General features: G+C 41.4%; 1 protein-coding gene and 1 long non-coding RNA gene across 5 annotated transcripts; one reads left to right on the top strand and one right to left on the bottom strand.

Moving 5' to 3' along the window:
- Positions 1-28,057: 28,057 nt before the first annotated feature.
- LOC138157719 (uncharacterized) lies at positions 28,058-31,658 on the bottom strand. Its single transcript, XR_011167440.1, has 2 exons — positions 31,235-31,658; positions 28,058-30,044 (listed from the first exon to the last, which is right to left on the bottom strand). It is a non-coding gene; the product is annotated as an uncharacterized lncRNA (long non-coding RNA).
- Positions 31,659-42,775: 11,117 nt separating this feature from the next.
- On the top strand, positions 42,776-56,405 carry CCNL1 (cyclin L1). 4 transcript variants are annotated; one of them, XM_069083441.1, is made up of 11 exons: positions 42,796-43,249; positions 43,384-43,458; positions 44,166-44,275; positions 51,446-51,566; positions 51,965-52,029; positions 53,857-53,956; positions 54,063-54,167; positions 54,268-54,409; positions 54,564-54,675; positions 54,769-54,867; positions 55,549-56,405. In XM_069083441.1, the coding sequence occupies exons 1-11, from the start codon at positions 42,884-42,886 to the stop codon at positions 55,895-55,897; spliced, it is 1,644 nt and encodes a 547-aa protein (XP_068939542.1). In that variant the 5' UTR covers positions 42,796-42,883; the 3' UTR covers positions 55,898-56,405. The 4 variants fall into 4 exon arrangements, 3 of the variants coding, with proteins under 3 accessions (XP_068939545.1, XP_068939543.1, XP_068939542.1); XM_069083442.1 differs by lacking the exon at positions 54,769-54,867 and having other exon boundaries at positions 42,795-43,249; XR_011167439.1 differs by lacking the exons at positions 54,268-54,409; positions 54,564-54,675; positions 54,769-54,867; positions 55,549-56,405 and adding an exon at positions 52,261-52,274 and having other exon boundaries at positions 42,776-43,249; positions 54,063-54,081.
- Positions 56,406-61,551: the final 5,146 nt, after the last annotated feature.

Here is a 61,551-nt window from a genome sequence, read left to right as displayed (position 1 = left end):
TGTGGACAATAAGGTGGTGATAATAGGTCCAGGACAAATCTTAGCTGGGGGGTTGAACAAGACAGATCTTGGTCAAGAAATGCCTGCTGCAGTTGTAGCTATATTCATTTCGAGAAGACAGTGCCCTGAGTGGATTGTAGTTAGGATGGAGTGGTGGAGTTTGAGGAGCAAGACCGATGATGTCTTGGAGGAAATAAGAGTCTTCCGACTTCCAAAATAACACCCACATTCGGCCAGATGAGGGTCTCAAGAAATAGACATATCATCATCAATAACTGCTTGCTCCTATATTCAAAAACAAGAAAAGAGCCTTAGCATTCATTTGGTTGAACCTCCTCATTAGCTAGATGAGGAAACTGAAGATCAGGGAGGTCAAGTGACTTGTCCAAGGTCTCACAGTTAGCACATTTCAGAGGCAGAATCCAACATTGAGTCTTCTGACTTCATGCCAGAGTTCTATCCACAAGTTACCATTAATCAGAATCCTGTCAGAGCCCAAGCCTGGTGACAACCTCTTTACTCTCACTTTCTGTCTCCAAAGGAAGTAAATGGTGGTTATGTTGAGAAGACCCATGTGACCATGAACTAAACTGATAGAGGAATGCATGACTGCCCCAGCTAAGGATAGCGCAGCTCCTGAAAAATCCCTCACATGCTCTCTGTGCCCTTCACCTTTCCTTTCTCTGCTTCTCAAGAGCCAAGTGATTTTCACGGATAATTTTCTCATGAAAACTGGCAAGCGGTGGCTAGACTTGGTCCATATTTATTTATTTATTTTGTTGAAGCATAGAACTAGTTCTCTGCCTCCCAGTGTCATTAGATTCCCCCTGTTCATTATGTCATGACTGAGACACTGCCCATTTCAGAGTGAGAGCTGGAATGGCACTGAGGTCTGAGCATAGAACCCGTGTTCTATAGTATCGGAGTTGTGGGTTATCATCTGGCCTTTGGAGCCTTGACTTTTAATCATTGAATGTTATTCAGTCACATGCACATTAGGTATTGTTGACCACCTGTCCAGCCATCACCCTTAGTTACTTAAAATATGCCTTAGTTTCTTATTTATGAATTAAATCATGAACTAAACTAGTACCATGAACTAAAGTTCTTAACCTGGGGTCCATGAACTTGGCTCTGTTTATGTAGACATAGACACAAAGACACAGATTTTAGCTTTAAATGTGTAGATAACTGTTTCAATGTGATTGATTTCCTTTGTAATCCTGTCTCTCATATAATTAATAGCATCACAGAGTCTTCCATCCAGCCTCCTGGCCGTTCCACAGACAAGATCCTCTGTCTCTCGGCTCTGGACATTGTCTCTGGCCCTCCCATATGCCCACATGCCTTGGATGCTCTCGCTCCTCCCCTCCAGTTACAGACCTCCCTAGCTTCCTCTGAGTCCCATCTGAAATGCCACCTTCCACAGGAAGGCTCTACAGCCCCTCTCAACTGCCATGCCCTTTACCACATAAGTGTTTATGGCGTATCCATAGAGTCTAGCTGCTCACACACATACATACATATATGTGTATATGCTGCCTCCCCCACTAGATTATAAGCTCCTTGGGGGCAGGGTCTGTCTTTTGCCTCTTTTTGTATCCCTGGCACTTAGTTCAATGCCTGGCATAGAATAGGAACTTAATAAATGTTTATCGAGTGAATGAATTGAACAAACTGCTCATTGAGTGTCGATTGCACAAAACCAACTGGAAGACTAGAGAAGGGTAGAAAGACTAGCTCCCACCAAGAAGGAATCTTACACAAATGCACTTCAGCTGGACTCCCTGCCTGCTCCTCCCCACTCCTGTGACCTGGAGGAAGCTACTTGACTTCCCTAGGCCTCAGTTTCCTCCTCTGAAAAATGAAGTATTTGGCTCAGATGAACTCTCAGGTCCTTCCCAACCCCAAATTGTACAATTCTAAGAAACAAAATGCAGTCATTTCTGGGAATAGGAAACACAAGAATGTAGGTCATACTACATCTTGGCTGTGTTAGTTAATCCATCTTTCACTTCATGTCTACCTTTCACAAGTAATACCCAGGATGCTACTTAAATGAAATGCCCAAAGCTGTTGCTTCCCAGGATCTCTGCTGCTGGGAGTTTCTGGTATGTTATAAACAATGTGGTAAAGCCATTTATGACCCTTCTAGCTCTTATGAGGACTAAGTGCAGCAGTGAAGTTCCCCCTGGCCTCGCTGGATTGACTCACACCTCTTAAGGAGTTGTGAGTTGGCAAACTGACCCCAAAGCAAAGGATGGGGTGCTTTCTCTCTTGTGGGCTTAGTCGAGAATAAAAGCATTGGGGCTTTGCTTCCAAAGCTGGGGAGGCCAAAGCAGGGGGAAAAATAGTTTCTATCATGGGCAGGCATATACCCCTGCCCCCCCAAAAAAACTAATATAAGTAGGTAAGAAAGTTAGTGTTTGCTAGAATATTAATGAATCAATATGTTCTCAAACTAGAGGACCAAGAGTCATAAAATAGCTTCTAGATCAGAGAGAGAATTACAAGAGACCTCTTGCTATATTGTAATGAAGACACAGACCTTTGGATTATAAAGCAAACTAGGGAGATCCCTGTAGAGTCGAATACTTGCGATTTCAAATATTTTAAAAGGAAAATATGATATTAATTTTAAAATCTCTGCTGATAATACCTATAAGCAGCTAACACAAATTTATATCTAACTAGCTACCACTAGAAAAAAGTAAAGGTTGTTTGAAATGATGTACCTTATAGAAAATATGACATTTTAATCTAAAATGATATCCCTGAATACAGGCTTCCTGAAAAGCCCTGAGAGCAATTGCTGGAATTCCAGGTATAGGGGTCTGCTTCCCTTGTTAAAACCTCATAAGGAATATTTTTATAGAATCTCTCCTTTGGAAAAGGGATATAGACAGTACAATTTGTACAGACTGAAATCCCAGAACTCAGCTTACAGATTACCGATCACCCACAAATTTTCCAGTAAGCTTTATTTCACTCTATTTCTGAGAATCATAAACCATAAGGTCAAGAGTGAAACTAATAACCTAGAATACTCATAAAGTTGTGAAACATTCTAGGTAGTGTTATTAACCCAGATTTCAGTAGAGTCCCCTCTGGGGTACACTTTCCAAGTCACACACAGTTAGGTTCCCACAGTGGTGAGCTCTTCAGGTTCAAAGTATTTTATGGGTCTACACTCCTTAAACTGCATAGTTTCCAGGCCCCCACCAGTTAGCTTACTGTTAATAGTCATCCAGTAGACCCCGATAACCTAAAGGCATTTACTAAGGTGACATAGTAGGAGTAGTAGCTGCAAAACATTCCCCACATAGACCTGAGATGCATTCTCCCATAGATGTGCAGTGTCACTGGACAGAGTGGGCATGAATAGATTGTACTGATATAGTGAGCACACACAGAGACCACATGGGCAAAGCAACTCATGAACCCAGTGTTGTTTGTAACTGCTTATATTCCTGCGTTGTTGTTGTTATTGTTGTTGTTGAGCTGTTTGTTTGTTTGTTTTTTCCCAGTCATGTTCGACTCTTCATGACCCAGTTGGGTTTTCTTGGCAAAGATTCTGGAGTGGCTCACCATTGCCTTCTCCAGGATCCAGTACTAGAATATGCCAATTTCCTTTCTCTGCTGGTATCCTCGTGCTGTTTCCCTCTGGACTTGGTGTCTCTGCTTAGTGGATCACTGAGCTGAATATCCTGTGGCTTCTCCATTCCATAGCCTAATTCCCAAATGCCAGGACTAATGTTGTCTTGAATTCACAGATGGCTCTCTTCTCTGCTACCAAGGTTCATACTTCTTGGTGCAGCCTCTACTCTCAACTCTTTCTCAGACTCAAGAAATGGCAAGTTGACAGAGAGATAGACAGAGAGAGACAGAGACAGAGAGAGAAGAAGAAGAAGAAGAAGAAGAAGAAGAAGAAGAAGAAGAAGAAGAAGAAGAAGAAGAAGAAGAAGAAGAAGAAGAAGAAGAAGAAGAAGAAGAAGAAGAAGAAGAAGAAGAAGAAGGAGAAGGAGAAGGAGAAGGAGAAGGAGAAGGAGGAGAAGGAGGAGAAGAAGAAAAAAGGAGGGAATTTCAGCTTAGACCTTGGATCTTTCCTTTAGTTAATTAAATAACAAAGAATTATTGTTCCACCTATTTTGACCTGCCTGATACTCTGGGGGCACTAAAAAACAGAAGAAGCAGCTAGTTGACTTTGCCAACTTTTAACATTTGAAACATGGAAGAAGATGGAGTTGCAATGTAGAGAGAGTAACAATTGGGTCAGTGGTGTATACTGCCAGAAGTCTAGCATCTTCCATCTTTACAATGTTTTTCATCTGTTATCTATGATTTCCCCATCTACATGCCGCTGGATACTCTCTGAACATTTCAGATCCACCACCACCACCCCTGACCTTTTTTTAGCATGCTACAATGGGGTCTGTCTCAAAACTCAACTGTAAAGCGGGAAAGACAAAGGACACCAAAGTTACCAAAACCATGACTGGTGGTTCTGTCTTTTGAACAGCCCAGTGATAAAGTGGAATGATAGATCTGGAATCAGAAAGACCTAAGTTCAAATCTGGCCTCCAGACACTTATTAGCTGTGCGAACCTGGGCAAGTCATTTCCCCTCTGTCTGCTTCAGTTTCCTTGTCTGTAAAATGCGGACAATAATAGCACCTACCTCCCAAGGTTTTTGTTAGGATCAAATGACATATTCATATATATAATCATATATATTATCATATATATTTATATACACACATAGATATAATTTTAAAGCATGAGAGAAATGCTACCTATTATCATTATTATATGATTGATTTTTAACATCACAAATTTTCATGACCTGTAACATTTATGACCAATTTGTTTTTTTGTTTGTTTTGTTAAAATGAATTTTTATTGATAGCCTTTGGTTTTTACCTCACCAAAATTTCTCCTATTATCTCTTCCCTGCCCCTACCCAGAGTCATCCCATATAACAATTTTTTTTAGAAAAAAAGTGAAACCAACCAATATAGAAAAAAATCTGAAAATATATGCTATGTGCTACACCCATGTACCTCCCATCTTGGCAAAGCAATGGGATGTTTTCTTATCTCTCTTCTTTGAAACCATGCTTATTCTTATAATTTTATAATATTCAATTTGATGATTTTGTGATTCTTACTATTTACATTGTTATAGTAATCCTGTCTATTGTTTTCTTGGCTCTGCTTACTTTGTTCTGCAACTGGTTATAGAAATCTTCCCAGGTTTCTCTGTATACATCACATTCATCTTTTCTTATAGCACAAAGATATTCCATTATATTCATGTAACATAATTTGTTTAACTATTCCCCAGTCCATGAGCCTCTCCTTTGTTTCCAGTTCTTTACTATCACAAAAAGTGCTACGATAAATATTTTGTCATATATGGAGACTCTCTTATCAAAGGTCTCCTTAGAGTATAAGCCTAACTGTAGAATCTCTGGCTCAAAGGGTATAGAAACTTTATGCATTTTATTTACATAATTCACAACTGCTTTCCAAAATGGTTCTACTGATTCATAGCTACACCCACAATGCCCTCATGTGTCCATCTTCCCACAACCCCTCCATCATTAACTATTCCCAACCTTTGTCATCTTTACCAATTTGGTGGGTATACAGTGAAACTTAAAGGTTGTTTTGATTTGCATCTCTCTTCTTATTGTGATTTGAAACATTCTTTTAGATGGTTGTTAATGGTTTGTGATAGTTCTTTTGAGAATTGCTTAATCATTATCTTTTGACCACTTATTTATTGGGTAGTGGCTTTTGTTTACACATGCACATACATGTAGATATGTTGTACATATATACAGACATATATGTTAGATATCTAAATAAACCAGTGTTGCTTAATCATGTTGCTTACATCAAACCACTAGTCACTTCTGTACCCTCTAATGTAATGAAAAGACCATCATTTAGCCATTCAATCAAATTGTCAATTGGAAAAAGTCAAGAGAAATGGAGGCAAGTGAAATGTGTCATATTTTTCAGGATGATAAGGCATCTTTCATGAGTCTTTGGGCACATAGGATGTGAGCTCTATGTAAGCTGAGCACATACATCCCTATTAAGTTTGATTTTCCTGATTCAAATACAACTGATGCACCAGCAGAGTCTTCAGATCTGTGCACCTGCCTGCCTTCTCTACATTCTCCTCCACACCTCGCCTCTTTGCATTTTATTTCACAGAGCACATATCTCTCCTCTCTGTCACGAATGGAGTAGTGATTAATGAGACCATGGATGGACAGGAAATAAATGCCTGGAATTTGAGAATTAAAGCACATCTCCTAGATCAACCTCCTTTCATTTTTGGACAAGAAAATTAATGAGAGGAAATAAAGCAAGAAACAAAGGAATTTAAATGAAGAAGATAAGCATTTAGAGAAAAATGCACCTTTATGGGTACTAATATTCTCAGTCTAATGACTCAATATGCATTGTTAACTAAATGAAGTACAGTGTGTAGGGAGGTGGGGTGGGGGAGTTAACTATTACCCTCCCTTCTAATTTCACACTTCTGTGTTTTAATATAGTAGTTACTCCTGGAATACTGGCTATAAGAGCTTTTCTTAAGGCTATGTCAACACACTCAAAGGAAACCGAGGCAGTTATCAGATTAATTCAACCCAGAGACAACTTCTGCATCACTTTTATGGGTTTCCTGGGTGAAAGCAACTTTCATCTTTTATCATCTGGAGTAACCTTTATTCTTTACTTTGCTCTAAATACATAGGCAGAGCCCCAAACATAGCTAACTCTTTTTTTTCTGCTTTTGTTATACACACACATATACACACATGCATGTACATGCAAACATTTACCAGGAATCTTAGCAAATTGTTTGACTTTATCCACAGAATCAATTTTTCATCATGGACTCAATTTAGACTCTGAAAAGGCACATGTAATTTTGTGACATGTTTTGAGTATTGAAATGCTCATGATCTTCCTAAACAAAACAGGGTTTAGAAATATGAAGACTGAGGATATAGACAGTTAAAACATAGGGAAAGAACGGAAAATCTACTTGTTTCTACTGAGTAATTGCTACCAGTCGACCCAGAAATTTGGAAATCTTTCTGCAAATCTACAAGTTATGTAGAAAGGTATAACTGTTGCTGAAAAACTGAGAATCCCACTAAAGAACAATAAACATGCATGGAAATCTAGAAATGTGGCTAAAAACTTAACAATATATTTAGGACCCTCCCCCTAGGGCTAGAAATGTGGAAGTCTAACTCAAAGCCACAAACACAACCAGAAAGGGACAAATAAAGTTAGACCACTAGGTTGCTGCCAAGAAATTTGTGGGGATCCCTAGAAGACTCCTTCCACTCTCTTCCACCAAATGGGTCACAGTCTTTGCTGACCAAGAATTTTATATGTTAAATTAGAAACTACTTTTGAAAAAAAGTTCTCTTCATTTGTCAAACAAAGTTGAAATCATTTCTACATAGTAAAAGCCCCCCTCCACATAAAATGGCCAAATTACTATTGCCTTCCTTGCCATATACTCTTAATTGTATAGAATTTTCCCATTGTCTTATTACTGAAAACAAATCCCTCAAAATTCCCAGTTTGGTTCTCATGGCCAAATGAAATGCTCAGCTTTTTTTGTTTGTTTGTTTTTTGGTAAATTATGTCTCTTTAAGGAAATCGTTTACCAAATTCAAAGTCTAAGATGGACTTGAAGTTTTTAGCTAAAATAAGCTAACATTTGAGCTACATAATTGAGTAAAACTATATTTCAAGGTAAAATGAAAATATGAAATCTTTTAGGCTAAACTATAGTTGTGATCAGTGATACATGTAGCATGAACTATTGGACTGAGTGCTGGAAATCAGGAAGGTCTGAGTTCAAATGCTGCCTTTGATTCTTGCTAATAGCCCAAAACGGGGTAGAGAACAATTTTGATCCTTTGTAAAACTGGGACAAAAGCAGTTGCTTTATGGGTTGTTATGAGTAGCAAATGAGATTATATTTATAAAGCATTTTATAAGCCTCAAAGGACTATATTAATGTAAGCTATTCTATTAATGTGTAGAATAATGACTCAATTAATAACTAATTTTTTCCTTACCTTTACTCCTAATTCTATGTTCAGTTTATATTTTAATCATATTCCTTGCTCTCAAAACACATTTGTTATATATAGTGTCTGTATTTATATAAAATCACCCACCTGAGTATACTTTGATTTTTTTTCTTTAATGGTGAGGAATTTTTGCTCTAAAATTGTTTTGTTTGGGTTTGGTTTTTTGTGGGGAGTGGGGGTCAGGTTTGGTTTTTTTGTTATTGTTGATGTTGTTAGGTAGTATACATCATTTTTTAAAATAAATTAATAACCTTTGCTGGTTAAAGTTATTTTGCAAGACATAATTTTTTAATAGTAAAATGTTGCCTCCTTCTGGATGGGTTGTGCCAAAGCATGATAGGCTTTGGAAAGTCCTTTAGCATATGCTCTTGGGAGAAGGGGGTGAATATCTGTGTATATGTGTATATGTATATATACACACATATATTACATATATATTTATCTAGTGTGTTCTGTGTGCATATGTATTATATATTGATGTATGTGTGCATATATATGTGTATATATATATATATATATATATATATGATATGATATGCATGTTTTGTTTTTTTCTGTAAATAGAATCCAGGGACTACAAAGGATTTTCAAGTATCATCCAGTTCCTGTTTTTAGGTAATTTGGCATATACAATGTCCTCTGCAGTCATACATTTATCGTCTTGTTAATTTAGAATCAGGTGAAAAAAAGTCAAGAAATATTCCTATCCTTTCTTTCAGTGGTTCCACTACTAGGAATGTACCCCCCTGCCCCAAAGGGTGTCAAAGACAGAAAGAGAAAAAAGATCCTATATTTACCAAAATATGCATAAGAGCACTTTTTGTGGTAATGACACCTGGAAACCAAATGGGTGCCCATCCACGTCAGAGTAGCTGAACAAATTGGGGCACACGAATGGAATGCAATAAGATTTGCCTTTTAAGAGGAAAGGAAGAAATAAAAGAGAACCTGGAAATCAATGCAGAACCAATGACAGAGAACAAAATACACACAACATCTATTACAATCAAAATGACAGCACTCGTCCAAGGCAGCCCGACTCCGATTAATTGAGTTGACCACTCTTGATCCTGGAGAACAGATGATGAAGCACATTTTCCCTGGACTTAAGTCAGGAAGATATGAACTTGAATTCAGCCTCAGGTAACTAGCACCTGTGTTACTCTGGGAAAGTCAGCCTTCTTTCTATCTCAGTTTCCTCTTCTATAAAATGGGAATAATAGCATTTACCTTCCACAGCTGTTGTTAAGATCAAATGAGGTAATGTGTAAAGAAAGTGCTTCAAAAACTTTAAAGCACTCTGTAAATATTAGCTATTGTTGTTATTATTCCGGTTATTGTTATTTCATCTCACTTCTAGGGGTGCTATTAACTGTCAGGTACACTCACTGTATTCTGCTTAACTGCTTTTCTTTTTTTCAAGAGAGAGTCTAATGGAAGCAGAGTCAATTACAGTGTCTTAATTACAAATAACTTAATGCAGTGTTAAACTATCAAAGCTTATTTGGATATGAATAGAGTAGAAAAACAATAGACATCAATCATGTTTGAAGGTATGTTAAGAGTTAATGAGATGATGAGAAAAGAGACAATCTACGAGGGGGTCAGGCACAATTTCTACAACACGTCCCCTAGTTAAAAGAATAACTTGTCATTAACTTGGGACTGAATACATACTTCAAACCTGGAGAACCTTAAAAATGAATCAATGGCTTAAACACAAATTTGCCTGAAATGGCAGAGACGAGAGTGCACTTATAACTGACCAAAAGCAAAATGCAAGTAACACTTTTCTCCATTGCAGGACAACAAAGGGGTTTGTTATAATAAAATCCCTTTGTCTAGTATCATCATCATCATTATCAATTATTGGTGTCATGTTCATTGTGACAATATTGATTAATGGAATAATACTTTAATAAGGTAGTAAACATTGTTTTCATAATGATAAAATATTATTTTGATTTTTAAGTAATAGTTGGTTAATATTTCATTCTTAAAATAATTTTAAAATAAAATTGAATACTAGCTTGTATCTCTATAGCTCTTTAAGGTTTACAAAACACTTTACATATAGGATTTCATTTTGTCCTCATGACAGCCCTGAGAGGCAGGTGCTATTATAGTCCTCATTTTACAGATGAAGAAACTGAGGGAAGCAGTGGTTTAGTGACTTTCTCAAGGTCACACTGTATCATTATGGGTCCCATTTGAACTCCAGTCTTCCTGACTCTAGGTCCAGTACTCTACTCACTGTGCCACCTGCCTTTACCCACCTCTAAATAAAGCACCTTATATACAATGGCTTTTTAGAGCCTTAAAACCACAATCCATTTAGGAGGGTTGGTTAAGATAACTGAGGTCCAGAGGCCGTTGACTTGTCTAAAGTCATATAGTTAGTACATAATAAACCTAGAACTGTAAACCAATTATTTGGGCTCCAAATTCCGTGTTCTTTTCACATTCATTTAACAATCATTTTTTTTTAATCACCCATGATAGACAAAAGGAAAACACCACAATAAAGTACACCTCTACCACCAAGAAGCTTCCGGTCTAGGAAATCCCACAAAAACTAAAATATTATTCAAGTCCCTCACAGTCTGGAAGGCCTGTGGTCTGGGGGAATACAGAAATGACATTGTTGTTACCCATTACTTGGAGTCTTAAAGGGTTGCTGAGAGACTAAGAGACAGTGGCTTGTCATTGGTCACACAGCCACCATGGGTCAGAGGGTTGGTGCTTCATCTTCCTGACTCCAAGTGGAGCTCCTTAGTCCCTCAATCACAAATGTCTTTCAGGAAAACTGTTAAAGGAATGAAATATTGACTGATAAGAAGGAGGAGATTCTAGTCCTCCTTATAAATACAGAAGTCTCTTTGTCTCTGCACTATATAGGAAATATCCAGCTCTTTTCCATCATTACCAAAAGCATAATAAGAGGAAATGGACTTTAATTTCCATAAAAAGGCTAAACCTGAAGGTTTGTGGGGGCATTAATTTAAATGGAAGGAGACAAGATGCATTTTCCAGGGAGGCTAGGTGGCGCACTGAATAGAGCACTGGCCCTGGAGTCAGGAGGACCTGAGTTCAAATCCGGCCTCAGACACTTAACACATAAACTAGACGTGTGACCTTGGGCAAGTCACTTAACCCCAATTCCCCTACCTTCCCCCCTCCAAAAAGCAAATAAATAAAACAAGTTGCATTTTCCACCCACAAATTAGTAAATATTTAAGTACAGAATAGGTATCATCTGACTGTGACAATGTGAATGCAATATTCCAGAGGGAGGCAAGAATGTGCAGGTTAATTCCTTTGGGTTTTTATTCTGGGATTCCATTATCGTGCCTCCTTAAAGTCCACTCCAATGATCTAGTGGGACGAGATCCGTATTGGCCACTAGGTGGCAGACAATTCCAGGCAAAAGTAAATAAAGAACTTTCTAGCCTGTGGGAGTTCTTCATTAGATTGATCCAATCATCAATAAAATAAAGTGTACTTTCTCATTCATATAGTTGAAAAGGTTGTTTTTAAGGTAACAATCAGCTGCTCCTCTGAAATCAAGACACTATTATTACTAATCAGGTTATAATAATAGCTAACATTTATATAGCACTTACTCTGTGCTAAGCACTGTATATAATTATTTAAAATTATATGATATATAGACATAAGTATATATAAATAATATATTGTGTAATATGAAAATTTTATATAATATATAATTCCATGTTATATGGGATAATATATTATATAATATCATCATACATAATTATCATATACAATATAGTTGTCATATATAATACATAGATATAATTATCTCATTTGATCCTCACAATAATCCTGGGAGGTAAATGCTATTATTATCCCAGCTTTACAGATGAGGAAATTGAGGCAAACAGAGGTCAAGTGACTTGCTCAGGGTCACCAACAAGTAAAAGTATGAGATAAAATTTGAACTCGTTTTCCTGACTCCAGGCCCAGCCCTCTGTCCACCATGCCACCTAGCTGCTGATTATTCCTGTCAAATGATTCTACTTCATTATAAAATTGTTCTTCCAAGAAATCCTTGGCCCTTATTCTACAGTACATTTCCACAGCCAACAAAGCTACCTGTAGCTGTTAAGTTTCAGAAAACATATGGGAATCAAAATGCAATATTGAGAAAATGATACAGAACAGGACTTGCCATTAAGTTAGAGAACGTCTCCAGCCTACAACTGATTTGGTTGCAAAACTCCCTGCTCCAAGAAAACCCCAGAGTCTCAGAGTCAGAAATGCAAGCAAAGGTCATCCAGTCCAATTCAAAATTGTCCAAGAATTTCCTCCCTATAACATAGGTAACAATCAGCCATTTGGCCTCTATTAAAAGGTATCTGATGATGAGAAAGCTATTACCTCATCTAGTTAACGTTAGAATAACTGGGGTGATTAAAGGTGTTTCCCTATGGCAAACCAAAATCTGCCTAAGTTAACATCAGGAAGGTAGTTTGGCATAAAGGATAGTGCTAGATTTGGAGTTAGGAAGATCTGGGTTAAAATCCTGTTTCAGAAAATTACAGGCTATATGAATGTGGGAAAATCAGTTGACATCTCTGAGCCTCAGTTTTCCCATCTGTAAAATGGTATAAAATCATACTTGTAGCATCTATCTCTAGGGGTTGTGTGCCATTAAAATGAGAAAAGGTATGTAAAACTCTTTGCAAACTTCAAATTCTATATAAATGTCAGTTAATGTTATTAATATTCTTTATATGTCATAACCATTTTCATTATATTGGTTCATCTTATAAATAAGCAATTAATATGGGGCAGCTAGGTATCGCAGTGAATAGAGCACTGGCCCTGGAGTCAGGAGGACCTGAGTTCAAATCTGGCCTCAAACACTTAACACACAAAAAATAGCCATGTGACCCTGGGCAAGTCACTTAACCCCAATTGCCCTACCCTCCCCCCTCCAAAAACAAAAGCAATTAATAGTTTTCCAACTATTTAGGTCTGTCTTTATTCCTTTAAACATTTACTCATGGTTGTATTTCTATAATTCTTGTGTGCATCTTGAAAGGTAAACTCCCATATATTTTATACATTTTATAGTAATTTCTAATGACATTATCTCATCTTCCTGGATTTTATTGGTATTTTATAGAAATTCTGATGGCCTTTGTGGATTTGTCTTATATCTTGCATATTTGGTGAAGTTATTGTTTCCATTTACTTTGGAGTTTGTTAGGGTTCTTGGTATACCTTTTGTTTACATACCATCTGCAAAAAGTGATCATTTCACTTCTTTTTTACTTATAGGTATTCCCTCAGCTTCTTTACCTTATTGCTATAGCTGGCATTTTCTTTAGAACCATGTCAGAAAGAAGTGGTCATCCTTATTTCAACCCTGAATTTACTGGAAAGGATTCTCATTTGTCTCTGTTAGAAACAATAGCTTAATGAATTTACTTATTCAATGCCAACGAATAAAACCACCAAAGAATTACTTTACAGAACTAAAAAGTTATAACAACAAAATTCATATGGCAGAAGAAAAGTAAGAATCCCAATAGAAATAAGAAAGGGGGTCTAGCAGTGCCAAATCTCAAACTAGATAGACTGATCAGTGGAACAGATAAGGTACACAGCACACTGAAAACAAAAGCATCTAAGGCCAGCTAGGTGGCACCATAGTATGTAGAGTGCTGGGTCTGGAGTCAGGAAGACTCATCTTCCAGAGTTCAAATCTGGCCTCAGACACTTCCTAGCTGTGTGACCCTGAGCAAGTCTCTTAACACTGTTTGCCTCAGTTTCCTCATCTGTAAAATGAGCTGAAGTAGGAAGTGGCAAATTACTCCATTATCTTTGCCAAGAAAACCCAAAAGGAGTCATGGAGAGGTGGATGTGACTGAAAAATAACTGAACAAACCCTATAGTTGATAAACACTGAAGACCTAAACTACTGGATTAAGGACTCAATATCTGACAAAATGTCCTGCAGAAATTGGACAGCAGAAGGGAAAGGAATTCGATTTAACCAACACCTCACACTTAATACAAAGATAAGTTCCAAATGGGAATGTGACCTAAATATTGAAAGATACAAATGATGTGGGGAGATTCAGATTCATCCCTTTTTCTTTTATCTTCATTTCAAGACATTAGTCTCTGAAGGTCGAGCTAACCTTCTCCTCTATTCAGACCCCACCCAGGTGGGGAAGCCATTGTGCTCTACTCAGGTTTGGGTGAGGATAGATCCTTTGAATAGATTGCTCAAGTCTGGGAGTAAATTAGAAATAAATGACATAATGAAAATTCAGGTCCAACCCCTTGATGTAATATTCATTCTCTCATTAATTGCTAACCAATCAGAGCTGATTACCACAAACTGTGAGCCTACCTGTGATAACTGTCTTTGGTCTAAGAGACAGCCAAATAACTATCCTTTTATTAATAAAAATGCTGGCATTACTAATAAAATGATTATATTACCCAGAAATTTCCATAATATAAAAGGTCCCATCACAAATTGAGAAATATGGGGAAAAAATCACCTGTCAGATCTATAGATAGAAGAAAAGTTCATGACAAAACAAAGAATAGAGAGGACCATAGAAATAAAATGGATAATTTTGATTACATAAAGTGTAAAAGGTTTTGCACAAACAAATCTAATAAAGTTAATATTAAATGGGAAACAATTAACTGGGAATGAAATCACTGCATCATTTCACTGATAAAGATAACCTTCCCAAGATGCATAAGGAACTGGTTCCATTTTTTTTAAAGAAGAGGCATTCCCCAATTGATCAATGCTCTAAAGATATGAAGAGACCATTTTTAAGGAAGAAACCCAGACTATCTCAACTATGTGGGTGAAAAAAATGCTCCAAATCACTACTAATTGAAGAAATGCACATTAAAGTAATTCAGACTTTTTACTTCACATCCTTCAGAGTGGGAAAAAAAATGACCAAAGAAGGAAAAAAGAATTAAATGAAGGGGCCATGGTAAGCAGGGCATATTGTTGAGCAGTTGGTGGACCTGTGTATAGGTACAACCACTCTGGAAAGCAATTTGGAATTTGTACTCAGACTATTGTTATTGTTTGACCTTCATTCTGGGAGAGGCCCAATGACGTCAGGAGGGTGATGTCTTGGCTTGAAAGTGAACTGGATTTAAGTGAGGCAGAGCTATGCAGAGTCCTCAAAGTCGAGCATCTAGACATAGGGTCACCTCCATGACTGGAGGTGGTCCTAGATGCAGAGTAAGACTTTTTAAGCTAGGTCTTTCCTAGGTCTCAGTTTGTCTGAGGCAACACCCATTCAGTAAGTAAAGGCTAGGTAAAAATAGAGGCAAAAGATGCCCCAGTTTGCCATCACAAAAGAATCAGTCAGGGAGGGGAAGAACCCTTAGAGTTTCTGGCCAGAACAGAAACAGTTACTATTTACACTCACTCTGAGCCATCAAAAACTAAAGAATGAGCTTGGGAGGCTAGGGCTGGGACGTCTTATCGCCCAATCAGTGAGAGCCAAAGTGACTTGGGTTTAAAGGCATAGTCGCAAAGCTCCATTTTAATCCCAATGGGCTTTATCAAAGCCTGGTTTTCCAAAGCTAAATTTCAAGAAATCATAAAGGAAAGCTACATGAGACAAAAGAGTTCGTTGTCCCAGCTTTTTTTGAGAGGAGGGGGTGGGGGGACAGACAATGATAGAGTAAATAAATACGGAAGAAAAAAAATCTAGCCCCCAAACCCCATGAAACAGCATGATACCTTGAGAAGTGTAAGTGGAGAGGAGGAGGAAGAGGAGGATCACACAGACAGAAGAAATAGAAGAGAGTTCAGAAAACAGAGCCTGAGCCTGACACAGGCATGAAGAAACAGTGCTGGAGAGCGTCAAGTATTCAGGTATTTGCTAGAGCGCTCTGCATATCGAAAGCAAAGCAATCAACAACATTGTTACTTTACTTAATGATACTTTGATCCTTCAAAAGGTGGGAAAATGGACAACAGGAAATTTTATTCTGTATCTGATTCTTACTCACAGGGAGAATAAGTTGCTAGGATAGAAAGGATGGGAATCTAGAGGAGTTTGTGTTGGAGATGGAGAAGAAAACCGGTTACGGTCTAATATTCACCCTAGCAATGGGTGAAATGGATTTTGAAAGGTTGATAAGAAATATAGGTAGGATCCCATGAACTAAAATTGTAGAATTTACAAAGGAATTCATCCCAGGAGCAATGAGAAATGCCTTAAAATGAAATTCTAAAGATATGAAAGGAAACTTATAATATGGGGGGACAGAAGTCTGAATAAACTAATGTGGATACGATGGGGTGCTTGGACCCCAGCCCTAGAACTATGTCTCTCCCCAGTCCAAAGAACCTATCTCTGGCAATAACTCATGAGTGGGCCCCAGTGAGGCAAACTATCTCTCCCTGTTACAAGAACAAGCTGACCTCTGTAGAACTTCCCTCGTATTGAACAGGACTATCTTGTACCAGCAGAATTATCGTGTACTGATTCCTCCAGTTACCCATATACAATCCAGAGGTCAAGCTATATACGTCAACTGCCAAGGCTATCTTGTTACAGATGAACAGACCAAAAACACATTCATTAGGAACCTCCCCCCCTACCCCCCACCCAGGCCATGCCAGTAGTGAATGAAGCCAGCACCAAAATACAGAAACTGTTTATTGGTTCCTACTCCACCCTACCTAATTAGCATACTTCATACTCCACTTACAGAATTTTTTCTTTTTTTTTTTAATTTTTAATTTTTTTATTTTAAGTAATTGGGGTTAAGTAACTTGCTCAAGGTTACACGGCCAGTTATTTCTGGGTGTGGTGCTGAGCGCCTGAGCCCGGGATTCGATCTCCAGGTTGTCCCAACACTGGAGCCGGTGCTCTTACTCGCTGAGCCCCTGGCCGCCCCTTAGACCTTTTTCTATATAAGCTTTAGCTTCACCCCCCCCCCCCCCCCCCCCCCCCCCCCGTTAAGTTGAAAGTTCCCTAGGAGTTCTACCCCCTATATTAGCATTACAATAAACTTTTTGCCACTTGACTGGAAGACTGCTTCAGTCTGCAAATTCTTTCCAGATGACTCTGCCCTGCACCTCAATAGTTTTGGGATCCCTACACCCCTAAAACCACATAAGATACACAGATAACTCATAAATCAATTTTGCTTTTTTTAAAGATACATTAAGAAGATGGACACAAGGACAAGCTTACAAAGGCTACATCCAAAAGAGGCCCAGTACTGTGAAGATGGTTTAAGGAGTGGTGGTGTTCAGAAAGAGCTGAGACTGACAGAGAAGCTAAGGAGGAAAAAAAAAAGGAAGATTCCTTTTATCTATGTTGGGGGAAGGAGGAAGACTAAAGAAGGCTTAGAACTGCTATTTCAGGCTGAATGCAACAACAATCACTGATAACAGAGAGAAGGCAGAGCTGTTCAATTCTTCTGTGCTCTAACCAAGGAAAATGACCTTTGGATAGAAAAGAACAGAACAAAAATGACTCATGGGGAGTTAATACCTAAGGTAAATAAGGAGATTGAGTAACAAAGAGCTACTTGGCCTGGATGAATTCAAATCACCAGACTCACCTGCAGTAGATTTTCATGTAATGAGATTCAGAGAGGACATAAGGTTTTTCGGAGGGGTAATTTCTGATAAAGCAAATCTGCCCTAATAACCCCACCTAGATCACGGGTTCTTGACCTTTTGGTGTTATGGATACTTTTTATTAGTCAAGTGAAAACTATCAACCCCTTCTGAAAATATTTTTAACTAATTGAAGGCAATGCTAAATTTCATTTACAGTTTACTGAAAATAAAGATGTGATTTTTCCATCCAAGTTCATATTCTCCCTCCTGAAATCTATCCATGGACCCCCAAAGGTTCCATGGACTGTGGGGGTAAGAATCTCTGCATTATGGCAAAGAATTAGAAACTGAGGGGGTGCCCATCAATTGGGGAATGGCTGTACAAGGTATGATACATGAATGTGATGATGGAATACTATTGTGCTATCAGAAATGACGAAGGGGATGACTTTACAGAATCTTAAAAACACTTGTATGAGCTGATACAAAAGTGGAGTGAGCAGAACCAGGAGAATTTGTTCGGTAACTACAAGATGGTCAAGACACACAACTTCAAAAGACTTAGGAAATCTGATTAAAATCATTAAAAGTGATTAAGTGCAGTTCCAGGGGACTTTGATGAAACATTCTCTACCCACCTCCAGTTGGACTCAGAATGAAAATTTGGCACATACGTGCATGTGTGTGTGCTCTGTCATTTCAGTCATGTCTGACTGGATGACTCCATTTGGGAGTTTTCTTTTTTTTTTTTTTAAGCAATCGGGGTTAAGTAACTTGCTCAAGGTTACACGGCCAGTTATTATTTCTGGGTGTGGTGCTGAGTATCTGAGCCCGGGATTTGATCTCCAGGTCATCCCGACACTGGAGCCAGTGCTCTTACTCACTGAGCCACCTGGCCGCCCCTAAGCAATTGGGGTTAAGTAACTTGCTCAAGGTTACACGGCCAGGTGTTTCTGGGTGGGTGCTAAGTGTCTGAGCCCGGGATTCGATCTCCAGGTCTTCTCAACACTGGAGCCGGTGCTCTTACTCGCTGTGCTACCTGGCCGCCCCATGGGAGTTTTCTTGGCAATGATACCTGAGTGGTTTGTCATTTCCATCTCCAGCTCATTTTACAGATGAGGAACTGAGGCAAACAGGGCTAAAGGTCACACAGTAAGTAAGTGTCTGAAGCCAGATTTGAACTCAAGTCCTCCTGGCTCCAGGGCCAACAGTCTAATAAACTGCATATACATGTATGTGTTGTACAAGTATATTATACATGTATGTATGTATGTGTATGCATATAGGGATGTATAGGTATATGTGTTGATGCATGTGTGTGTAATCTATACACATATATGTGACATACCTATGCACACATGTCACACATGTGTATGGCTAATGTGGACATTTGTTTTACTTAACTACATGGGTTTTGCTTTCCTTTATTTCTCAGTGAGGGGAAGGAGAAGTGGAAGGGAGACGGTCGAGAGCTGAAAATAAATTAAAATTGAATTCAAAAAATCCCTGCCTTAGATTAAGTGGCTGAGCACAGTGGGGCAGGGAGATGCAGAACTGGAGAACTGGATGCCTCTCATCCTCTGAGAACCACAGGGAACTTGGGGCTTTTCACTCCCTCCAGAGCTGTATGGAAGATATAAAGGCACCAGGCTGAGTGGGACTTGCCCAGCACCTGGCCCTTCATCTTGAATAGGCCCAAATTAGTGAGTGATGCCACCTGGTGGATAAATGTGGTATAATCTCTTCTTATTAAGTGTCTGCACAAAGGTTCTATGATTCTACAACACAATCTCTTCCTGATTTTTAATAGATCAAAGTTTGTAATAGACCAAAATTAAAGCAAGCTAGACTTTGAATACTCACTTGATTCAAAACCAAATTATAACCCTGATTGTAAGAATAAGAAGTCATTTAAGGAAATGTGAGGAAAATGATGGAAGTAAGCAAATTTTAAGAGCTTACATTTAAATAACATTGATAGTTACAAATCTGTTTTATGTGCTTTAAAAATTAAAGTACTATGTTTTTAAATGAAAGAAGAAAATAGTTTAAATTATCTGTCCCAGATGAGAGGAAAGGGGGGAGGGGGAACCTGACTAGACTCAATGGAGTCAGTATTATAACATCATGGTAAAAAAAAAAAAACATCATGGTGCCCTTGCCCAAATCTGCTTCATTCATTGGGTCGCCCACTTGGCCAAAAGCTGATACCAGTGAGGGTTCGGCAGGAGACTCAGGCACTACCCACATTTTTCTCATTCTAGCTTGAGGTCCTCTTCCAAAATTTGTCTAGATTCTTCCCCCCAGTTCAAGTCCTCTACACCTTCCCCTGGATTACTGCAACGGCCTTTTAATTACAATAGACTTCCTTAATTCTCTCCCCCCCTCCAAATCATCCTCCCCATGGCTGGCCAAAGTGATATTTCTAAAGCACAGGGCTCAGCATATCACTCCCCTTCTCAATAAGGCCTGATACCTCCAAGATCAAATACAAACTCTTTAGCTTGGCATTTAAAGTCCTTCAAAACCTGGCCCCAAGTGTCTTTTCAGACTTCACTATCCATTACTTCTTTTCATGCACTTTATTGTTCATAGTGCACGTAGACATTTGATCCTGTGTGTTTTCCTGTTAGATTTCTTCTTGGATAGTATCTCTGGAATTACAGGATTCCCCCCCCCACCCCCTTTGATATTGTTCTGAAATTCTATGGTGCCAGGTTTGCCAAATCTCTGTAGATAACTTTCTCCCTGTTCTCTCTTTCTCAATGTAAAGCCCTCTTCATCACATGCACAATAATCCAGGCAAATATATTCTTACCAACACTTCCAGGTGAATTCCATCCCTAGATACAAACCCATCATCCCTACATTTTAAGCCACAATCCAAAAATCCAAGTCCAGTTCTTAAAAACAATCTTAATCAAGTGTTCTCTTCCCAAATCTGTCTCTCTTTCAAATCAACCACATTCAACAAGTCGGTGGGGAAAATAGCGACTGTTTCCCCAAAGTCTATACTATTTTTGCCCGTGACTTTGCAATCCTAGGCAACACTTTCTAGGTTTTTCTGGAAGTTCCCACATGAATCACCAGGAGTTGATAGTTGTTGCAAGTTTTGACAAATTTCAAAAGAGTTTGTAACATCCTGGATATGTAAACCAGGAAGAAAGTCAATGGCTTTATTGTTTATGTCAGGCTAAAAAAACAGTCTCCCTGGTAACCCCTCGGCAGGGAGTCACCAACCACAGTGGGATCTTGTATTCTCTACACTTTCCTATTTGTGTGATTGTGAAGATGTGATCTGTTGTTTAAAAACATTTCTAAAAACCTGCCTTTCTCTCATATCTTCATCAAGGATACATTTGTATATAAATAATTCTAATAATATAGTATTATTAATAATAATTTCATCTTATTGGAATGAAAACATTGGGATGTGTGTGGGCTAGCTGCTCACCTCAATTGTCTAGTTTTTTATTAATATATTCTTTTTTTTTTAAGTAATTGGGGTTGAGTAACTTGCCCAAGGTTACAAGGCCAGTTTTTTTTGTGTGGGTGTTAAATATCTGAGGCTGGAACCAATCCCGGGTCCTCCAGACTCCGGGGCCAGCACTCTTACTCACTGCACTACCACCTAGCCGTCCCATTAATATATTCTTGATTTTTTTTTAATTAAATTGATATCTCCTCTCTTTGAAATGGCTTGAAAATACTCACACCTCCATCAAGTCCTCCTCGAATGCTTCTATGCTAAGGGCATGATGGTGGGTTCCCCAAGGCAATGGCAGTGGAGTATAAGCTCTGAAACATAGTACAATGCTATAAAGATTCTGAGTGTGGTCCAAAGCAACAGACAGAGCCTGCTATCTGAGGACCAGATTTCATAGCATCTATAAATGTTATCATAAGAATGTCAAGATGAACAGGATTCAGGTTGTCCAGAAATACATCCAGGAAATTCAAGTTTGTTGGCGATCTAAAAACTATGATTCTGAGTATTCTCTGCCCCTTCCCCACTTCTCTGGTAGTCTCACTTAGAAGGACAAGAGGTCACCCAGATCTCAGGTCATTTTCTTATTTTGAAAAGGCAGAGAAGATTGAGCTGGATTAATTTCAAGAAATTATAGAATACTTTTATCAGCCACAAGCTTGCCCAAACAGCAAAGATTCAACTTTTCAGTACAAACATTTTACGTATGATGCCTCATGACTGAGAGACCTAGAATATAAACTAAAGAACTAAATATGAGTATCACATAAAGGAAAATGGAAAGGCACATGGTGGGGATGAACAGGTTGCAACATATATAACCAGTAAGGAACTCCAATGAAAGACAGAATTAAAATGTGACTGCAATTGGGTAATCAAATGACAGATGAGTGATGACAGGCAAAAGCAAGGAAGGACCCAACATGTCAAGCCCCCTCTGTAGCACCTTTTGGGGAGGATGTGAATGAGTCTCTCAGGATGGATAGGCATGGATGGGTTGTGATCTACATTCATCTTTTGTCTCTGAGCTGCACTCTGGCTCTCTGGACTTTCTTTCCCATGCCATAGAAACTGTTCTACCCTGGAGGCTCACTTCATCCCTGGACTTCACAAATTGGAAGTGTCCTCTGTCCTGCAACCTCTCCTCCCACTTCACCCACACATTGCTGAGTTCCCTCTGAAACCTCTACTTTGAGGAAACACCCAAGCCAACCATCCTTCATCCCTTTCCAGTCAAAGGACTTGGGCTTTACTGAATGTCTACCCTGCCACTTTTCAGCTCTTTTCAAAGTGTGGTCTTACCCAATTAGAATGTAAGCTCCTTAAGGACAAGCACAATCTTTCTTCTTGTATTCATACTCTCAGCACTTAGCAAAGCATGTGACATTTAGGATGTGCTTTCAAATGCTTAGTAGCTTGACTTTGGAGGCAACCCTTAATTCTGTGAGATCACGAATCTATTGGAGTTTTAGCTTGAGGACCAAGCGTCCTCAGAGTTTGCTGCCCATACAGGTTCTTGGATCTGCTTTGTTAAAGGAAAGCAACTCAAAATGGGTTAACAAGCTTACTTTAATCAGTCAGACATATATCGTTTACCTTGTTCAGGGGAAAAAGGTCAGCACCCCAAATTTCAAAATATACAAACAGAATTATCAAGACATTAACAGATCAAGTAGACAGCTTTCCAAACTGTCCAACCATTACATCCATACCCAGTCAACATCTGGGTTTCCACATCTGGGTTTTTCAAAGCCGGGGGGCCCTGGACAACGGCTTCCCAGAATACAGATCAAATCACAGAACACTTCTCAAAGTGAGCCCCCAAAACAAAGCCTCACATCAGGGCTTATATAGCCTTCTCCTGGCTCAGAGAATGTCACAACCTTATTGACTCACTGGCCAATCAAAAAGTATCTACTGAAAAACAAGCCTCCCACCCCAGGCTCCAGGTGCACTTTAGCCTAGGGGCAGGGAAGATCTTCCAAATTTACATTCTCATTACATAGCTCAATGAGGAGTGCTGTCAATGTGAAATCTTTGTCTAATAAGAAGTGAATTAAAACACTATTATACACACTATTATAACACAACATCATACTGACATTCATGAAGCAAAATCAGAACACCAAAGTAGTTACAGTTAAGTGTAAAGTATAATCTCTCTGTGCAGACAAGTTGAAGAAGTCAGTTTCACTGTGTACAAGTTTATCATACACCACATGGTGTCCTGGACCTCGGTCAGCAGAAGTCCAGGAGACTCCCTTATGCATGGAGGCCAGGCTAAGGGACCCACCCAATGGGCTGGATACACTCCTCCCTTTCTAGAGAAATATCCAGTTGTAGCTCTTTGAGGATTTGAACAGGGACCAAGCCGTAATCCGACATTTAGGAGTTCAGGTTGTGTTTGTCCTTCATCCTCGAAGAGGACCATGACATCAGGGAGATGATGACATGACTTACAGTTGACTTTGACTTGAGTGAGGCAGGGCTATGCAAGGTCACCAGTGTCACTTTCTCCTCCAGATCCATCTGGGTCTGATGGGGTACCTGGGGTCTAGATCAATTTGTGAAACCAACTTGTAAAACCAGTCTGTTCAATTGTAACTGCAATTTGTCCTTTCCCACCCTTGAGCTCTGCCCCTTCTCCCTATCCCACACTCCACCTAGGCAACACCCTGTGACCCCTTTGTTCTTACTTAATCTCTTCATTTCTTCTGGGCCTGGCCCACACCCTCCTTTGTCCTTGCCTTTTGTCTCCTTGACCGGGCCCAAATCTTATCTAAACTGTCTATTCACATGCTCCTTCTGGTCAGCTCTGACCTTTGTCTATGCACTGAGGCCCCTCCCGTCTGGTCAGCCCTGACAATGGCAGCCCTACCCTTTAAAAGTAAAAGCATATACCCCTCTCACTTGCAGGTCCCCTAAAGGACTCTTGCCTGCTTCTCATGGAAGCAACAATAAACTTCTACAACTCTCACTCCAATTAAGCCTGAGACCTTGAATTCTTTCCAGAGATACTGCAGGTTTTCTGGTCTTAGATAAGAGCAGAATTCCTGCTGAACCTATTGGGATCCCTTCCCCCATCAGGTCCAGTGGCCAGATATTTATTATAAGGACTGGAGATGGCCCAGGATGCAACCCTGGTTCTTTTAGGCTAAGGTCTTTTCAGTTTCTCACTTCGAGTGAGGTAACTAAACCCCATTCAGTGAATAGGTCTCTTTAAGAAATGAAGCAAGGGATGGCCCCTTTAATTTAAAAAATAATAATTATCAAATGGGAGAGGAAGGCCCTAGGGTTGCTGGTCAAAAGAGAAACAGTTTCTATTTACATTCACTCTGAGCCAGGAGGGTCCAAACAACAGTCACTAAATGGTGCAAGGATTGTTGTGCAATCTATGAGCTCCAGAGTGAAATATGGATTTAAGGTTTAGTCTTTGAGAAAGAAATCTAGGCAGTAAACCCCACCTTAACTAGGCAATTTTCAGTCATCAAAATTTACCTTCCTTTGGAGAAGAGAGGAAAAGGAAGAGAGAGAGAAGGAGTGGGAAAGGGAGAGAACAAAGAGACAAACAAGCTGTAAGCCGTCCGAGCTACCTGAATGGGGACCCAGCCAGTTGGGTAACTGAGCTCGAACTTCAGGTATAACAAAAATAAAAGGAAAGTACCACTGAGTCTGCTCATGCCCTATGTGGCTAAATTCTTCAATTCCTCAATCAGTCTCTAAACTTTAAAGCATGCCACATAATTTCAGCATACATTTTAACATCCATGCAGAATTTTGTTCAGTACTTCATCTATGGAGAGCCTGCCATTTATGATATGGATAAACAAGCAAAGAAAAGATCATACCAGCCTAGGTTCAGAGGGTTTCAAGGACCCGTAAGAACCGAGATGTCAGTGGACTGTGGGAGAGGCCTGTTAGCCATCCAAAGGGACTCATGGACCTCTTGTTAACACAAAAACAAAATGCTAATCTCCATTAGAAGGTATTTGTGAGAGCTAAGGTTTTGAGAAATTGTGTTTAATGAATTTTAAAATGGAGAAAAAGACAGAATTTCTAGTTCTCACTTGGGCAGGATTTACCCTGCTTACTTGAATTTTTGTCCACCTTCCTCTGGTTCAGCATAGCTCGAAAGAGAAACCACATGACAGAGTGAAAACACATAGGAAGCTCCACTTTTTTACAGTTGCCCTTCAAGTCCTTTGACCCTTGTTGTTTTAAACAATAAAATCAGCTTGCCAAGAATTGTGTCCCAAGAAGTCAACAAATGTTTCTGTAGCATCTACAATGTGTCAGGCAAAGTGCTATACAAAAAAAAAAAATAGAATGGGAAAGACGTCTTGTAGAGGTATGCCTTCAACTGAAATCTTAAGTCTGGGGAGCTAGGAGGTAGAGATGAAGAAGAAGGGAATCCCAGGCATGTGTAGACCAGGGAAATGTAATGTTAGAAAAGGACCAAGATCCACGAAAGAACAGAAGAGCTTCAAGAAGACAAGGGGAAGAAAAATACCACAGAAGTGCAGAGGGAAACCGTAACTCATAGAAGAGTTTGGAGAATATGACCTGGGGAGAAGGAAGGTAAGCAGGATGTCTAAGGAACATTTTAAAAGATATGAGACTTATACTTCCACGGGGAAACCTGGGCCTTCCAAGAAGGTAGCATCTTGTGCTCCAAAGTATGGGAATGTAGATCTACACATGACTTCAGGGAAAAGGTCAACTACTACTCATTGGAGGAAGAAAGGGGTGTCTGGTGAGTCATTCCTAAGGAATGCCAGGAAGACCCTTGTCAACCTACTATTAAGAGGAAGTCTTTCTCCCTGGAGCAGGTACTCAGGGTGTGACAGAAACACTCCTGAGATGTGTCATGCCTGAAAACGATATCTCACTCCTGATTGTTCATATGTATACAAATGAGAGTGCTCAAAAAAATCTAGAGAGGATCACTCAGATGGACCAAGTCAATGGGCTGGTCATCCAGCTACATGAACAAAGCAAGTCACCCATTCCCTCATCCATGTGGGTTTTTTCCTCTGGAGATTACTAGGTCCAGGAGAGCCATTTGAGTGGCTCTCCATTCAGACTTTCTGCTGGACATGAGCAGTGAGTTATGTCTGTGCCATACCTATCAGGAAATCTTACAGGATTTTAACATTTGCATGAGTCTTGAAGGAAGACTTTTAATGCAGTATTTTACAATACTGAGTCCAATACTTTTGTATAGACAGTCCATTCTATTCTAGCAGCCCAGGAGTACACGAGTACACACACACACACACACACACACACACACACACACACACACGTGATCTCCTTTAAGCCTCACTGCAAAACTGAGGGGTAAGCATGATGGGCATTGCCGTCATTATTCGGTCATTTTCTTAGTCCTGTCAGACTCTTCATGACCCCATCTGGGGTTTTCTTGGCAAAGATACTGGAGTGGTTTGCCATTTCCTTCTCCAACTCATTTTGCAGATGAGGAAACTAAGGTTTAGTGACTTGCCCAGGGGTCACACAGCTAGTAAGTGTCCGAGGCCATATTTGTATCCAGTTCCTCCTGACTCCAGGACTGGCACTCTATTCACTGTGCCATTGAGCTATTTAAATAATGAATGCGCTGCCTTGGAAATTGTGGGTTTCCAACCCTCAGAATCTTCAAAAGGAGGCCAGATGGCAGAGTGGGGCAAAGTCTGGCTACAGTCAGTCAAAGACCAAGATGGTCTCTAAGGTCACTTGATATTATAGAACTCTGAAGTTCTTCCTTTCATTTAAATGATCACCAGTAGCTAGAATTATCTGAATATTTTTCATTGACAGGGCCAAAGGCTTCATTGGGATACTTACATTTTAATATTTGAAGATAATATGTCATAGACACATGGAACATGGCTATGTTTGGGAACAATTTTATTCTTTTGAACTTATTAGGGAGAAATAACTATAGTCAACTCCCAAGAAAAATAGTAATTATTATTTGTGTTGTTAAATTGTCTCAGTCTTGTCTGACTCTTTGTGACCCCGTTTGGAATTTTCTTGGCAGAGATACTGGAGTGCTTTGCCATTTTCTTCTCCATCTCCCTTTACAGATGAGGAAACTGAGGCAAGGAGGGTGAAGTGACTTGTCCAGGGTCACACAGTTAGTAAGTGTCTGAGGCCAGATTTGAACTCGGGAAGATGAGTCTCCCTGATTCCAGGCCTGGTACTCTCTCCACTGCACTATGTAGTCACCTACCCTGGGTATCACCATCCCCATTTTACAAATGAGGGTGTCAGTTTGTCTGAGACAAAGCCCATTCAGTGATTAAGGGCTAGGTAAGAATTACCCTCTGAGTTTCTGGCCAGAACAGAAAACAACTGCATTTACACTTACTCTGAGTCATCAAAAGCTGAACAATGAATAAGTGAGGCAGGCTTGGGCCAGGACATATTATTGGCCATTCCATGAAAGCCAGAGTGACTTGGGTTTAAAGGTATAGCCAAGTGGCTCCATTTGAATCACAGAGGGGTCTTTTCAAAGTCTGTTTTTTCAGAGCTATATTTCAAGAAATCATAAATGAGAACCTCACAAGACAAAGAGTTATTCATCCTAGTTTTTTTGAGAGGAAAATAATGATAAAATAAATAGGAAATTTTAAAAATCTAGCCCCCAAGCCCCAAGATATCTTACAAAATATAAGCCACCAAAAATTATATTCCTTTGGACAGAGCACCCACATGTTAGGGAATGACTCCCCACATGGACAAAGGGACCTGTTGCAGCAAGCACCCCAGTGTCCCCAGGGTGCCTGCTCACACAGGTTCTTGGATCTGCTTTGTTAAAGGAAAGCAACTCAAAATGGGTTAACAAGCTTACTTTAATCAGTCAGACATATATCGTTTACCTTGTTTAGGAGAAAAGGTCAGCACCCTGAACCTCAAAGTATACAGGCATAATTATCAAGACAGAAACATCAAGTAGACAGATTTCCAAACTGTCCAACCATTACATCCATACCCAGTCAACATCTGGGTTTCCACATTCTGGGTTTTTCAAAGCCGGGGAACTCTCAACAACGGCTTTCCAGAATTCAGATCAAATCACAGAATATTTCTCAAAGTGAGTCCCAAAACAAAGCTACACATCAGGGCTTATATAGCCTTCTCCTGGCTCAGAGAATGTAACAACCTTTTGGACCCACTGGCCAATCAAAAAGTATCAACTGAAAAACAAGCCTCCCACCCCAGTCTCCAGGTGCACTTTAGCCTAGGGGCAGGGAAGATCTTTAAAATTTACATTCTTGTTACATTCGGCCCCAAGATCTTTCATGCCCATAGCATAGACAATTTACTTTTGAATCAGCACCAAACATTTCCCAGGTCACATTTTCAAAGTACAGAACCAAAGTTACCAAAGTGGCTACTGGCCCTTAAACAAACACAAAGTACATAGCATTATCATCTCAATTCAAAACAAGTTCAAATACAGTTCTCTGGGGGAGGGGTATCCTTCCCCTCACACAGCTCCAGCCCCTGCCTCCAAGCACAGAGAGGGGGCTGGGCAACAAAACCAACAAGGTGGGGTCCCTGGGGATCCAAGGCACTTCATCCCACCCACCATAGTCACAAGTCCATCCTCCCCCTGGGTCCCAAACTGTGGGATGCAGCCAGGAAACACACTCAGTGCCCCTGCTTTGCTGCTCAGTTCTTATCTTTTCCTGTGGCTGAATTCCGAACTCCTGGGTTCCTTCTCCTCCCGCAGGCGGCAGCCGCTCCTGGCTTCTGCCCAGGTCCCGATGCAGGCAGCTCACCATTCCCGCTCTCAGCTCAGCGAAGTCCGCATGCAGGCCATTCTTCTCTCCTGCTCCACAGCTCCACAGAATCACAGCTACCACAAATGGGAAACAAACAATTATCCCAGCCCCCATACTTTCCTTTTACTCTGCAGATCCTGCTCACAGCGCCATTTTGTTGCAGCAAGCACCCCAGTGTCCCCAGGGTGCCTGCTCACACAGGTTCTTGGATCTGCTTTGTTAAAGGAAAGCAACTCAAAATGGGTTAACAAGCTTACTTTAATCAGTCAGACATATATCCTTTACCTTGTTCAGTTGAAAAGGTCAGCACCCTGAACCTCAAAGTATACAGGCATAATTATCAAGACAGAAACATCAAGTAGACAGATTTCCAAACTGTCCAACATCCATACCCAGTCAACATCTGGGTTTCCACATTCTGGGTTTTTCAAAGCCGGGGGACTCTCAACAACGGCTTCCCAGAATTCAGATCAAATCACAGAATACTTCTCAAAGTGAGTCCCAAAACAAAGCTACACATCAGGGCTTATATAGCCTTCTCCTGGCTCAGAGAATGTAACAACCTTTTGGACCCACTGGCCAATCAAAAAGTATCAACTGAAAAACAAGCCTCCCCCACCCCAGTCTCCAGGTGCACTTTAGCCTAGGGGCAGGGAAGATCTTTAAAATTTACATTCTTGTTACAGGACCACATGTCATAAAGGAAGATGAAGGTAGAGGAGAAGGAGGAAGAATAAGAGGAGGAAGAGAAAAAAAGGAGGTGGAGGAAGAGAAGGAGAAGAAGAAATAGCCGCATCATCCATCTCAAACTGGTTGGGTTCCCAGAGGGCAGCTACTGCTACTCATAGGTTGTTGCTTTGTCTTGACTTTTGTGTGAATTGGATTTAAGTGAGGCAGAGCTCCAAAAAGTCATCAGTCTCCCTCTCTCCATTGGAGTCCAGTGGCAAGACAAATGTCGAGATGACTGGTGATGACCCAGGGTAGTAAAGGCAGTATTAAGCTGGAAGGCCAGGACTGCAGAGAAAATATAGACCTGGGGAAGGAAGCGCAGTAGTGTCTTGCTCTAGTTGCCTTAGGGTTAAATTCACCCCTATGACCTACTCCCAAGTATCTCTGGCCTGCCCAAGGAATCCTACTTCCTATCCCGAAACAACAGATCAGGGCTCTGCACCTGAAACAAAGGCTTCAATCATTAGCAGGCCCCAGGGTCCTCTAGCCTGCCCACCTGTAATAATAAGAATTAATTTCACATTTTAAGGTTTGAAAAAAAAGTTTTACTTTTAAAATATCATCTCATTTGAGTTGTGGGCTAAGTGCTATTCCTATTTTTATTCCCATTTTAGAGATGAAGAAACTGAAGCACACAGAGATTAAATAATTTACCCCAATATCCCCCTACTAGGAAGTATCTAAGGTCAGACTTGAATTCAGGTCTTCTCGACTCCAGGCCCAGTGATCTATCCACTATGCTATCTAGCTGCCTCCTTTTAGTCTTGAAATTTTTTTTTGCTTTTTTTTTTTTTTGAGGGGGGAAGGCTAGGCAATTGGGGTTAAGTAACTTGCCCACGGTCGCACAGCTAGTAAGTGTTAAGAGTCTGAGGCCAAATTTGAACTCAGGTTCAAACTCCAGGGCCAGTGCTCCTTTCACTGCACCCCCTAGCTGCCCCTCTCCTGAACTTTTGATCTTTCAGGCAGTAATTTTTCTGTCTAAGCATTTTTTTAGACTTGCCATGTTATTAGAGAAAGGTCCTGAAACAACTCATTTAACCACTTTTGAAGATTTCTATGCACATTTCCTATGTTGAATATAAGAGAGAAAGAGCAAAGCCCACTTCTAGCAGACCCAAATGACTTTCAATTTACTTATAAGCAGTTGCATGTACTCTAGGGGAAGGTTTTGGAGGCAGTAGCCCTGACTCAGACAACTCAAATCACTGCCCTTGGACTCAGCTTCCTCATCTGGTACATCTCTGCAGTGGTCAGCTGAGCCTGTGGCCAGGCAGACACTCCTGCCACACCATATTTTAAGCCAGAACATCCTGAGATTCCTTCCACTGTTCAACCAGCTTCCTAGATAAGTTCTATGAACAGCTATGAGAGTAAACAAACTACTCTCAGGGTCACCAGGACACTGACTGCCAGGTCCTATGACCTTTGACACAGGCATACCCAAAAGAATAAGGAAGGCTCCAAAGGTTTTGTCAAAAGTCAAATTTCCCTTACCTTGTGAAATCAAATCAGTATTGCTCAGCCTTTTGGTGTCTTCTATGGCTAAAATTTCAAGCATCTTATACTCCAGCTCACTGGCAAACTCATCTCCTGGGGACCCACACAACACAGAGAATGAAAGCCCCCTGGAAATCAGAATATCCAAAGCCACACTGCTTTGTTGATAAGACATTACCTGCCTCTCTTGCTTACCCACATTCCAACAATCTACAAGAATTAGGGCAAGTTAAGGACACACGGGCCTCTCTGGGTTTTCCCTACTTTCCAATGGAATCTACAAACAGCCTCGGAATCTGAGAAATGCCTTTGGGAGGGCTTTTAGAAGTAGCTCCACCCTTCTGCTCCAATAATTCTGCTTTCCTAATCCTAACTAACAATAACTGAGGGTTCTCTTACTTCCCAGAAGTATACAGCTCAAATCTGTTTGCATTGTTTTTCTTATATTCAGCTAAACTTTCCTCCTAAAAATTCATCTCCATTGTGAGCACAAGTTTTGCCCTCTGGGATCAAGGCAAACAAATCTACTATCTTTTCCTCTGGCCTGCACTTCCAGTTCTTACCCAAACCATAAGTCATGGGATTGTAGAAGGGTATAGTCCGGGAGAAGTTCAGTGGCTATCTTGTCCTACTGTAGAGGTTAGGGGACCATAAAGTGTTGAGATATAAGGTTTATGGGTGAGTGCAACCCCAAAATACCAACATGCCAGATCTTGCTGAATGAATTTGACTTCAGTCTTCTCTCAGCCAAAGTAAAGCAAAGTTTATTAAAGATTCACCATATTGGGTGAATCTTAAGGATTCTCAGTACCTGTGAAACTTGTACTGGACAAGTGGGCCAGAATCATTTGACACTGACTGAATCTGCTCTAGAGCATTCTCTAGCACTCTCATACCTCATGGAGGCAAAATGGAGCTTATATACAGAAAGGTGTGGGAGGAATCTAAGGGTGGCCTAGGGGAGGAGTTTGGGGAGGGTCTTCAGGAGGAGACAGATGAGATCAGACTCTACTGATAAGAGATCAAAGATGGGTGGTAGCTGGAGGCTACCTGGAGATGAGACAATGGAGAGTTTCGGAGGATCAAGGGTGGGAGCTACCTGGACAAAGGAGGATTAGGCTAGTACAAAAGTTTGGGCCTGATCCACAATGAAAGGCTTATGGCCTTAAGAAAATGCCTCATTAAATGGGAAGATTCAATAAGAGTTCAAGGGGGTTCCCAGAGCCTGTACCTCATAATTCCCCCCTCAAACAAATGGGACCCAAATTCCTTAGGGGTAAAGGGCAAAGGTCTCAGCTTCTGAAAGTGCTCCCAGCTGGAAAGGAGTGTAGAGTTGTCCCTGACTCTCTAGGTCCCATTTAAGGGGGTAAGACTTCACATTCAAGGGGTTAGACAGCAGAACATGTCTGATGCCAGGTCCAGTGGGCTGGAGAACTTGGATTCAGTCAGAGGTTGGTATAACCTGAGTGGTCATCTGGAGGTTGATGGCTTGAACCCTGGGGGAGACAAACCTAGCAAGGAGGTTAAGCAAAGGAAGACCAAATAGGCACCAAAAAAAAAAAATAGAGAAAGGACAATTTCCCTGGTTGGAATTAAAGATGACTACGGCAAGGCCAAAACGCTGTCAAACATCCCTTTCCTTTCTAAATTGTTCCATGGACATTTAGCACATGGAAAGCAATAGCAGCCACAGAATCTAATAGTTTACAGAAACAGGTAACTCCCAAAGCCTGTTCTCTTCTTCCATCATCATAGAGAGTAAAAGATTTTTTTCTAGATTGGTTAAAGCTAGAGTGGTGGCTGATGAGGTATGGGCTCTGGGAGCCCCCTCTAGCTATCCTTGAGTACTTGAGGTACAGGCTCTGGGAACCTCCCTTGGACTCTTGATTAAATCATCCCATTTGATGAGGGATTTGCATGAGGCAATAAGCCTTATATTGTGGCTAAGCCCAAGCCTCTGTTATAAGATTTCCTAACCTCTGTTACTAGATTCCCCACCTATCAAAACATATCCACCCTTGCACTGGCCTAGCCCACCATTGTCTGTAGTCTCCAGCCACTTCCCACCCTTAATCACTCATTGACTTCATTAACTTAGCCTCCATCCTACCCTTAATCATTCATTGACCTCATTAACTCCTCCTGAAGACCCTCCCCAAACTCCTCCTCTAGACCACCCCTAGATTCCTCCCACAACCTTCTCTATATAAGACCCCATCTCATGCCATGTGGTGTGAGAGCACCATACAATGCAATAGGAGAGTGAGAGCACCATAGAAGGACCTAGCACAGACTTACTCTGTGGCTAATGCAAGTGAACTTTTAATATATTTTACTTTTCTTTGGCTGAGAAGACTCCAGTCAAATTCATTTGGAGTGTTGGTATTTTGGGGTTTCCAGAGCAACCCTAACCCTCTTAGTGGGTACCCTCTTCAGTGGCCAGTTTAGTTTTCAAAGTCTCAAAAGGTTAAGGACGCTGGGGTCTAGGGTTAGGGGTGATCAAGACCCCAAAATACCAACATGCCAGGTTCTACTGAATGAATTCGACTCAAGTCTTCTCTCAGCCAAAGAAAAGCAAAGTGCATTAAAAGTTTGCCATATTGGGTAGACTCTTAAGGAGCCTTGGTATCTGTGACGCTTGCATTGGGAAATTCTATGGTGCTCTCATACCTCATGGAGCAAGATGGGGTCTTATATACCGAAAGTTGTGGGAGGAATCTAGGGGTAGTCTAGAGGAGGAGTTTGGGGAGGGTCTTCAGAAGGAGTAAATGAGATCAGAGTCCAATAAATGAATGAAGTTGCTGGAGACTACCTGGAGAGGACAGATAATGGTGGTCGAGGCCAGCTCAAGGGTGGGAGCTAGCTGGATAATGGAGGGCCAAGCTAGTAACAAAGGTTTGGGCAGAGCCACAATGAAAGGCCTATGGCCTCATGCAAATGCCTCATCAAATGAGAAGATTCAATCAGAATTCAAGGGGGTTCCCAGAGCCTGTACCTCATCAGTGATCTGGGTGCCACTCTAGACAGAATGAGTCAGGGCCTTGAGTAGTAATTAATGGTTGCAGTCCCTCCCAAGCTTTGGGTTTAACTGGATATAGACCACAATGGGGGTACACTCTAGGATCTAGGAGTCAAAAACAATCTTCTGATCAGAAGAGGAGATACCTCTAAGACTGCCATGGGGGTAGGGCCTGAGGTCTGAGTGGGTGTCACCTCAGAGGGAGGCACCTCAGCAGGAGCAGTAACTGGGACCTGAGCAAAGGTGGCTGAAAGGGGAGGGGCCATGGTGGGAGATACAGAGTAGGAGATGTGGATGGGGAAGGCGTTGGAAACAAGGGGTGTTGGGCTAGAAGAAAAGGGAAGGGAAACCATGGGGAAAAGCGTTGGGGAGCAGCATGAGAGGCTGGGGGAGCTGCCTTGGTGAGACCCATGACTAGGACCTGAGCAGGAATTGCTGAGGGGGGAGGGGCTAGGGAAGAAGCCCTGGGGGCCATAGGAAAAGGGTCATTTAATTGGTCCCCATTGGCCCTCTGTGGAGGGGCTCTAGCTTCAAGTATCTCACAATCTTTCCTGAGAACCATATTCCAAGAAAGTTCAACGAAGGCCATTAAGTAGGCAACTTTGATCTAGCTTCCTTCTCTGAGAAAGAATGATTCTAACTGCAAGAGAGTATCATCTTTTAGAGTTCCAAAAACAGGCCATACTTCATGGTCCTCTAGGTGATACTGAGGCCAAACAGTATTGAAAAAAAAAACCCACCAACTTTGTCTTTTTAAGTTCTCTAGAGAAACTAAATTTTTCCCAATGTTGTAAAAGACAACCCAAAGGCGAACATTTGGGAGCTAAAAATGATTGACCCAATACAGGCCTAGGGCTGGAAGTCCCTTCCTCCATAAAGGAAGATTTGGGAGTAAGCCTTGAAAAACAAACAAAACAAGACAAGGTGCTGCTTCCTCTTCTCTCCCCTATTAAAATGATAGTGCATCTATAGGTCTTGTGAAAGCAGGCTTCCTATTTTTATTTTCCCCATAGATTCAAAGACTGTTATAGCTGGAAAGAATCTTAAGGATAATATGGCCATAGAATCATAGAGGAAGAGCTGGAAAGGAGTTTAGGGCCCAATGAATACAAGCCTCTCATTTTACAGATGAGAAGACTGAGCCCCAAGTATCCACAGAAAAGAGCAAAGAGCTGCTAGGAGTCCAGCCTAATTCCTCTGCCTCATTCTAGCTGTCTTCCTTTACACAATGATGCCCAACACTTCCCTCTTACAGATGTTCTCTATTTCTTCATTATTTTTTGTATGGGTGGAAACATCTGGCCAATGTGGAGGAAAGTCTTTTTTTTTTTATTTTGCTTGTGTTTTTCCATTTTTTTCTCCTGTGTTTATGGTTACTATGTTGAAAAAATAGAAAAAAGAAGTAAATGTTTCCTTTTGATGTTTGTCTCTATTGATGGTTACTAAGTTTAGATATTAGAAGTGCTTCTTTCTTCCTCTTTATTTGTGTATATGAATTTTTACTGGTGTTGCTACTGATAGTAACTATGTTTGGGCTTTTTAAAAAGACCTAAGATCAACCATGCTAAGAAGCATCTTTTTGTAAGGTCTCCATCGATGCTGCACAGAACTTCCTTAGTTCCACATGATGGATCCTCACCCGGGACTTCATCGTTCTGAAGAAGTAATGTTTTGATTTGTCTAGATCTCTGATTTCCTGTGTCGCTATGAATACGCATGTAATCTTTCTCCTTCTGTTACAGATTCTAAAACAGCGCGCTCAGGGCTGTCTCTCTCCCTCCTTTCCTCCCCCTCCATGGTCTGCTCCCCGTTAGGGTTACCAAACATCCCCCTCCCCCCTTGGGCCCCCGTGATGGGGCTACTTCTCAAAATCGGCTAAGAACCAGAGGTGATAACGGTTCTTTGAAAGGCGCCCGACTTTTGTGCGAGGCTGGTCTGAACATTTTGGGCTGGTGAAGGTGACTGTCGGCTTTTTTAACACGCGGAAGCCTTTCTCACTGAGGCCTCCTAAGCCCGGGCCGCAGGCGGCAAGGGCAGTTACTTTGGGGACGAGACTCCGTTTGTCGGTGTTTATGTTTGTACCGAGAGACATAAAACTTAAATGGACGCTCCTACGGCGAAAGCAACAAAACCTTTCAACAGAATTCATTTTTATATTCCATTCCAGGAAAGAGAAAGGGCCGGCACGGCGGGGGGAATGCAGAAGGAGGGGCAGCCCCCGGGGCCGGGCAGCCTGGCCGCCTTAGCCCTCCGATCCCTGCTAGGGCCCCTTCCTAGAGTCAGGCCCCTCCACCCTCCCGACCCCCTACCAAGGCTCTCCCGGCTCGCGGGCAGGGCCGGGCTAGGTTGGAGGGTTAGAACGGGTGACGTCATCGGCCTGAATGGGGGGCCGCGGTGGGGCAGTTTCAGAGACCTTGACTTAGCCTTTATGAAGCGCTTACTGTATGCCACGTTTCTCCTCCGAGTGGACTTGGGAAGGTTTCCCCGCTCCCCTTCCTCACGGGGGTGGGGGGCAAAAGGGGTCAAGGGACCCTAGGGGTAACTGGTGGTGCGACCCGGGCCTCTGTTTCCTGCGCAGTCCGTAAGGGCGAGTGGGGGGAGTCGTTACGCCCTCTGAGGATACCCCCCAACCCCCAAGCATTCTACCCACAGTTCGCCCTCTGTGACTGAGGCCCAACAGCCAATCAGCGCGCCCCGCCCGGGCTGAAAAGGCCGGTTCTGCTTGTTGCGTCACCAGCAGCTGGAAAAGAGCGCGAGGCCCGGGGGCGCGGAGAGCGGGAAGGGAAGGGCGGGGGACTTTCCGGAGCGGGAAGGGAGGGGGAGGGGGAGGGGAAGGATGGAATCTAGTGCCGGCGGCGGAACTGTCCGGCGGAGGAAGACGCTGCGGTCGCCAGGGATGTCGCATTACGCATGGGGGCGGGGCCTTGCGGACTGGAAGACACGCCCACTCAGGGCGGAGGTAGAGGGAAGGTGGGAGGGCTAGGGTATTCCAAGCCCCACTCCTGGAGCGGAAACGCCCCAAGCTGTCGCCGGCCTGGCCATCCTGGCCACCCTAACTGCGATTGACCCCCCCCGCCCGCTCCGCCTCCTCACCGAGGCCGCCGGTGCGCTCGGGGTTCTGCGCTTGCGTGCCAGATCTTTTGGCCTCTGCGGCTTTCGTAGCCTAGCTGCGCGCGGTAGTGGGGGAGGGGCTCGAGCCCAGTCCACGTGAACTGGAGAAAGGGGGGGGGGGGGGAAGACTGAGGAAGAAGCCAGGGGGAACCCGGGGCGGAGAGCGGCCTAAGCGGGTGGCGACCCCCTATGTGACCAGGCCCCAAAGCCGACGACTCCGCTTTTCTGTTGTTTGTAACCTTAGATAAGAACCGCGCTTTGGCCCCAAGTGCCCGCGACCAGGGTGCTCCCAGAGTGAAGCTGGAGCTTCGCTTAAGAATTGGGGGAGCCTCCTGGCCTTGGCGCGGGGGGCCCTCCTCACCCCCCTGTCTCCTCTCTTCTCTCTCTCCCCCTCCCGCCCTCCTTTTCTCTTTCTGTCTCCTCTCTCATAACCATCATCTCGCAGAGCTGCTGCGTTACATAATTATGTGTTCCTGTTTTCTTGAATCTTTGTTGCAAAGTATCTAGTATAAACACTATACTCCGTTCTTGCACCTAGTAGGTACTGGTTATTGTGTTTGGTAACATGTTCTTAATTCTACTTTTCTAAAAATAGAATCCCAACTCTTCACGAACATACACCAAAACAGTTTATTACCTAACGTTTTGTTTTCTGATTCTTAGTTTTTATCAAAAAGTCATTGGAGCATAGATATTCCTGGATTGATTCCTGAACTGTGAAATACCAAAAAGCTTTGTATGGTCGCTCTAATGTGTGTGTACCAAATCAACAACATTCTCGTTGCACAAGTTGATGAATAACTGTTAGGAAACATTTCCCTGAGGGAACACCGTAATAGTTCCCTAGGTCCTTGAACTTGTTGAAAGATTTTTTTTTAACAATATTCAGATGAACCTAAATTAACATTCTGCAGTATGATAGTAAAACTATTATAAAACGTCTTGTAATAACCATATTTAGACAAAGCATATCATACATAATGACTGAGGTTTCATGACTGGAACACAAAGATACCCAAATATGTGTAAGTTTTATTGAATTTCAAAGCAGAATACTCTTTTGCATTGTGGGGATTATATCTTTTATAGGGAATATTATTTTCGAAGTGTGGAAGGAGCCACAAACTAGTTTCTCTGATTTGTCTCCTGTTTTCCCTGGACGTGGCTAGATTAAGCTGTGATAACAGACACCGGAGAAAGCTTAAAAGCATCTTATCAAATACATGTGTTTGTATGGAGATAGCTATATATGCACACATATGTGGCTTTCACATTTCATATCTGGTGAACATATTTTAGAGCCAGATCTATGATTTGACAGGCATTGCATGATGCTTTTTCCCCTATGAGAGCTTAAATATGGGTTCTACTTGTTATATAATTTTTAAATGCTGTAAATTAAATAGTTTAAGACGTCTCCATTCATTTAGAAGACCTGACTGGGTTCAGAGTTTTGCTCAGACTAATATGACATGCAACATGTGTAAGTTTAGCCTGTAAAAGAGAAACACAAAGAATCCCTGCTGGTCTAGTAGTTCAAAATCAATTTACTTTTCTATCAGATGGGTTGGGTATTAGTAAGAGTAATAAATTATATCTTGTCAAAGTTTGGATTTTTTTGGTAACCATTGCCTCTGCATAGTAATGAAAAATCTTATCCAGGCCCCTGACTAAACCAATTGGAACCTTCTTTCATTAGGACTGTATTAATATTACTACATTAGGTTACCCCTCAAAAACAAAAATAAGATAAACTTCAGTATCTGAAAATAAGGAGGATTTTTGGTTTGAATCCCCATGTGGTTTACATGGTCTCTTTGTGACCTACTCTGAAGTGATGGGTCTTTAATAGAAGCTTTTTAGACAAATCCAAAGAATGTCTTTAATATTGAGGACTTGGGGGCTAGCCCTTAAACTTTGGCAGGTTGGTACCTTGGGCAGATAAGTGCCTTTCAATTCCCTAAATTAGTCACATCAGGCCTGTTATTTCTGAATATAGCATCAGTCTTGACTCAAAATCCAAAGTGGATTTTTTAGACTTAAATTTTCAGGCTATCTATATTGACCAAATTACCTGAATGATTGCCAAGTCTTCACAGTGCTATAAGAACACATTCTATGAGTCTGCTACCTGGGTAAGGTTTCCATTGAAGGGGGTCTGAGCTAGTGCCAGAGACTAAATAGATAAGTTATAAAGTAGGAAAACATTTTGTTAACCCAGAAATTTCATCTCCTTCCAAAGCCTTGCCAACTTGAGGGAATGATTCCTATCCTGCCCAATGGTTCACACTAGACCACATAAAAACCATAAAAAACTAAATTTAGTTTGTTTATCTAGAACTGCTCCAAGTCGCTTAAGTTCACTAGCCTTCCAAGTTCCTTAAAGCAACCCCCTCACAAACACTGTCTTTGTGAGCTCATAAATGGGCCCAAATTTAGCTGGCCAGTCCTGACACCAAATACTATAAAGTAACTCAGGAAATAGTTTGGTTGAACCACTAATAGTGTCAAATCAACAAATATTCATTATTGTCTTTTGGACTAAGTAAACTCTGAGGTCTATTCCAACTCTAAAAACTCTATAATTTTTTTTCTATGATGCAGCCTGTCAGCTTTCTATAATAAGCCTTACTCAGTCAATATACATACCACTCATATCCTAGCCAGTCCTCCAGAAACTACACCCAGACACCACATACAGATATAAATTTCCCTGTCCTTGGTCGTCTACCCTGTCCCACCCACCACTTATCTGGTCACAACTGTTTCAATGTGATGTTTGCCATCCTAGACACACCCTGCCTGTGTGTATCAGAAAATGTGGGGCATTCAACTAGTGCCTACCACTTTAAGAAATAAATAGAATAAAATAGTAGTGGCAATGTGGTCTGTTTCCTAGAAGGGAGACTGGCCAGAGAAGCCTTTTTGAAACAGCATCATACTTGAGCATATATTGCTATGAGAGAAGATAGGAAGGGTTGGATGCACCAGGTATGCTGCTAAACTAGAGAAGAATGAAGTTTATGCAGCAAGTGGACATTGAAATTCACAGGACAGAGGTGATATAACTGGGAAACAGAGCCTGTTCTCTTAGAGTTTATAACTTACTTTAGAAGATTAGATGTACATACTTGAAAGGGTTAAGTGATCATGTGAAGTAATATTTGCTTAAGTGCCAAATGAAGGATACAAATGTAATCCCAAAACAGCTGAGGTGAGAGGGACTTGAGAGCCACCGGGTTCAACCTGTTCCTGCACAGGGCCTTTCTGGTTGCAACATCTACAACAAATCATCCAGCCTCTGCTTAAAGGATCCCATAGTAATAGGATCCACAACCTCAAATAAAGCACAGAATGCTGAATTCCTTAATACCTGACTCTGTACAACTTGTTTATCTTCAGCCTCGGTCTCCTCATCAATAAAAGAAGTGCCTCCCCCAAATCATGGTTACCAGGATCAGATGAGATACAACACAAAAGGTTCTTCCTGAGCTGAATAAATACCTGATGTTACCATTATTACCTCCTGAGGCAGCCCAGTTCCTTTGCTGGGGCGGCCAGGTAGCACAGCGAGTAAGAGCACCGGCTCCAGTGTCGGGATGACCTGGATCAAAGCCGGGCTCAGATACTCAGCACCACACCCAGAAATAACTGGCCATGTAACCTTGAGCAAGTTACTTAACTCCGATTGCTTAATAAATAAATAAATAAATAAATAAACATGCCTCCTTGCAGCTCTCATCCATTGCTCCTAATTCTGTCCTCACAGGTCAAGAAGAACACATCTGAGGGTCCCTCTTCTAAGAGGCAAGCTTGAAAACAATCCTGCCACCGCAAATCTTTTCTTTTCCAAGCAAACACTCAGTTTCTTTAATTAGTCCCCAAATGATATTTTTCTCTCTAAGCCCCTCATCAGGAATCCTGACTCTCCTCCACTACCCCATAATGAGGGGAGAAAATAGGCTCCTATCACTTCCCTAGGCCTGGATACCAGACCTCACTTAAAGTACCCTAAGGAGATATCACCTTTTTTGGATGCCGTGTAATAACATTTACTAAGATTTGAACTTACAAAGTCCAAAGAACCCAAGACCTTTCCCAATGATCTGCCATCCATTCTTTTTCAATCTTGTGCTAAAGAAAGTGCTATTTTGAACCCAAGGGTAAAACTTCCTGTTTGTGCTTATGAAGTTTTATTTATGTCATACCAACATTTGTTCTAGTGTGCTGAGATGGGGATTTTGGGGATCCTGATTAATGTCATCCAACATATTACCTATTCCTCCTAGCTTTGTTTCATCTACAGACTTGATAAGCATGCCTCATATATCTCAATTAAGTAACACATGCAAAAAAAAAATGAATTAAGCAACACAGGGCAGGGCCAAGCATAGATCCCTGGGGCAATTCTTCACTAGAAGTTGGCAGACATACAACCACTGAGAAAAAATTACTCTGGGTACAAACATTCAACTGACTTTTACTTCATTTCAATGGCAATTGTATCCACAAGAATAGCAGGAGACACTTTATCAAGTGCTTTGCTAAAATGTAGGGAAAGATGTCAGTGTCATCCCATTTAGTTAACCGTCCAAAAAAGAACAAGGAATAAGGTTAGGTGGGCATGTACCGATTTCTACGCAGGGTGTTTTGTTTTTGTTTGGGGCTTCTTTTCCTAATCCTTAACCGTACTTTTAATGCATTTTATAATTTCGTTGGGAACTCACTGAAACTCCACAAACTTTTTGGGGAAATGGATACATTTGGCCTCTTCTGATCCTTGGGCGGTCTCTCGAAAATCACTGACACGAGCATAACCCTCTCTTGGATCTCTCAAAAAACATCAATGATGGTTCTGCGATCCCATGTTCTCTTAAGCAGCCGTGTGAATGGTGAGAGGTGGGTGAAGAGGAGACGGGGCGCAGGCAGAATAGCTGGGTGTCAGGAGCGGGAGACCGGCAAGGTTCACCTCCGTGGCCGCAGCACGGGAGATGCCCGGCTGGGCTGGGGGCATGGGGCGTAGATGGAGGTGTTTGGAAGACACTGAACCGGAGGTGCCCGAGCCGGATCACATTTGGTCCCCGCGCAGTTGGGGACGAGGCCGGAAGCGCTTGACTGTTTTAAGCAGGGAAGGGACTAAATGAAAACGACCAGCTGGGGTCTTCGGGAAGCTGCGGGGAGCAGCGGGAGGCACGGCCGGAGGGGCTCAGGACCCCAGCCCCAAATGCCTAGTGCTCTGTGGTGTTCCAACGTGGGTCCGCGGCGCGGGCTACACGGGAACTCGGCCGGTCCCCGAGAGGCCCGACACCCACGGGAGGCGGCAGAGAAGGGGCGGTTGAGCAGGGACTACTTTCCGCGGTGCGTGGTGACGTCACGGCGGAGGCGGTGGAAAGCGGCGGGGCGTAACGCGCCCGGTACCTGGCAGCGGCGGGAGGAGCCGAGCGGCCGCCGAGAACTCTGGTTATTTTCGCCGTGGGTTCCGGCTGCGTTGGGCGTGCGCGGAGCTGGCTGCGACGATGGCGTCCGGGCCTCACCCGATCCCGGCCGCGGCCTCGGCCTCTTCGGCCTCCTCCTCGTCAGCCTCGGCCCCTGCGTCCTCTTCCTCGGCCGCCTCCTCCTCGTCGGCCCCGGCGGCGGCGGCGGCGGCCTCGGGGGTCCCGGCCTCGGCGGCCTCCGGCGGCGGCCCCGCGGCCGGGATCCTCATCGGCGACCGGCTCTACTCGGAGGTGTCTCTGACCATCGACCACTCGCTGATCCCGGAGGAGCGGCTGTCGCCCACGCCTTCCATGCAGGACGGCCTCGACCTGCCCAGCGAGACGGACCTGCGCATCCTGGGCTGCGAGCTCATCCAGGCCGCCGGCATCCTCCTTCGGCTCCCCCAGGTAGGGCCCGGAGGGGGCGCAGTGGGGAGGCCTGGGGGGGAGGGCTGCGGCCGGCCCGGGCCGCACAAAATGGCGGCGGCGTTGGGGCCGGGCTCGAGGCTGACCCCGGTGCTTCCGGTCTCTCCTGACTGCAGGTGGCGATGGCGACGGGGCAGGTGCTGTTCCACCGCTTCTTCTACTCCAAGTCCTTCGTCAAACACAGCTTCGAGGTAAGGCCTCCGGCCGGGACACCCCGCCCCCACCCTTCCGCCTCCGCGGGTCAGCAGTGCGGCTGCCCTCGGGCTTGCAGCACGGGGTAGGCTCAACTGGAGGGGGCGGCCCTAGAGGTCAAGGTCACCGGGAGCTAGGGGAAGGGCTGGCATGGGGACCCTGCCTTCTCCGTGGAGGGACTTCTTTTACTGGAGCTCCCCCCCCCCCCCAGCTGAATTTAAGGCGGCTGGCCGGACTGTAGGATTGTTAAGGGCAGGCAGGGCCCAGTTTTCTGGGCTTGGACCAAGGGTTCTTATTCTTAACGTTTTCTCTGTAACCAACATTTGCCAGATCGAGTGATGCCCCCGGGCTCCTTTTCAGAATGATTTTAAACGTGTGAAATAAAACTTGTAGGCTTACAAAAGAAACCAAAGTTAGAAAAGCGAATCCAAGTTCAGACTTTTCCTGTATCACTTTTTGGACTCCAGGTTAAAAACCCCGGATTTAGATAAGTAGGAATATTGGTACACTGAATTAACATTGGGTCTGTAAGATAGAAATTGCCCTGTTATCTTTGCCTATCAAAGATGGGTGACCAGTTTTACTTTGTGAAATTTAAGCACCCTACGAGAGAAAAGTTAGCCAGGTTTGGGTTATTTTTTTTTTTTTACCCCCTCTGTAGTCTAGTGTATCTGTCTGATCTTCTTGGGGAATGGGTTCTTTTCAGATTGTTGCCATGGCTTGTATCAATCTCGCTTCCAAAATTGAAGAAGCACCTCGTAGAATAAGAGATGTGATAAATGTTTTTCACCATTTACGGCAGTTAAGAGGAAAAAGGTAAGATTGACATCTTTGAAAATGATATCTGTACTGTGTACCGGTGCCATCAGGTTTAATTTTTTTTTTTTTAATTCTCATTTCCCATCAGGATAAAATTATCTGACATAAGGAAATTTTTACAAAGTTGTTTAGGTAGTAAAAGTTCACATGGATACTTACCACAATGTGACATTAAGACTAAAATGGAGAAACAGTAATAAAAAGTAGTTACTTGGTAACAAGTTGTTCAGGCAGATTCGCATACAGTTTACTGTATAGTATTGGGGGCCATTTCTGGCTTAAAGAATTGAAAGGGCGTGGATTCTGCTCAGATGATGATCACACCCTGTTCATTTGTTTTGAAGACAAAGTTGCAAGTGTAAACAATATAGTAAGTTAAATTTTGCAGCAAAGTTACTTGTGTAGTTTATGTATATCTCCCTCAAGTCTAGTTAATTCTTTATCGATTGAGGTTGGCTTTTGTTAGAATACTTCTCCACATTCAACTACGATATATCGAATAATACCGGATCTGAAAGGACCGCAGGATGATAGAAGTTGAAGTCAAAGGGATTGAACAGGTATTTTGTTCTGGTTAGATACAGTCTTAGGAGTGGGGTAGAAAAATAATTCTTGTAAGTTTGGGTTGAATTATAGTGAGGCATGGGAGTTGGATCTTACAAGTTAAAATGCAGAGACTGAAAAGGTTTTTTCAAGTTTACACAGTTAAACCTAAGTTGTCTTTTTATGTTCTTATTTAAGGAAAAGTTTTCTTTTCAGACCCTTTCTTCATTTGTAGGTGAATTTAGTACACCCTGCAGAGGGATACTCTTGGCATAGTTTAGATCTTAAGCTTCATTCTTATGGAATGCTGATAATTGGTAGACAAACTTGTTACTGCTTTGAAAGGAAGTTACAAAAGGCTAGTAATACTGAGGTGGTTCCTACTTTTTCTGGCTGGGGATTGGGAGCTAGTTCCTGAATCAGTTACCCTTTGTTTTCCGTAGTCTTGGCTGAATCCAGAAGTTGGCAGTGGTGGGGCTCTTCTGTGGGACAGTCTGTAAATGAATAGTGTAATTAATAACAAATTATTTTGAATATTGCTATCATAAGGTATTTTTTTAAAATTCCACACATTCGTTTTCTCTCCGTTCTTTTCCCCCATCCTTTTTCCCACCACATCTTACCATAATCAGTGAAAGTAAGTTTTTAGAGAAGGAAATTTTTAAAATTTCTAATTTCTGTGACATTAAAATAACTAAAAATTGAATTTTTCCAAATTAATGCTGTATTTTGTTATTAAAATGTAGCCAGTTGTACAACTGTATAGTGTGGATTCTTTTTAGTTCTATGCCTTTTAAACTATTTCGAAATTTAAAAATCATAACTTAACCTGAATTAATTTAACTGATCAGTGGAAGTAGTTTGTTTACCTCTTTGAACTATTAATTTTAAGACAGAGTTATGTAATCACAATGAAGATGAATGAATTCTCTTTTTCTAGTAAAACCTTTTCTGTTAGACTTAATTGATATTTTAAAAGCTAAAACCAGAAATTAGACATTATATCTGTACAGATTTTCAGACATAAAATATTCCCTACCTCTGTGTCATCGGTGTGATTGGTATGGCTAAGGAAAAAAGAAACAGCAATGCTTTCTTTTGTCAGTAAAACACTGTTGATTCATTTATGGTGAAATTACTTTTCTCTATGCAGTCTTGACAGGTGAATTTGCATGACATTTGAAAGAAATATTAATCACGCAGAAATCTTTTTTTTTTAAGCAAGCAGGATGTAAAAGTTTCTATGCATTTTTACAAGTTTACAAGCATGTAACTTGTATGTGTTATTAACTTCAACTCTTTTTTCCCTTGCAACCGACTATACAGCGACCAGCTACATTTACCAAAGCCTGGGTGATGTGGAGTGGTACATAGAGATGAAGCTGTCGTCATGGCAACAGTGAGTGAAGTATCGAAAATCCCCAAGGAGAAGCCAGTGCTCTGAGAATAGGTCACTGGAAATCGGGGACTAACAGGTTGGCCACTGGTGAACCATTTGGAAAAACTCCTGTTTCTTGTTAAAAGCTTTTGTCTTTGCTGTCCAAGTTGTTAGTATTGTAGTTTGTTAAAAACATGTGTATATAGCTCTTTAGGTTACTAGAAAAGGAATATTTTAGTTAAAATCATGTAAAATACGTAATTGCTTATTTTCCCAAGGCTCAGCTTGTGTGGCAACTCCGTGAAGTATTTCCTGATTCCACATTCCCACCTCAGGTTGTTCGTGGTCTCTCCCTTAATTTTCCTGTTATTAACAGTTTATATTTGTCCATGTTATCTTTCCCACCCCACCACTGCCACCAGTTGGACAGAAGGTCCTTGAGGGCTGGTACCTTTCATGTCCCTGGTGCCCTGGATGCAATTGCTAGTTAATAAATGTAGGCCTAATGAGTCTACTTAAGCACCCTTTTACTTTATAAGGTGTTTCTAAAAAGGGCCCTCAGACTTGTGGTTTTGTCATAATGTAATGAGCCCTGGATTTGGCATCAGAAAACTATCTAGTCATTGTGAGCTTTAAGGTTCCTCATGTAAAGTGGGCATCTTGATGTATTTATGATCCCACTGTTTGTAAGGAAAGCTGACATTGCAAATTTTGCTTATAAATAATAAAAGTTCCATCTAACTCCCATCCTCAGGAAATACAGTGGAGTCCTACACCAAAGGTGTGGATCCACAGTGCTTCAGACCTCCAAGGCTTAAGATCTACCTGTTCTTTTGAAGATCATTAATGATCTACCAGTAGAAGATTGTCTTTACTTTTCAAGGGGAAAAATTTTCTTCCATAAGCATAGAATATTCAGGAATATGAATTAAAGCTTTTGTATTCTTTAAGGTCAGAGTATGAGTGTGGCGCTAAGCTTCTGTCCTGAGGTTGAGGGTCATGAGATAAATGTACTTTTATGGGAGGAACTTCCGCTAAGTAAGGCCACCTGATACTCTGGGTTGGCTGAACAGCTCATAGAGTTGGGGAGACCTTAGAGCTGCCTGGTATGGACTCCCACTTGGTGAATCCCCTTTATGACATCAGACACCTGTAGCCCCTCCAGTCTCTGCTTTCATTTCTTCATGCACTGCAAATGTATCTGAGGAGCCTTTTCTACGGAGCATTGGGCTATATGAGAGAGTAAAGTTGTTGATTTGTTTTCAATTTCTTCCCATTGATCCTGATTTGGTACCAGTCTGAGACTTAACATTTTGGTACCCACAAGTGAGAAATTAAATGATCTAAAACTATTTTGATTAAAACAAATCTAGTATAATTGTCTTGTTCTTAAATCTCCCCATAATACCTTGCATAAAGTTCTTAATAAAACTGATTGAATTAATTAGGAAGACTTTTTTGAAGATACCAGTGAGTGAGGTTTCTCACTTGATAGTGCATGTTGTTTTCATGGTTAGAACTAAAACAGGAAATGAGATAGGCAAATGTAGTGCCTAGTATCTTTTTTAAAAATGTAAGTAAATCAGTAATTCAAAAACTGAAACTGACTAATATAAGATACTCCTTCCAGAGACTACACTTTGAAAATACTAATTATTTTAAATACTTGGAAATAGATTTTTTAGTATGCTTATAGGTTGCTTTTTGCCTTTTGTCTCAAAAAGTGTTGGAAACTTGGGGAAAAATGAAAAGAATTTCTCAGATTTCAGTATGTTTGACTGTTAAACATTTGTGTCATTTCTCAGTCTTCAATTTTTATGTGAATTAATAGTTAAAGTTTTTTTTCTGCTTTGAACAACCAGTTTTTCAGTAGAAGCCACCTTTTCAATTTTTCCTGGCTTCTTGGGAAGGAAAATTTGATTGTAATTTCCAGAAAGTTATTAATTAATGTTATAAAGGGCTGATGGTCACAAGTAGGTGATTTATAGTTAACCACAGTAAAAAAAAGTAATGCTGCCTCATACTCTTGAGATATTTGAATGATTTAGTTTGTAACACAGCATTGTTGTCAGTGACCCTTTCCAGTGGGGACACATTTCTAAGTTTACTAAAGCACTTGCTGTAGTAAAACAGCAGTACTTAATACCTCATTAAACCCTTCCCCTTAAAGAGACTATGGATAAGGGCTTCAAAGCACCAGCTCCAGTGTCAGGATGACCTGGGGATAGAATCCCAGGCTCAGACACTTAGCACCACACCCAGAAAAAGCTGGCCATGTAACCTTGAGCAAGTTACTTAACCCCAATTGCTTTAAAAAAAAAATCATTAAAAAAAGAGACTGGATACTGGATTAGCTCTGACCTACTCCTCAGACTAGTGGATCTAGTCCCTTTTTAACAAAGGGGAAGGATTAAATGGTAACTGGATTAGCTTGTTAGCTTTTGTTTGGGATCCTGATAAGATAAAGGATTCCTCTAAAAAGGTTAAAACTTGATCTAGTTTGGTGATCAGATTAAGGTGGGCCTAACTCGGGCTGGGACCCTTTTGAGGTTAGTGTTGCCACCCACAGGAAGGCTGTTCCACAGAGCTGTGTATCGTATGGACATGAGGAGTGACTGTCCTTGGGCCAGGGGACTCATCCTCTAGTTCTTAACAAGTTTCAAATTCAGTTGCTAGTTAAATAACTAGCTGGTTAGTTGAATAGAAACCACAATGGGCCCTCCTGTTTGGAGGAAAGCAATTAAAATTAAAATGTATCCAGTTAGCCATGTGTCCATTATCTTATCGAGCCAGTGCAACAAAGAACCCTGTTTTAAAATGGCCTATTTTTTTTTATAGGGGGTGAATCTTTCCAGAAAGGTTATCTCAAAGTAGAAGCTTTATATATTCTCCAGTACCAGCCTCATAGGGAAGATTCATTTTGTTAATGTTATATAAGAACATGAGACTGAATTTCTTACTACCACTACCCCCTGACCAAAAAGAAAATCCCAGCAGTGGAAAACAATGTGCCATATGGTTTTGTTTGGAGTTTTAAATATCTGGGAGTTTTTCCTATGTAGCCGTGATGACTTTGTACTGCTTTACTTATTTTGAAGAAATGATAAACTTTATCTTCTTAACCTGCCTAAAAAAATTCAGTACAATTGGCTCCATCTCATCTGGGAGCCAATTTCCCTATTCACATTGAGTCATCATCAAATTTAATTTTAGCATATATAGGCTGAAAGAGAACTCGGACAGTGTTTTCATTGTTACTAAAATAAAAATTAAAGAGTATATATATGCTGTCAGCTTCTCACTTGGGATAAACTTATTACTTCAAAATGTGGCTAACGTACCTTTGTGGTGTTGGGCAATTACCTTCATTTGGCAGGGCCCAAGTTCCCTAACATTTGAAATGAAGAGATTGCACTCAGTCCTACCTAATGTTCCTTCACACTTGAGTCTGTGAAACTTTGTGGAGGTGGGGGAAAGAACACTGGATTTAAGAGTCCCAAGAACCTGGGTTGAACTCACTGCCATGATACCATAGACAAATTGTCCTTCTCTGGGACTCATTGCCCTCATTTAAAAAATAGTGCTGGATTAGATGACCTCAAATCAAGGTCTCTTCCAGTTGTAAATCTGCTATCCTGTCTGATTGGTGAGAAGTATGTGGGCATTTTTAAGTGCATAGGTTAGTAGGAAGACACTTTGCTTCCGAGGAATTGAGATTGTGATCTCTCCTCTTGGTGAATGAGTCTTCACCAATATAAGAGGGAGACCAACAGATGGTCTTCCATTGACTTGGGTGGGATCCATGTACTGCAGCAGAAGGGTTCACACCATATCAGACCAAGAAATGACTTATCTACAGGAATATTTTTTTCCTTAAATCTGCTAGAAATGGGTGTTCAATACTTGACCTTTTTTTCAGTGCCAGTATTCATGATGAAAGAACCAAAAACCTAAACATACTTATTTTAATTGTGAAAATTATTTGCCTAATATAGGGAAATGATTGCTTTTCCCTTGTGCTTGTTCTTAAATCAGTGTCTTTAGTAAAGCAGATAAATTGTGATACTTCATTTACACAGTATCTCTTTATAGAAGTATTTAGGTAAACTGGAAAACTTTTCTTCAAACCTTATCTTGTCAACAGAAGCTGTTAAAACATCAATATTCCTGTAATAGAAGAAACTCAACCTTGAATGTGTAGTGATGGGGGGGGGATGCTTAATTTCCACTGCTTGTGGTATCTTGTCTTTTAAAAGCAAGTATGTACATAGCGGGAGGGAGCATCAGTTCAGTTTACCAAGCATTAAGTCACTGGCGTTAATACATCTTCCTTTACACAGCATAAGAGAACGTGGTGCTCTCCATTTCTGTTTATTTTATACCAGTGACATTCTGTCTCATGCTTACTCTAATTTGGTTCAGTTTAATAAAGCTTGCTTCTTGGCTGGTGAATTTCTGATGAATTTCCTAACAAATGGTCTGAATGTAGTCATTTACTCTTGACTTTTCAGATTGTTGTTAATTTATGAGAGATGGAGGAGCTTTTGGAAAGATCCGTATTCAGCAGATCAACAGGTGATCATCTAGGCAGTCTGAGACCACTTAAGTAGTTGGACTGATTGTTAATCTGCTGACAGTTCTTTATCTGCCATTTAATTCTGCATTAAGATCTTCCATATTAGGTGGGCTTGGAATTGATATAGATCAGTCTATATTAATTTTACCACATATTTGTGTTTTGCACTTTAAAAATACATCAATGGGTACTTAATCTTTAAAACTATTGAAAATAGCTTTTGTTGGGAAGCTTATGAAAAGGAAACTTCAGAATAAAGATAATTTATATCACAAATATTTTTAAGCTGTTATAATGTCTGAGATTTTATCTTAGGAGAATGAATTAATTGCTTTTGACATTGAGAAGCATGGAGTTTTTGTTTGGAAACCTACAACCAGGATGTATTTGTAAATGAATATTAAGATCGTTTTCATTATTAGCAGGCATTCTTAGAACGTAAAAGGAGTAAGTGATTTAAACAAAGTCACTTTTGGAATGAACGTAAATTCGCTCCGTATGTTTGATTAGCCTAACTTGGACAGCACAAGATCAATGCTTTAACTTGTTTGCAGGAGTTTAAAAAGCTGGTTTCTGTTGCCAATAGTTGGTTGGAAGGGAAAATGGAGATGCCACAAATAAACTTGTTTGGATGTGCAAAACAGTTGTGATTTTATTTCTTACAAACTAGGACACCAAGCCCCCTGATCCTTGATCAGAACTACATAAACACCAAAAATCAAGTAATCAAGGCAGAGAGAAGGGTATTGAAGGAATTGGGATTTTGTGTTCATGTCAAGCATCCGCACAAGGTGAGTCACAAGAATGCATCTAATGACTTTCATCTGTCAGTTTGATAGTAAATAGGTTTTTATCATTGCTGTGCAGGTGTTGATCCGTTGATCAAACTGAGTGGTCAGTGTCTCTGAACTTGTATAGAAGTGATTGTGCTACCCAGCTGACCAGCATGTCTCAGTTGCATTTTCACAGACTAAATTGCAGTAGTGTCTTAGGACAATCGTGAAAGCTATTTTGTAGTCATTGCTTTTTTACTATGCAAATGAGGATACATTAATTGGTTCCTAAAATATTGACCTTGGTATTAATTTTTTAGTTTACCAAGTTATGCAGTCTGTCCCATTTTCCTGAATGAATTGGTAGAGCAGGACACTCCCTTGTGTAATGTTCTGTGTCTCTTCCTTTCCCCTAGATCATTGTTATGTACTTACAAGTCTTAGAATGTGAACGGAATCAAACCCTCGTTCAGACAGCCTGGTAAGTCATCCTTTGCACACTCTTTCCTAGCCAGGAAAACAGTAGCAGAAATAACGTAAGTTTTGTTTTCTATTTTCAAAACAATGAGATGTATCTACCTTCAAAATGAGCTATTTTGGGCAAAAAAGGTGAATGATGCTTATTTCTGCTTACTGTTTTCTTGGTTTGACTAATTCCTTTTTATGGAGAACTCAATTTAACTTTGTTCTTTTTTCTACTCTTTAATTAAAGGGTAGTCCCTGATGGTAAGTCATAGAACTCTGCCCTCTGCACCTCAGCCCATGACCTCAGGATGGCCTGATTGGCTGCCCTTCTCTCCAGCCAATCCAGTGCAAGCTCTCATCCGAGATTCACTGAAGTGGTCCATATCCATCTGGCAGCATCTTCTAGTTCTGTCGGGGTGTCAAAAGGATTTGTATATTTGTTTCTAGAAGTAACTATTCAACATGCATATGTATTTAATGTATACCTGTTACTATCAAAATGAACAGCTCATTTTTGATAGATTTGTTGTTGAGCCATTTTGAATTAAATTGATTTTATCAGTAGTTTGACTAAATTTGGATCATTAGTATGTACAGCATGCTAATACTGCCAAAGGAAACAGACAGTGGGCACCATTTTATCCTACAACTGGTTAGCAGTTGGGCTATTGGGTTTTAGATTTGCATTTCAGGCAATGTGAAATTTAGAGAATTGTCTTAAGGGAAGTCTTAATATTGCTTGGAGACACTTTAAGCAACACTTTTGAGATGCTGATTTTCTGCGTGGAGTGCTGGCTTATTTAAAGGTAAAACGAGTACTATTTTGGTGAATCGTTATAGTTGTTATTCTACTGTCCTTTATTCTAGAACTTAAATCATGTACAGGGAATTATTGGCAGTAGCAAGTCCTTTGCATATGCAAGCAAAAATGACTTAATTCCCATGCACCCATTGGGCTTTCATTAAAGAATACTATCATGTATACTGGTCTTATTAAATCTAAGTTATGTTTGTTTTATGTCTGTTTTGTGAAATCAGATTTCATGGATCAGTTTTCTTAGCTAAATATTAAAGATGCTGATTCCAATTTAAGTCATGAAAGCTTGAAATAATTTACATATGTTTATAAATATTTTGTATGGAAGAACACAAATGTCCAGCATTTAATTTTGAGTAATTGGAATACATTTTCAGTCTGTTTTAATTGCTGCATAAATATTCAAGAAATGTTTGCTTTAAATCTCATCAATTACCTTTGCAAGGTTTGCAGTTAAAGACACTTTCCCAAGCAGCAAACTTCTTCCTATTTGAGCTAAATATCAATCAGCAAACACTTTGAAGAGTATATAAATATTTTACCCTACCATATTTCTGTGGTTTTTTTATTCCAGAAAAAGTTCTTGTGAGATTGTTTTGTACATAAAACAGAATTACTAAAATTCCTGACCTGCAGTTTGTTGGAAAGGGTTTATAAATTCTGAGACAGTAGTATGAAGAATTGTCGAAAGCAAAATTGTAAAGCATTGCTTTTAAGGAAAGAAACTGTTATTTTAAAAGTTTTCTCCAAAAATAACAAATATGCTTTTTTTTTCTTTGTTGGGCAGAGACTGGGGGGGAGGCTTTTGGTTTTTCTGCTTTTTTTTTTTAAGCAGAGGGACAGATTCAAATTGTTCAAAAAATTCTTATCTCTGGAATTTTAAGAATGTTACATGTTAGGATCCTATGTGATAAATATAACTAAAGAGAAGGAAAAAGAATAAAGTAGATTGAGTCTCCAATTAAGTTTAAATTCCAGAAGAAACATTTGTTCACCCATAAAACTTAGAGTTATAATGTTTTCCAGGAATTACATGAATGACAGCCTTCGAACCAATGTTTTTGTTCGATTTCAACCAGAGACAATAGCATGTGCTTGTATCTACCTTGCAGCTAGAGCGCTTCAGGTGAGCATATCATGTGTGTAACACCTCTGACACCAAGTAGACTAAAGCACAAAAGTAAGACAATACCAGAATTGTGTCTAAATTCATCTGTTAATTCGTTGTTTAGATTCCATTGCCAACTCGTCCTCACTGGTTTCTGCTCTTTGGTACCACAGAAGAAGACATTCAGGATATCTGCATAGAAACACTTAGGCTTTATACCAGAAAGAAGGTAAGGTCCTTGATTAACACCCTGCCATATAATTGTTGTGTGACGTCACATGTACTGTAATGTAACACGGGAAATGTTCCTTTCTCATTCCTTTCAATAGCCAAACTATGAATTGCTGGAAAAAGAAGTAGAAAAGAGGAAAGTAGCCCTACAAGAAGCTAAATTAAAAGCTAAAGGATTGAATCCTGATGGAACTCCAGCCCTCTCAACACTGGGTGGCTTTTCTCCAGCTTCTAAACCATGTACGATTTATTTAATTTTTAAAAAAACTATCTGGAGCAAATTTTGGCAGTTACGAAAAATAATTCAGAGCCATGTGGCCGTATTCACTTAGGAGCATTCTTTGGCTTTCATTTAAATATGATCCATATTAATATGGACTTTTTTTTTTTAAAGCATCACCAAGAGAAGTAAAACCAGAAGAGAAAACGCCGATATCAGCCAGCACGAAGACTATCAAAAAGGAACCTGAAGAGAGACCTCAGGCATCCAAGAGTCCTTACAATGGGTGAGTGTTGCAGTCCTGAGACAGTTCTGTCAAGTGTACAGGCTTGGGAGGAAGGCAGTCTGACCCCTTTCTCCACCTCCCCCTTAATTTTAGTGTTCGGAAGGAGAGCAAGAGAAGCAGAAACAGTAGGAGCCCAAGTCGGTCACGGTCAAGAACAAGGTCACGTTCTCGGTCTCACACACCAAGAAGACAGTAAGTCATTATTTCCTTATGAGAAAGTGAGACCTTAAATTTTTAAGTTAACTATAGCTTACCTGAGAGGAGAAAAGGGGAACCTGAGGACAATGGATTTAACATTGAGGTGTCCCTCCCCTTGGTATATGTGACCTCTTTTTTTTATATGTTTGCTTTTTGGAGGGGGGCAGGCAGGGCAATTGGGATTAAGTGACTTGCCCAAGGTCACATGGCTGGCTAGTAAGTCTTAAGTGTCTGAGGCTGGATTTGACCTCAGGTCCTCCTGACTCCAGGGCCAGTGCCACCTAGCCTTCTCTTTAGAGCCCTTTGTCCTATCTTTTCTTTCTTTTGAAAACAGGAACACAGATAAAATTTGTGCGATTTACTTAATGACTAAGGAAGAACAATTAGAAAATGGGTTCATTGTCCTTTTAGAAAAGCTTGCTGTATTTAACTAGGCCCTACAAACAGCTTTCTAAGGAGATTGGAATGACAAAACCCACACAGCCCTAGGACCACAAAGGGCACCTAATGGGATCCCAGTAGACTTGCCAGCTCTTTGCTGCTTGGAATTGAGTAAATGGGAGTAGTGGAGTGGGGGAGTGAGTAGCTACACTTTGGGTGGGTTTGTACCTCTGGTGAATAATCTACCTGTTCTTTGTGAAAAGCCAAATCTAACCTCCAAAATTCTCCTTCCAGTTATAACAACAGGAGAAGTCGGTCTGGAACGTACAGCTCGAGGTCGAGAAGTCGATCCCGCAGTCACAGCGAAAGTCCTCGGAGACATCACAACCACGGCTCTCCCCATTTGAAAGCCAAGCATGCCAGGGAGGATTTAAAAAGCTCCAATAGACATGGTCACAAAAGGAAAAAATCACGCTCTCGTTCTCAGAGCAAATCTCGGGATCATTCCGATGCTGCCAAGAAGCACAGGCACGAACGGGGACATCACCGTGAGAGGCGTGAGAGGTCGAGGTCCTTTGAGCGCGCACACAAAGGCAAGCACCACGGCGGTAACCGCTCAGGACATGGCAGGCACAGGCGCTGATCATTGTCTTTGAGCCTGCATCATTCCTTAGTAGTTGTGCCTATCTACATTATGGTGTATGGACTCTTAATGGAAATATTAGAAACAAACTGATTAGGAATTGATTTATTAAAAGCCCTCTAGGTTTTTAGAAACATTGAGGACATTTTCTTTCGAAAGAACTATGTTAATTTTTTGCACATTAAAATGCCCTAGCAGTATCTAATTGAAAACCATGGTCAAGTTCAATTGTACCTATTATAGTTGTGTATTGTTTATCAATATAAGAACTGGAGAGTGGTCTTCTGTAAAAATGTATCTTATTTTTATACGGATAAATTGCAGACGTTATACTATTTAAGTATGGTTATTTGTTTAAATGATGGCGGATACTTTCTTACACTGGTTTGTCTGCATGTGTAAAGATTTTTACAAGGAAATAAAAATATAAATCTTGGGTTTTTTTTTTAAACTGCCTCTTCAAATATCTTATTTAAATAAATTATTAAACTGAAATTTGAACATTGAATAGTTAAGTAGTTGGACTGATTTCTAATGAACATCCTTTGTTTCTGCTACTTGAAAACATCATGACTAAATGATCAAAATAAGTGATGTATAAACTGTACCTGAATTTAATGTTTCATCTTTCTAGGCTTTTTATGACAAAATGGAGCCAGTTTAACTTGTTAAAGTTCTTACAGAAGGAGGTTAGAGCTCAGAGACCTTCTAGGTAATGACTTGATGGTGAATGGGACATTTGGACTACCAGAAGCTAAAGTTGCTTGTTTACCTTATGACATTTTGGAATTGGTGCCAGATTAAGGAGATGGGCTGATGGTGCTGTCTGAGTAGCTGGAATGCGGTGCCTACATCTCGGGCATCATTTCATCTGCATAGACACAGACTAAGAATCCTCATGTCATGAGAGGCTGGAGATTTGGGTCCTGAGCGCTGTTACTACTCCTTGTCTCTGGAGTTTCCTCGTGTAAAATGCCCACTTCAAAGAAAGTCACTTTTTTCATTTTTTAAATGCTGTATTGACTTCTGATTTACGTCATTAATTTCCGCCAGATTTTGAGTTACAAATTTTCTCCCTGTTTTTCCCCTACCCACCACCCCAGAATAGCAGTCCCACAAGATATACCCTCCTCCACTCTGCTCTCTCCCTTATCTTCTCCCATTCCCCCTTAGACTTTCCCAGTAGGGTATGGTGGATCTATGCCCCAGTGCCTGTATATCTTATTTCCCAATTACATGTAAGAGAGTATTAATAATAGTATATATGTATATATAATTTTAAACTTTTGATTTTAAAACTTTGAATTCCAGATTCATTCTCTTCCTCCCTTGTCACCCACCCTTACTGGGAAGATAAGCAGTTCAGTATAGATTGTACATGTGTAGCTAATGCAAAACATTAACATAGTACATACGTTATAAAAGACTGATGTATTTCCCTCCCTCCTATACCACCATCCACATATTCTATTCTCTGCTTTGATCCTGTCCCTTTTCAAAAGTGAGTGCTTCCAACTTCCCTCCCTCCCAGTCTGCCCTCTCATCCCCTTCCTCCTACTCTCCTGTAGGGTGAGATAACCCTGTTTAGTGTGTATTTCATTCCCTCCCCAGCCAAATTCAGTGAGAATAAGGTTGACCCCTTCCCTTTTGCCTTCCTATTCTTACCCTCCATTTTAACCCTTTTCCCTTGCCTCTTCTTTATGAGATAGTTTACCCCATTCTGCCTCTCCCCATCTCATTATATTCCTCTCTCACCTCTTAATTTCCCCTTTTAAGTATCATCCCTTCCTATTAAATTGGTCCTGTGCCCTCTATGTATACCTGTATACATACATACACACATTCACACGTGTATTCGTATACCCTCCAATATAGACATATATATATCAACTATTTTCATACTGAGAAAAGTTTCATCAATTACAATTATCATTTTTCCATGTAGCAATGTTAATAGTTCAATTTTGATCAGTGGATTATGATTTCTTTTCCCTGTTTACCTTCTCTTCTCTTGCTTCTTGTATCTGGATGTCAAATTTTCTATTCAACTCTGATTTTTTCATTAAGAATGCTTGAAAGTCCTCTATTCCACTGAATAGCCATATTTTCCCCTGAAAGATCATACTCAGTTTTGTTGGGTAGGTGATTCTTGGTTTTAATCCAAGCTCCTCTGCCCTCTGGAATATCATATTCCAGGCACTTTGATACCTCAGTGTAGAACCTGCCAGATCCTGGGTTATCCTGATTGTGTTTCCACAATATTCAAATTGTTTCTTCCTGGCTGCATGTAATATTCTCTCCTTCATCTGGGTATTCCAGAACCTGGCTATAATATTCTTAGGAGTTTTCTTTTTGAGATCTTTTTCAGGAGGTGATCGGCGGATTCTTTCAACCTCTATTTTGCCCTCTGGTTCTAAAACATCGGGTTAATTTTCCTGGAGGATGATTTCTAGGTTCTTTTTTTGATCATGGCTTTCAGGTAGTCCAATAATTTTTAAATTATCTTTCCTGAATCTATTTTCCAGGTCAGTGGTTTTTCCCATGAGATATTTCACATTGCCTATTGAAATTCTTTCATTTGTTTGGATCTGTTGAACATCATCTTGGTTTCTCTTAAAGTCATTAGCTTCCCTTTGCTCCAACCTAAATCCGAGGGAACGATTCTCCCCATTGAGCTTTTGAGATTCTTTTTCCATCTGGCAAATTTGGCTTTTCAAGGCATTCCTTTCCTCGTTGCCTTTTTGGGACTCTTTTGCCAATTGAGTTTCTTTTTTAAGGTATTATTTTCCTCATTCAGGCTGTTGACTCTCATTTTGTAATTTTCTTGCATCATTCTCATTTCTCTTCCCAATTTTTCCTCCACTTCTCTTATCTGCTTCTTAAGGTCCTCTATGGCCTGTAACCAGCTCGTATTTTCCTTAGAAGCTTTTGGTGCAGGAGTTCTGACTTCACTGTCTTCCTCCTGTTCCATGCTTTTGCTCCTTTTTGTCCCCAAAATAGGAGTCTAATGTTGGAATCTTCTGTTTGTTTTGTTTCCTTTGCCTGGTCATCTTGCCCCTCAGTCACTTGACCCTGGACTTTTTGCCACAGTAGGACTCTGCCACCAGACAGGGGAGCTTTCGTCCCAAACGCTGGGATTTTCTCAGCTACCGGAGGGAGGTATTAGTTGGGTACCCTCTCTGAGAACTCCACACGCTCTGGCAAGCTGGTCATGCACCCCAGGACCTGCACCCTAGACCACAATCCAGATCCAAGCAGGTTAAAGCAAGAGTGATTACCCCTCAAACTGGTCGCTTGGTCCCCCTACATTCTGCAGGCCAGGAGCTGAAGCTGTAACGTGGTGCCGGGCCAGGTGTCTCAGCAGCTTCTCACCCTGGGGGCAAAAGCTGTTGCACTCTCAACTACTAGTCCCAAAGTCCACACTGCACTGACCTCTCACTTTGTCCCTAGCATCTATGTGTTGATAATTCTGGAAACGGCCACAGCTGCTGGTGATCTGGAGTCCCTCCAGCCAGTGGCTGGTCTGGCCTGCCCTGGGGCTAAAACCTCTGGCTCACAGGGGCCTGGGCTGAGCTCCCAGAGCCCTGCCGGGCTGTCCTCAGCGGGAGGTTAGCTTCTCTGTGTCATTTTGTGGGTTCTGCAGCTCCAAAGTTTGTTTAGAGTCCCCTTTTACATGGATTGGGGAAGGTGGAAGCTGAAACAACAGGGAGGTCCTGCTTCTACTCCACCATCTTGACTCCGCCCCTTGAAAGTCACTTTTAGAAGCCCTGTATGAATGCAAGGTCTTGTTATTAAGTACCTGGAATACTTCCTTTCATTCTGTCCAGTCAGGTGTGTCCTCGTTTCACAGTTTAGGAAGGAAGCTTCAGAGGGTAACATGGGGTTGGTCGTGGGTCTAATTATGTAAGTGGGATTTTCACCCAGGTCTGACCTCTTTGATGCACAAGACCAGTCTTGAAGTAATTGTTTACTCCTCTGAGTTACAGGGCATCCAGGGAGGCTGATATGTATCCAGGATAATAATAGGGGCAGATTTACTTTCCATGGAGAATAGAACAGAAAGTAAGGATTCTGGTTCAGAGGCCATTATCTGGTGCAATCCCCTGTTGTCGAGGTGAGGGAAAGGGCCCAGAAAGCATCTGTTAGGCAGTACTTTCCAACCTTGAATCACTACTTTGTTCTTTAACACTTAAGAGCTTGATTCTGCCTCCTACACCCTTCAGAAACCCATCCCTGTGCTATCCTTCCAGCTGTCCTGAGTCGTGTTTATAGCCAGGCTCCTAGCTGGCTTCCTCAGCTCCCACTCCTCCAGAGCCCGACTGGAGTATCCTAGGATCAACAGTAATGCTGAAGTATAATGGCTGTTGCTCAGTGTTGACTTTGACATCAGCCCCTGCCTCCTGGGTCTTCTGTGACACATGGCTCTGCATGTGATCATTCTCAAGTCTGATGTATTGGGTCCTCATCATTAAAAGTGGGGCGCTGCCCCAGGCCTGTTTCTCCACACTCCCACTGTCCCCACTTTCCACAGGCTAAGTGATGGCTGTTGAGGTTTCACATTCTTCTGAACCCCAGTCCCACATCCTGACTACCTGCTGCATCTCCAACAGCAAGCACAGAATAACGTGTGTGTGCCCCCAAATTCCTGTTTGTATCGAGGACATACTTCAGCAGCAAGCTCTGGTTTAAGCCCATCTAATTCAGTCTAAGTGAATTATGTAGCCTTTTATTGTGAGTGGGGGGTGTGTAGATAAAGCATCTCGACTTGGGACATGGTGACAAGATTCTGTATTTAGCTGTGTGGTTTGGGACAGTCATGTCAGCTGAAGCACTTCTCTGAATCCCCACGGGAGGAACCCCCCCCCCCCAACTTGTCTAGCTTATGTTACACTGAGGGGCTGGAGAGCACATGCCCCAGAAGTAACACAATGTAATCTCAAGGTGAATGTTGGGATGATCATGGAGGTCTTCACAGAGCTTCTGTCAGAGGAGTCTTGAAGGAAGTGGAGATGAGAGTGGGGGGGGGGGATGGTGAGATGTGAGGTAAAATTGGAAAGGTAGCCAGATGGTGGAGAACCTTACATGTTGGGCGCTGGGAGTACCCGAAGGAGCAGAAGGTCACAGGCCTGTTCTTAGGAAGATTGTTTGGGCAGCTGTGCGGAAGGTGAATTTGAGAGGGTAGAGATGGGAAGCGAGGAAACCAGACATCCTGGACCAGGGGAGTGGAGCTGGGACATGGGGGGAGAAATTTGGCAAACCGTCAGATACATACAGGAATGAGGCTGAGCAGGGGAAGAGGGAAGGATGACAGAGGAGACAAAAACGCCCCAACAGCATCTGAAAGTTTGGAGTCTGGAACCAGCCAGGTGGTCCTCCTGGGCAGCAGGCAGTTGTAGATGTGAAGGCTGAGATTTGGTCTCGAGTGGCCTAGAGATGACAAAATAGCATTCACTGGAATCCATGGGAGTGTGGAGTCAGGATGCCCGGGCCTGGCCTCTGTGTCACACCTAGTGAGACAGCTTGGGTGTCTTAGCTGTACACGCACATTATTTGTAAAATCAGCTCTGAGCTGTGTCTGTTGTGTCCAGTGTGGTACCCAGCTAAACCCACACCCCAGGAGTTTAGCACACACAGTGTGCGTGCATGTGTATGTG

The sequence above is a fragment of the Petaurus breviceps genome, unplaced genomic scaffold, assembly GCF_028583685.1.
Source record: "Petaurus breviceps papuanus isolate PSGF00001 unplaced genomic scaffold, PetGlider_PUasm1.0 173, whole genome shotgun sequence".
In the NCBI taxonomy this organism is placed as follows: domain Eukaryota; kingdom Metazoa; phylum Chordata; class Mammalia; order Diprotodontia; family Petauridae; genus Petaurus; species Petaurus breviceps.
Note: the sequence above shows the minus strand (reverse complement) of the source record. Positions and strands in the feature narration are given on the sequence as shown.

Coding starts and splice junctions, on each gene's coding strand:
- CCNL1 (XM_069083441.1), top strand. CDS start 42,884: ATGGCGTCCGGGCCTCACCCGATCCCGGCCGCGGCCTCGGCCTCTTCG. Junction 52,030..53,856: donor ACCCTCGTTCAGACAGCCTG/GTAAGTCATCCT, acceptor AATGTTTTCCAG/GAATTACATGAATGACAGCC. Junction 54,868..55,548: donor TCTCACACACCAAGAAGACA/GTAAGTCATTAT, acceptor TTCTCCTTCCAG/TTATAACAACAGGAGAAGTC.